This window comes from Nelumbo lutea, chromosome 3, assembly GCF_056320005.1.
Source record: "Nelumbo lutea isolate HS-2025 chromosome 3, American lotus-T2T, whole genome shotgun sequence".
In the NCBI taxonomy this organism is placed as follows: domain Eukaryota; kingdom Viridiplantae; phylum Streptophyta; class Magnoliopsida; order Proteales; family Nelumbonaceae; genus Nelumbo; species Nelumbo lutea.
The window spans coordinates 43,121,928-43,194,016 of NC_142686.1; the positions used below are offsets into that span (position 1 = coordinate 43,121,928).

The 72,089-nt window shown below is 41.7% G+C and overlaps 3 protein-coding genes across 7 annotated transcripts; 1 reads left to right on the forward strand and 2 right to left on the reverse strand.

Annotated features, from left to right (window-relative positions):
• Window positions 1–1,348: 1,348 nt before the first annotated feature.
• On the forward strand, window positions 1,349–8,700 carry LOC148864544 (nuclear factor 1 A-type protein (DUF1005)). Of its 2 annotated transcripts, none has more exons than XM_088976997.1 (4): window positions 1,349–2,061; window positions 4,129–4,895; window positions 5,526–6,218; window positions 8,402–8,700. In XM_088976997.1, the coding sequence occupies exons 2-3, from the start codon at window positions 4,285–4,287 to the stop codon at window positions 6,208–6,210; spliced, it is 1,296 nt and encodes a 431-aa protein (XP_088833123.1). In that variant the 5' UTR covers window positions 1,349–2,061; window positions 4,129–4,284; the 3' UTR covers window positions 6,211–6,218; window positions 8,402–8,700. The 2 variants fall into 2 exon arrangements, with proteins under 2 accessions (XP_088833123.1, XP_088833124.1); XM_088976998.1 differs by having other exon boundaries at window positions 1,517–2,061; window positions 4,112–4,895.
• On the reverse strand, window positions 2,360–3,847 carry LOC148864545 (NDR1/HIN1-like protein 12). Its single transcript, XM_088976999.1, has one exon. It carries the CDS (start codon window positions 3,153–3,155, stop codon window positions 2,556–2,558), a length of 600 nt encoding a protein of 199 aa, XP_088833125.1. The 5' UTR covers window positions 3,156–3,847; the 3' UTR covers window positions 2,360–2,555.
• On the reverse strand, window positions 8,652–34,134 carry LOC148864546 (uncharacterized). 4 transcript variants are annotated; one of them, XM_088976996.1, is made up of 7 exons: window positions 33,947–34,134; window positions 33,632–33,846; window positions 22,573–22,680; window positions 20,334–22,477; window positions 20,097–20,157; window positions 19,703–19,862; window positions 8,652–8,731 (listed from the first exon to the last, which is right to left on the reverse strand). In XM_088976996.1, the coding sequence occupies exons 1-6, from the start codon at window positions 34,068–34,070 to the stop codon at window positions 19,704–19,706; spliced, it is 2,811 nt and encodes a 936-aa protein (XP_088833122.1). In that variant the 5' UTR covers window positions 34,071–34,134; the 3' UTR covers window positions 8,652–8,731; window position 19,703. The 4 variants fall into 4 exon arrangements, 3 of the variants coding, with proteins under 3 accessions (XP_088833122.1, XP_088833121.1, XP_088833120.1); XM_088976995.1 differs by lacking the exon at window positions 8,652–8,731 and adding an exon at window positions 10,504–10,837; XM_088976994.1 differs by lacking the exon at window positions 8,652–8,731 and adding an exon at window positions 10,913–11,611 and having other exon boundaries at window positions 33,947–34,133.
• Window positions 34,135–72,089: the final 37,955 nt, after the last annotated feature.

Sequence of the window (72,089 nt, forward strand, 5' to 3'; positions counted from 1 at the left end):
GCCATATACTTAATTCTTACTAGGAAAATTGGATATTATATTAAAATTAAAGTCTTTAGAGAATGAACCAAGGATATTATATTAACATAATAAATAAGAACAATATAAATAAATAAATAAATAGAATGTTTTTTTTTTATCCAAAAGTTACTATTTTTTCTCTCTGAAACCAAAATGGTAAAAATTTTCGAAATTTAGAACCATGACAAGTTAGTGTGGATGAGAGATACGGCGAAAAAAAAAAAAAAAAAGCAATGTATTCAGATAATAACGTGATAGCAAAATCATGTGTTATTTATCAAAATTAACATTAACAATTGGGTTGCCTTTTGGAGCATCCGGACCTACACCATACCCGATGGGTCTCATCTAATGTAGCATTTTCATCGAAGAAATAAAGTTCATTTTAGAGCTTAAAAAGAAGAAGCTATTTGGCACTCGGACAGTCGGATGGTAAAACGTAATTTGATCGCATTGAGTTTGCACCACTGGCCCCATTTCAATGTGGGTCCCGGTCCTTCATGGATAGACACATCAAAAGATATGGGTACCTGTTGGGCACGACTCATGAGCTCCAGACCCGACGCAACCCCATGTATATACTTTAATTAATCGAGAGTGACCGACGAGTGACAACATGACCCGAACTGTACATGGGGCCCTCTTAGCTCTTTTCATCTCCGTGACTCGGGTGGGGACTTCGGAGTTCGGGCCCACTATTATTTGGGTCGAACATGGGAAGCTGCCTTCACTAGATATCACCGTGATCTGTGCGGGTTATTGTCCATTAATGAACGGGTTCGACTATGGTACCGGATAAATCGGTCCTTTTTATGGTTTGTCCAGCCCGGCCGGCTCTGAGAAAGATCATTCCAGCGTTGGCATCACATCACAGTAATTCAGTAAATTCCATCAAAACCATATCCCCTTTTAAAGCGGCGGGTAGGGGTAGACCTGCCAGGAGGGCATCATCGTAATATTATATGAAATACCACATCATTACGTTATAAATCTAGCCAATTAATTAAACTGGACGGTCGAGACCATTCTGATTGAGACAGATTTCCATTTTGGTCTAGACTCAACGGGGGGAAACCGAATAATTAATTAGATTTTGATTTTCAACTACCGGCAACCGGCAAGGGTCAATCCAACCGGACACAGCCGGTCACCCTCAGTCAACCGAGCCGCCAAATTGTCATGGGATCTCATCTCAGACTCAGAGAGAGAGAAAGGGGGATAATCAATGATAGCCGTCAGATCGGAATAATCTGCAGACTCCCACAGGTTCGGGCCCCACCTCATCGGCAATGAAGTCAGCAAAACCCCTTTCCTCTGTGAAACCTTTAACGTGGGATGAGAATTGAGAAACTCGAATGCTCGATTACAGCTGTATTCGATTTCCGGGACCCCTCTCTCTGTTCTTCCATTTTTTCTGTTTTTTATTTTTAATTAATTAATTAATAAAAAACTATTTTCTTCTATAATTTTTTGTTATCTCTTCCTTCTTTTATTTCACATTCCAGGCTTTTCTGTCGTTGTCGTCAGTCGTCTCCGTCCTCCTCTCTCTCGCTCACTCGCTTGCTTTCTGCATTCCTCTTTTGTCTTCCGTGAATGCGAAGCTTTGTAGTGTTTCTAGGAGGATTTCGGTGACCGGAGGTACAGTCGGTGTGAGAGAGCCTAGGGTTTATCAGTTGGTTTGGGTTGAATTGTTCGAGATCTTCAACTGTTTCTCGGCTCAGATTTTGGCTTTTGTGAGACTAAACTGTGTCCACGTGAAAGTTGTTCTCTTTAAGATCTTTTAGACTTTAGAGGTTTCTTTTGCAGGATTTAAGCTGCAATTCTATCATCTCGAGTGGATTTTGCCAAAAAAACGCAGTTCTTTTTCTTTCCACTTCCTTAACTGTCTTCCTCGAGAATTGCTTCTTTTCATCTTCTTTTCTTCTTTTCTGGGGGAAGCTTCTGCTGTGTGTCTAGCGATTTGAGCTCTAGGTTTTCTAGTTTGCGCCGGGGTGGCGTTGGTGGTGTTGATTAGAGAGAAAGCTTAAGCTTCATGTAAAGGTCCGCCTCTGCTCCTTTACTCTTTATATGTTTTATATAAATTCTTTTCCCTGCTTTCCCCCTTTCATTCTCTCAGTGTACAGTTTATGCATAATGGGTTACTTTAATTATTGCACTTGCCTTTTGCTTTTTATTTTAGCTTTTCTTGATTATTTCTATGCAAGTTGAGTGATTGATGGATGAACTCAGAGAAATTTTGACTAAAAAAGTTAAAGAAAAACTGTGTTTTGTCTTCCATGGTGAGTGAGAAACCACTCATTTTGTGCTGCTTTTGATCCCAAATATTCTATACAGAATATAAAAACCAAAAACGAGTTTATTTGCTTCTTGTTATTTACAATTCTTGTGTATCTTCTCTGCAAGCTATGGTTCTAGAATCCCAGATGACAAGAGAACAAGAAGAACATTGGAAAGAAGAAAGTATACAGGAGAAAAATATGACCTATAATAAGCAATAAAAAAATTAAATAGGAAAGCATAATTGAATCCTTGAATTACTGAGACCTGGAGCTACAATGTGGTGGGTTTAGACTGCTCCCGTTCGATGGAAAGAAGTGCAGTTGGCAGGCCATGTGACCCCAGAACTTAACAGACCCTAGAACTCCTACCCTCCACCGGGCCCTCACATCGCCTTTCAGATCAAATGATATCTTGTTCCGCTTCAATGACGCATCGACTTCCTCCATCCCCTCCGGGGCTAATGGGATTAACGACGACTGGACGAGGTAAGGAAGGTCAAGAGAGCTGTTCTTGGGTACATCAAAGGGGACAGCTGTCAATTGAGCTATTTTGATCCCATTGAAAGAGAGAAACAAGCTCAAGTCTGAGAAGGTTGCATGAGCCTTGGCGTTGTCATTCTCTGCCTTAATGGTGATACTGATCTGGGTATCCATTTGTCCAGTCTCGTGGTAGCCTAGCTTGTCCATATGAGCTTGTGTGACGCTTATGGAGGGTACCCTTGGTCGGATGATCAAATAGCCAATGAACACAACCAGGCCTGTGACTATCACTGCAATGGCTACAATGGTGCAGATGATGGCAATAAACCAGATAACGGGACTTGTGCGTCTATGCAATAGCTTTCGCTGCTGCATTGGGGAGTGGTGGTGGTGGTGAGAGTCCTGCAAAAGACAACATTCGGGGAGTGTGTAGGTTTTTCAATTTTATGTTGCAGCACCGGATTTAGATCTTGGGAGCTTGGCAAGAGAGTTACCTTGGATTCTAAATTCTAATTGGTGGGGGAGGTTTTGGTATCTTCCTTGCCTTGTGTGAAAGCGACTGCATTCTTTTATGAGAAAAGGGTCTATTTTAGGAATCTCACTCACTTTATCATGGTGTAAAGAAAATACCAAACTTGCACTGCTATATATAATATACCACTTCTTTCCTTTTTCTTTTCTTCTTTGTATATCTGATTATTTTCTTACCACTTAAGTTGGGTTGTAGAATAAGTAATCTTTCGGTAGATATCTCCATACTCGAGATCTTGTGCACTTCCCATGTTGGGCAAGTGTTCCATCTTCCAATTGGAAAGATTGGACAGTAGAGACAACTCCTGACAAAAAATTTGATAACAATCAAGAACCAATCAGTTGATTTGGGAAAAAAAACTGAAACATTTTGAGAAAAATGTACAGGTGACGAGGGAGAAATGGATTTACTCCTTGTGTAAACGCAAATCTGTAACATTCTTATACTATTACTGGTAAATGTTGCTCAATGAGCCAAAAGTATTTATACTTTTAAAATTATATGGTTCAATAAATTCAATCCAGAAAATTTATCAAAAAAAAAATTCCTATCCAGAAAAGGCAACATTTGGATTGCTTCCAATTTGTAGACCCCGCAGCTAGATCTTTACTTTCTCTTTTAGCATGGAGGGGTGCTTAGAAATGGATTTCTACCTACACAAATGCCGTGCATTTCTTGTGTAATCTTTGATCTTATTTAACAGATTGCTTCCCTTCTCATTGATGGAGAAAGGGCTTTTCTTAGGCACAAAATGGACTCTTATTTATTTTATCTTCTTTTGGATGAAAACTAAAATAAGTAAGATGAAACCGTCAGGTCTTCAAGTCCTGGATGAGCAGCTGAGATGCTTAGTTGGTCCTGATGCACGGCTCGTTCCTCTTCCCCCTGATTGTTAGCTGACTACCTTTGTAGCAGGTCCTCAAGCAATTTAGGGGATAATTTCTAATTAATGGGGAAAGACTTGTGACCTGTATGGATCCCCAAGCTTTTGTGAGGCTGTCAATCGGATCCCTGGGGCTGAGAATCACAGCGTCAGCTGCTAAGGCAGGGCAATCTGGAATCCATGCATCCTCTTCTCCATGTTCATGTGAGATACGTCTACGAGGCTTTCCTGTTCAGACTGCATCAGTTCCGTTAATCTCATCTGCCGAGGCCACACCTGACCCTCATAGCATTGCTACAAGCTTCTATCTTGAAGAATCTGATGTTAGAGCACTGTTAGCACCAGGCTGTTTCCATCCATCTAATGCCTATTTAGAGATTGCTGTTTTTACTGGGTGGCAGGGATTCCATTGTGGTGTCAGCAGCAAGAAGCAGCTGATTGGGACATTTAAGTTGCAGGTCAGTCCTCAGTGGGGGGAAGGGAAGTCATTGTTACTTCACCATGGGTGGACTAGAATTGGGAAAAACAAGCAGGCAGATGGTAAACCAAGAGCCGAGCTGCATCTAAGAGTGAAGTTGGATCCAGATCCCAGATACGTTTTCCAGTTTGAAGATCAGACAACATTGAGCCCCCAAATAGTTCAACTTAGGGGAGCTGTCAAGCAGCCCATTTTCAGTTGCAAGTTCAGTCGTGACAGGAGGTAAGAATTAGCTATTGATCTTTTCCCTTCTCACAAGTAGCATTGTCATCAGAAAACATATCAAAATCACCTAATTCAAAATGGGAAGAAGAAACAAATGGCACATAAAAATCCAGATAAGCATATAGAAGTGTCAACTATAATCTGCATAAATTGGTGGTTTCTTCACCAATACCATTACCATCTTCATAATCGGTTCCTCCATCATACTGTCTAAATGGTTATCGAAACTAGGTTGTTGAATGTGCTGCTATCATGGGCTTCCCTGGACCATTCAGTATGTTAGAATATTGGTCAATGAGCCAAGTCCTCCAAGTAATTGGAGATTTATATGAGAATATTTTGAAGATTAATTTGTTTGGTTAGTTGTTTTGAGGCCATGGTGGTCGAGGTGGTCCACTAGTTTAATCAATGAATATGTATTGTGAAGGAGCCACCGTTCTTCATGGTGAGAGCACAGATCAGTTGTCACAAGTAGTACATTACCTTGTATTATTGTGCTTCTCTGGACTTTGAACTTTGAAATTTATGCTAATGTAGTCCTTGAAGTTTCACTTTGACAACAGTAACATCACTAATGTCATGGGTCTCAGACGGATTTATGCTTTTCGTTTGTTGTTGAAATAACAGGGCATCTCAGCTGGACCCGATGAGCAATTACTGGTCAAGCACCAGAAATGGGATGGACGAAGAGGCTGAGAGGAGAGAAAGGAAAGGATGGAAGGTGATGATTCATGATCTCTCTGGCTCAGCAGTTGCTGCTGCCTTTATGGCAACCCCCTTTGTACCATCAACCGGCTGCGATCGTGTTGCACGGTCCAACCCTGGGGCCTGGCTAATTGTCCGTCCAGATGCCTGTATGCCCGAGAGCTGGCAACCTTGGGGCAAACTTGAAGCATGGCGTGAGCGAGGAGGCATTAGAGATTCAATATGCTGTCGTTTTCACCTCCTCTCCGAAGGTCAGGAGGGGGGTGGCCTACTTGTATCAGAGAAATTGATTAGTGCTGACAAAGGTGGGGTGTTTGTCATAGACACAGATAGGCAGACACCGTCGGCAACGCCAGTGCCAAGTCCAAGAAGCAGTGGGGACTTCGCATCCCTGGCACCCATTGTGGGGGGTTTTGTGATGAATTGTAGGGTGCAAGGAGAAGGGAAGAGTAGTAAGCCGTTGGTGCAACTTGCCATGCGGCATGTGACATGTGTTGAGGATGCAGCCATCTTTATGGCGCTCGCCGCAGCTGTCGATCTCAGCGTCGAAGCTTGCAGGCCATTCCGTAGGAAGTCTAAGAGGGGGACCCGCCATCATTTACAATGAAATGAAAGGTGATTCATTCCTATATTTTATTCCCCACATTCTTGCATAAGAACTTGAGTTGCTTGCTTTTAACATAGTTTTGGACATAGCACCCCATCTTCATCTCTCCATGCCAAGCACTGTCGTTGCGATTTGCAAGGACGTAAGAAAATGCTTTGGGAGGGGTGAGCTGAACCTTCACCTAATTGGTTCAGCTGCTTTCAAGCGCTCTTGATAAGCTATTGATTGATACAGGGTGAGGTAGACAGCCTTTCAAATTACTTGCTAACAGCTGATTTGAACTCCCTGGAATTTTTTCCTCAGAGCGTTCCTTACACCGACCTCACAGACACATCATTGGGAACATCTTCCCTGAATAATAATATATAGAAGAACTAGAGATATTCCCAATCTACGGCTGGAACATGATCTGAGGAGCTGATCCGGACTCACATATCTTATAGGCTGGTTGTGTGGGTCCACCTCAGAAAGTCAGAAGCCATTCCACTTCAGTCCTCCCAAACAGGCATACTACTAAGCTTTACTGTAAAGCCTTTTTTTTTTTTTTTTTTGGCTGAATGAGCTATTTGAGCTTTGGTTTTTCACCAAGCATACGGATATGGTTCTTAATTTGTCAAGAAACTAATTAAAAGGACGACAAACCAACTAGAAATACTTCAGTTAATAGTTAACTCTAGATTGTTTAAAGTACTAATGATGAGGCTCTCTAGGTTTGGTCATACATTGAGACACAGGCAATGGGTTGGGGATGACTGGGCCTTACCTCTTATCAACTTGGCATTGTCATTGACTAATCCAATACCAACCCTACCTCAGTACTTCTGTCCAGATTGAGAAGGTTAGACAGGTTGAACGTTGGGCAATCCACGCTTCAAACTATCCTGGGTTTCCTTGAATGATTCCCCTATTTCTGCCCGTTAACTCTTGCTTTCTATGATCATTTTGGCATATTATTCGTATTCAGATTTCAGAACATTATCTCTGAATTTGGCACACTGCATCCGTGCACTGGGAACATCTCCCCATGATAAGTACGGAAAATGTTCCCAATTCCCAGTTGGGATGTGTTGTAGGGTGTGCTCCATGAGAAGCCTCAACCTGAAGGACATGGTGAAATGCTAGGCCCACTCTACCTGTTCTCTATCTAAACCAAACATTAGGTTTAACAGATCGATAGACTGCTATGGATTTATTTTGAAACTCATTTCTTTTCTTTTCTTTTTTTTTTTGGTTTTTAAAGCCAAACTCATTTCTTCTATACTTAGTATGATACAAAAAATTATATCAATGCTTGTACAGACGTATAAGAAATAAATATCTTGCATATTTAGTTAACTTGATTTAAATATTTCTTTGTATCAAATAAATAAAATAAATATATTTGAAGGTTTTGGTGCTTATGTATAAATTATAAACGTACAATAAATATTTGGCACACGGATCACCATTTAAATTTGGATGCATCGTGCATGAAAACTTGCAATAATGGGTTCATGCAAGGCTTAACATATCTGACAGATGTCATACAGTACCATACATATCGGCTTTTGAAGTCGCTGATTCTCAGAAAAAAAAAAAATGCATGGTTTGATTGTTTTAATAAGTAATGGCCATATCATTAATTTTGGTAGTTATTGCCAGAAAACAAGTAGAACGAAAGTTGAAATTCCAAGTTGGAAAATACGCTATACGATTTACATTGCACAAGTCGATGTTTTGAACCTTTGGGTTTATGTGCATTTTTACTTTTATACACAAATGTAAATCATAGTTCTTTCATGACAGATAGGTTGATTACATTGACGGGGTGCACATCAACATATACGGTAGTACTCTTCCAAAGTTTAGTAACGAGCTCATGTTAAACATGAGCAAACCATATTAATCATCATTTGAAATGTCGTGGATATTTCAATTCAAAGCGATGATTTTCTTTCTCTACGTACATCAATAGTTATCTATCTGAGCAAGCTTTCTTTTCGTTTTTTTTTTCTCCGTTTCTTGATAAATCTATCTGGACAAGTTGATGTTACATGAAACATTCGGAAGTATCTTAACGTGTTATACTTGAGCATGAATGTCAACTTTATGCCTGTGATTTCAATTTTCACCTGTTTTTGCTTTTTTTTTTTTCCTTTTCTTCCTTTTACCTGTTTGCTCATAGATTCCATTTGGTGAAAAATTCTTGCAGTTGCAGAGACAAAAATCATGAAGGTCGTACATAATATAAGAAACTGGTTCTAACTTCTAAGTTCTAATGGAGAGGCAGCTCTGTCTTGATCTAGTTACGATTGGTGTGATGCTTTTGTCTCCTGCCAAATGTAAGGAAAATTGGGTCAAGGAATGTTGGAGTGGAAACATGTAATTTCTCTACCCCGAGAGACTTGATGCTTGTAAATGGAACTTGTTTTATTGATCGATAAAAGCAAACCAAACCTTCTCTTGTTGTACACAAGAACATTTCAAATATGCTGCTCTTCGTGATAGCAATCTTCTTGAACCAAAATGATCCATTATTTTGCTGCTTGATGAAACAAAAGAAGCCATTTCTTAAAAGAATCAACAACAAAGGGCTAAACACAAAAGATCGGTCAGATATGAGCTAATAACACAAGGTTAAATTTAAATTTACTACTATTTGTTGTTATTGTTATTATAAAAAGATAGGCTTATTATTGATCAAAAAAAAAAAAAAGATAGGCTTATTAGGTTGAACGACACCCATTTTTTTCACGTCCAAGGATGGTGTGGAAATTCAAACTGCCTATAACCATGTGGTAATTTAGCCGGTCATCAGCCTTGTGTCAAACACTGGAGAGCTATGCTGAGCTGCTGCTTCTTTTCCTTTCTACTATTGCTCAAACATTTGTGATCTTAACTTTCTTTTTATGGAGACCTCTCGAAGTAATATCAGCTATTCCAAGGCCAATGTTCTAAATCTTGAAACACAGCATAGGGATTTGAAAAGGCAATTTTTTAATATGCATGAATATAGTGGAAAATTTAAGAATATGCATGGATATGTTAAAGAAACTCCGATATATAAAAAATATATATATACCAATTACAAAATAAAATAAAAAGGTAAAGCTTTGATGACTATGAATGAGGTAACTTGATTAATCCACATCAATAATCACCAAAGAAAATTTTGGTGGGATAAGTAGCACCGAAAGGGCTCTAGCTTTAAGGAGAGAGAGAATTAATAAATCCCTCCTAGCCAAGCTAGTTTTTTCTGAATAATGATCTTTAGGCTTTGTGCTCTCATATTTTGGGTTCAAAATATCTATTAGTCAGATTGAAATTTCCAAGGAAAATCAGTGCTTCTAGTTCTCCTTGATGTTAATCTTTAAAAACTGCTACTTATCGGGAAAAAAAAAAAAAAAAAAAACTCTTCAATGCATTCTAAGATTAATCATGATTAATGCTTTCACTTTCTTAAAATGTCCTCTAAATTGTGATCAAGTATATTTAAAGTTGTTGGAACTCATTAATTCTTATCATTGGATGTTGGAAATTTGGAATAGATCCAAATCAAACAATCTTTCAGCAAACGAAGTTTATTTTGAAAACTGGAGTTGGTGGGTTAGGTGGGAGGGGGGGGGGGTTGTTCTATCTTATGATCTCTGTAGAAGTAGGCTATTTTCTACCTTACTTTAAAGCATGGTCCAGCATGTAACTCTACTTTTAAAGCAAAGTTTTATATTGTTGAGGGTGGACAACTAAAATTAACTTATCCAACTCAACATCTCTGAGTAACATTCTTCTTCTCTTTGACCTCTTATTTCTTCTAAATTTTGCTTTATTTTGCTTATTTCAATTTACAAGTTGGTGTCAGAACAGGAAAACTTTGTCTTCTTATTGCTCGAGTGGGCCTTTGTTTTTTACTCTGTATAAGTGACCAGGGGTTGAACTAAAGACTAATTAAAAAATCCTACTATTTGATGTATGGAGATTTTCGTAAGGTTAAGATGACATTCAAATGAAGTCTATTAACTTTCCTGCTATATTTTAACGGAAAAAAAAATGATCCAAGTGTTTTGATAATGGAGAACAGTGGCAGAGATGTATGCATATGAGACTGATTTGAAAGATATTTTCTGATACTCTATTCCGCTAGTACCCTCAACACTCGTCCAATCCATTCTATTCTTCCACAGTTAATTTAGTATGCAATGGAACACTTATTCATTGAACATGTATTGGTAATTGGATAGTCTTTATTTTTTCCGTAAATAAATTCTAAATTTGAAGAGTAGATTATGCACATTTGAACTGACAATGGCTTGAAGAGGCACGAATGTGCATAAGCACACTTTTGAAGAGAGTAGTTCCAGTTTTTGTTTCCAAGAGTTCATTGTTCTAATTTTTTGTTTACAAGTGTTGCAGAACATTCATAAACAAAACCAGTCTCCATTGCATTCTGTTAGTTTGATCGACTCATCATCTGTTTTTTATTTTTTTTCCTCATGTCTAGCCTATTACATTTAAAATAAAAAATGTGGCCTGGAGCACTTTTATTGGATGTCACAAGGGTGTTGTCGTCGCAGACTCGCAGTTGGTCCCGGTTTTGCTTCCGCAAGGGATCTCCATGTGAATGGTGTTGAATTTGACTGTTCCTGCCTTCCTGGTTAATGTAAATTTGTATGTGCTGAGAGGTTTTCAGATAACTTTTTCGCAAAATAACTGAAATAAGCCTAAATTGCCTTTTTTAATGAGTAAAAACAAAGTTTATTAATAACTGAAAGCTTTACAAACATCCCTTAAGGAGGCACGAGACGCCACCCCTCCCAAAAAAGCATATTACATTTGAACCCAATACAAACAATTTTTATTCAGCCAATCACCCCTAGCTAAAACATCCACCATTCAATTAGCTGATCTTCTCACCCACTATTTCTTCACATTCATGTTTCTGGTAAGCCATTTAAATTTCTTGATCTAATTCATATATCACCAAATTATAGAATATGGTTCTGTCAACCATCCCACCACCAGTTTTTAGTCCCCTTTAATCACTACATTTGAGAGACTTAGCTCACTTGCAATCTGTATGTCTTGTATTGCAGCTATCAATTCATCTCTAGCAAAAGACCCATCCCCAATGAGCCGGAGTATAAAGTAATAACATTACCTTTGGTATTTCTCGTTACTCCTCTTATACTAGGACCAGAATTACCTTGATTGCTCCCATCGAAGTTTAACTTAGAAAAACATTTTGGACGAGGCGACCAAACCTGAATTAACCCTTTGCTTCATCTAGCCATCACTTCACAGTTTCTCCAAATTTCATCAGATGAAAACTGTGAAAGAGTCCAATGTTCTAATCCAGTGGATCGCTCGGGCCAATACACAAACTCTTCTTTACTCCTCTCCTTTTCTGTGAAATTGCCTTTGTAACCTGGTAATATTTTACTAAAGTTGAACTAAGAGCAGTTTGAAGAATATTGAGATGTTGTGGATGCAATGTTACAATTCCTTGAGTTAAGGAGAATGTTGAAAGACCTTAATAATGCTTTCATTATCCTTGCTCCTAAAAGAAAATGCCTAGACAGAATCTCTCAACTCTGTTCTACCAGTCTTTGCAAAACATCATATAAAATAATTGCAAAAAAAAAAATGTCCTTACAAATTGCTTGAAAGTTGAAACTTGCTTTGGATGGCCTAATTAGTCCTTACTATAGTTCTACTATTTTTTGACACAGGTAGGTTTCAGACAATATTTTACTAGCTTAGCTATTTATGAAAAAATAATTACTATCTTAGTAAATGTACTTTACTAGCTTAGCTATTTATGAAAAAATAATTACTATCTTAGTAAATGTACCAAGTCTATGAACTTGTGGAATTAAAAATTAAACGAGGTTGTTTGTTCTATTCATTTTCTTTTCTTCCCCTTCCACCTTTCCCCTGCTTTCATAGTTCAATTTTTAATGCCTCTGTTGTAAAAAGTCGAATATTGTCTACCCAAATAAATGAATGAATAATGCACTGATGTATGCTTCTTCAGAGTTCAATATCAAATAGTAAACAATGGTGTACGATTGTTCATTTCAGGTTTCTATGCTTAGAACCAAACATATGTAATTGTTTATTTCATAATCAATGCTAATTATTCAACAGAGTTATTTCACCAAAAAACTAACGAAGTTAAACTTTAGCATTTTCTTTATTGCATACTAATAGAAGGGTACGTGTTATGCACTTGTGCAGGGTGCATAGTAAAAAGATGAAAAGACATTAAAATTTTAAAGATTTGTTAACTATACTTTTTAAGGATTCAAAGATTAAAATATTTGTACAACTATTGTTTGTATACATTATTATTATAGGATCCTATTTATAATATTCTGATTTTTTATGGACTGGACATGAAGTCAGGGCAAGCTTACAAACCCCCTATGGTTGGGAGAAAGCTTAGATGATCATCATCATCATCATCATCATCATGCTTTGCTAAACAATGACCTCTTCTTTTATGGTAAAATGTCAAATTGAAAAGAATGAAACACAGGTACAAGTTGATCAAGGTGACACAATACTGAAATGCTTATTGGGCCATAGGTCAAACGGTTTTGAAATTTATAACACGTGTAAGTGGTGGCTAGATGGCTAGTTCCTTGATTTTTGACACAAGTCAGGGTTCGGGTCTTACAACTAACATATTATTTATAATATTTGCATGTTTAATCAATATGCATACATATGACCACAATATGCATACATCATAGATTAATTGTAATTATTAAAAAAAAAAACATCATAGATTGATTGTGAAAACTGGCTGTGTTGGTGGAAGCTGGTCGATTTTCAATGGTTCCACCATATTTTGGTGGAATACTAAAAAACTGGAATGACTTTTGGTTCCCAGGTTTTACGGCCCAACCGTCCAGCCCAATCCAAGTCAAATTGACCGGTGTCACTTTTTGAGGCTTTCAGCATGTGGCACAGGTGGAATGACCAAAACTCCATTCCACCCATATCATAGTATTTGCCCATACTCACATAATATATCTAACAATATAGACCCAATACCTAAGGGTGCAAGTTGGGTCAGGTTAGGTGAGGTTGAGATCAATCCAGACCCAACCCGAATTAACCCTCCAGTTGGCCAAACTTCTCTACTTCCTTTTTCCAAATGCTCTTATTTCGAAACTCAATGGCTGAGATCAATTCAGTTTTAGCATTACTATATGTAGAAGAACAGAGTTATCATGCTTTTAAAAAAGTGTCAATAAACTTAAACCTGTAGACATACAAATATACATACAAACATATAGATAAATACATGGTACTTAACATAAATATATGTTTACATATGAATATGAAGCTAAGTTGGGCTCAGGTTGGTCAAGGCCTCAACCCTAACCCAACCAAAAATGACGTCAACTTCACACTTTTAAACCCTAACTCTAATCCAAACTTCAACACAGCCCAACTTTTTTTCTGGTTGGGTTCAGGATAACACGACCCAACTTGCAACCCTACCAATATCAACATAGTGGGTGTTCCATCTCTCAAATAAACTGTCATTAATTCCTATATTCAAAACTGTCATTATTTCTAGAGGAATATGAGGTGTACGCTTCCTTTACACTTTATACAAGAGGCTTACACCTCTTATGCTTTTGTATTTATGCCACTTTTTTATAATAAAATGCTATAGATATATGTGGGGTAACCATTTTATCGTGTTTCCCCATTATATATTAACATAATCCAGAAAATGATTACCAAAAAAACATAATCAAAGGATGAAAACCCTTCAAATTTGTTTAATATAAGTATTATGGAAATTCCATAGTATGTATTTGGTGGCTCCATACACCCGTCAAGCTGTCACAGTCAAAAATAGGCCCAGTCTATCTATGCTTTGTAGGCTGCATTGAGTAGCATTATCATAAATTCTGCAATGACTTTTTGGCTATTCTTCACACAAAATTTGAAAAGCTTAGTGTCCTCTTTGAGGAGGGGTGATAGATCTCCTCGTGTGCCTACCCATGGCACTCACAAAGATCACACATCCCCTCACAAGGTGGCCCTAGTTAATGGCAACATGACTACCAGAGTTCTTCATGGGCATACACATGCTCATGGGGACAGTGCATGGGTTGGCACTACACCTTGTGCATAAAAGGGAGGCTTGGCATGAGGGTTGGCCATATTCGTGCCCCAGCTTTGTCAACTCCACGTCCAGGCAGATCAAGCTATCCCCTGTCCCAGAGCTTGGGTGTATTCTGGGCCCATTGGTAGTTTAGCTCATCATCGGAACTATCCCCCTTAGGGCCCATAAGTGGTGCCTCCCATGGAACAACCTGAGCTAGAGAATTCACCCACCCATGTGCAATGACATAATGATCCAGTGCCGCTGACCTTGATGGAGCCATCAATGGGCCTACACTTGGTCCTTACAACACAAAGGCTTGTTCTGGCCACCCAAGCTTGGACGTCACATGGTCTTCTTTCACTACCAATGCCTAACCTTGTGACAGATGGTATTAGAGACATAAGTGGCACTCAATCCAAACAACAAAGCCACTTCGAGGGTAACAGCATACAACCAGTCTAAAGCAGCACATCATCAGCAATAACAAATGTGGGGTGTGATCCATTTACACCCACTCATTGGGTTCGAGTCGAGGTGGCAACTGGACGAGTTTGGGTTGAGCATCAACCCAACCCGTCCAACCCACTGACCCATTTAGAGAAAATTAAATGGGTTGGGCTCAACCCCAACCAGCCTTGACCCAACCCAACCTGTCTGCCCCATTAATCCTATACATACATAAATTACATAAAAATATAAAATAAATTGCGGAAAATACAAAATTATAAAAAACACAAAAAATACAAAAGAACAAAAATTACAGGAAGCATAATAAAATTATAAACAAACATATAAAATAAAAAACAAAAAACTGCAAGAAAAATACAAAAAAATATATAAAACACAGAAAATGAAAAAAAAAAAACTAACAGAAATTAGAGAAATGTATAACAGAAATGATAACCAAACTTGGAAAATGAAAAGCAAACCAAAAATTACTGAAAAATATAACACAAATTATAAAAAAGAAAACGAAAAAATAAATAAAATTTAAGGAAATTACAACTATTAACTAAGGTTTGCTCTTTCGACGTGACTGCAACTATTAACTAAGGTGTGTTTTTTCGGCATGACTGCAACTATTAACCAATAGACATGCCATGAGTGGTGCTGAAAGTTCCTCCTCTGATGCCAATAATTTTGCTACAATCGCCACCACACAACATCAAATTCTTTCCCATGTTCCCTGCTCCCCAATTTTCAGCTGCCTTTTCCAAGTAGCAATACTTTGTCTTCTTCAAATTAACTTTAAAAAAAATATTAAATCTGATTAAAAAACATTCTAATAAAAATTTGAGCTTTCAAACAAGAGGTTTTGTAGGACAATGATTGTTACAATGAAGCATATATTTTAATTTCAGAATGTTGGGCGTAGTGTGATTAGTGATGATGGAAGTCAAGCGATGCCCTTTGCAAGGACTCTGAACCATTGAGACTGAGACATTGGAGGGATATTTTCTGGTTAGGAATATTCATTGTGCATTTGATCAGACTAGGCTTTGGTCTTGCCATTCTTGGAATCAATAGATTTAAGAGAGCACATAGGCTTAACATTGACAGGTACATAGACAGGATACTTGACAATCAGGCTGGATTTACTGAGATATTGGCCCTTGTATGTTGTGGCCAGATTGGAAACTTTCCGTTACAGGAAATTTAATGTTTTGATGCAAAAATGGAAAAAAATCAAGGTGTACTTCTCTCCTCTGTTTTTTGCTCCTTTTCGTTGCTTGGTATCTGGTCTTGCTTTAATAAGAAAACTCTGTCACTTGGTTCAAAGTAATGAACCAGAGGGGGGGTGTAGAAAACCTGAAATAGAAAATTAATGGGTTACCTGTTGGATAACCATGACCCAACCCATTAAATATCTTTTTATTGGGCTAACCCACTCACTAGTGACCCAAAACTAAATGGATACAGCCCAACCCAATAATTAATGGGTGGGTTGGGCAGGTTAACAAGTTGGATTGAAAAATTGCCACCCCTAGGTTCAAGTAGGCATGAAGAACTAGCCTGGCAAGAGGCTCTATCTTGAATCCCAATTCCAATGGTCCTATCAATAGACAATTAGACATATGAGCCATTTTCATTCTGCTTGTGCGAGGGCAAATATATGAATCATTTTCACTCGGAAGGCATATTGTAGTGATTTGAGTGGAAGAGTATGTAATGCATGGCTCCTAGATCATGGTTTTATAACAGATGAGTCATTGTTCTATAACCTTGCAAAGACACCATTGGAGTGGGGATGATGGTCCAAAATGGGTTCGTGTTGATGGCTGGACAAAGAATATTACCAAGATGGTGACATTAGCTCCAAAAGGATCCGAAGATCGAAACCATAAATATTGGAATAATAAGAATGTGGGTACATTTAATTGGTGTATGGCAGCAAAGGAACATGATCATGCATTGGTAGACATGTTTAGTACATAAGTAGAACGTCCATGTGCAAGGACGTCAACAACATTTCAACCAGTGCATGATACAGAACTATGGGTAAAAGTTGCCAAGACATAGTACAGAATGCAGTCAAGACCTTGAAGCAAAAGTAAAATTGACCCCCTTTGAAGCGAATCATAGCCCAACACAAAGGTGGTTGTAGTCTCTCAAGGGACACAAAACACAGTGGTCATAGCCATAGTGTGGTTTGAGTAACCCCAATACAGAGAGTGAAATCCGGCATACCATCATGGTGAAATGATTTCTCAAGACATGGATGTCAACAACAGATAAAGACCAGTCCAGCATATTCAATAGCACCATCAAAAAGCTAGTGTCACATGGATTAGGCCTTGATGGCAAACAAAGATGAGTTAACCTCTACAAAGCAATAAAGACACACATGCTTCGAGGGCCATCACACATCATAGCCACAACACAGTTTGAGTAACCCTAGCCTCAGAGGGTGAAGTCCAAGTAGGCCAGTGTGGGGAAATGTTTCATCCCAAACACAGCCAACATGAGCGAGTCCTACGTTGATTAAATAACCTTGACTGCAATAGGAACAGCTAAATTGAAGTACACATGGATATGGCAAAAACAGATGCCCATTCACTGGCCTAGCCATGTCGAGTACAACAATGGATTGTATGGGGGAGCCTGTCATGGTGTAAAACAAGCTTAGTCTACCTATGCTTGGTGGCCTATGTTGAGTTGCATTATCATAAATTCTACATTTTGCTTTTTCGGCATCGTTGATGTATTTTCACTCAAAGTCAAGAAAAGCTAAGTGTCCTCTTTGAGGAGGGGTAGACAACCACCTCAGGTGACTATCCTTGGCATTCCAGAAGACCACATCCCCTCACAAGGCAGCCCTAGTTAATGGCTACTGCGGATCCTCATGGACACACGCTCATGGGAATAATGCATGGACGGGCACTACATCTTGTGCATAAGAAGAAGTCACCTCATGGACATAACCATATCCGTGCCCCATCATTGTTAACCCCATGTCTAGACAAAGCAAGCTATCCCTTGCCATAGAGCTTAGGTGTGTTCAAAGGCCCAACAATTGCTTAGCATAGTCATTGTCAAAACAGCACCCTTTGGCTTTGGCATGTAAAAGATGCCTTCCATGAAACAACCTAAGTTAATAAAGTCACCTTGTCCCTGTGCAATGAGGTCATAATCTAGTGCCACTGACCTAGGTGGAGCCATCAAAGGGACTACACTTGGCCGTTATAACACAGAATGCTTGTCCCAGCCACCCAGGCTAGGACACCACTGGTTTATTCCGCTACTAAAGTCTAACCTCATGACAGGGGGTACAGTCACCTTGTCCCTGTGCAATGAGGTCATAATCTAGTGCCACTGACCTAGGTGGAGCCATCAAAGGGACTACACTTGGCCGTTATAACACAGAATGCTTGTCCCAGCCACCCAGGCTAGGACACCACTGGTTTATTCCGCTACTAAAGTCTAACCTCATGACAGGGGGTACATGTCCCCCACGTGTAAAACATCCACACAAGACTTACGTGTATGCCTCCCTGTGAGGACCATACCTATTGCATCTAAACTACGTGTCACACCTCTACGTTTCAAAACATTGACCAGAATCTAGGTAGGGATGGCAATTCTCCCCATTTCCCTGATCCCCATCGGGATCCGCCCCGAATGGGGCGGGGATGGGGATGATTTTCCCCCACGGGGACGGGGATGGGAAATTTTCATCCCCGTTAGCAGGGACGGGGAGAGCACTCCCCGCTCCGCGGGGACACCGATCCCTGCCCCGTGGGATCCCCACTAATATATATGTATATATGTATGCATACGTTATATATGTATATATTTACTCGTACATCTATATATTAATATTTTTAAAAATATGGTTGAATCTTTTCTAATAGGATTGTAAGTTTTAATTATTTTAATTTTATTTTTTTAAATAATAAAAAAAAACAAATGGTTAACATTATAAATCAAGAGGAATGGAGATCACGGGGATGGGGATTTTCGTAGGAACTACATCATGCTTTACCTAGTTGTCATAATTGCATAAGCTTTGGATTTTAAACTTTAGACATTGTCTCTTCTTGGAGGATGTCTATCAAAAAATTTATGAAAATTAATTGATTATTAAATTTATAAATTATAAACATTAACAAAAAATAATATTATTTTCTAGGGACTAAGATACATATTCATAAACTACAAAATCTTCTATGTATATACCCTATTTATATCATCCAAGACTCCAATTATTGATAAAAAAGACTCCAGTCTAGTGTTCAAAACGTATCCTGTCACATATATTAAAATTGAATATCTGATACTCTTTGTGTTACTGATACTTTAAACCATGCAGAATATGTGGTCAGTTGGCATTCCTCCCTTGGAAGAGACACAGAAGAAAGATGACTCTCCACATTGTGAATGACTAAGAAATCTAGGTATAGAACCTCACCCCTGCCAAAGGTTGGGTGAGGTTCGCATCAAGTTCACCCCTACCAAGAATCCATATAGCCAGGACCAACATTGAGTAAACCTGTAAAAGCCTTTAATGTTCTTTAATGGGTAGATGTACCTTTGGGAACTGAGATTCTTATAAGACCGCTCACAGTCAACCACACTTATAAGAAGACAATATCAGTTGCTTAAAATAGCAACACCATCAAGAACAAATGTGAACTATAGACCTCCCCCCCCCCCCCAATAATAAATAAATAAATAAATACAAAAAACAAAATAATCAAGAAAAAGTGAAAAAAAAATGAACAAAAGTTAGAGATATCTACATTTTTTATTATTACCAACAAGGAGATATCTACATTTTAAAGAGATACAACAGGCATGCATGAAATTAGCAGAAAAGAAAACTTTAGAGGTTAAGAAAGCCTTCACCTCTTCTCACCACTAAAGATGTGAATGGAGTTCAGTTACCTTATCTCACTCTTGGGCCTCCCTTTGTCCAAATGTTCCTATATTTATCCTTAAGGTCAACTGGGGTACGAGTTTTATGAAAGACATGGCAGCCAAATTCCAGGATCTTTTTCCATGGAAAACCTTTCCCATCAGTACTTGAAAATCGCTTAACTCCTTCCTGCAAAATTGAAAGCACTCACTGAGATAAACTGACAATTAGCCAAAACACAAGGAAAAAGGATATGCCAAAATCTGGATGATACAACCATACACCCAGCTGGCTAACCACACTATGTTTTCATAAACCAATAGTCTTTCCAAAGCCTCCTAAAAAATATTAGTCATCCAATCAGGTCTGACAGAAAACAACAAAATGATCATGCAACCAAAGTTGGTATCCATGAATTCATACCAGCAGTATTTCCTCCTCTTCAGCTGTCCAAGGATTTTTTGTTCTCCTTAAAGAAGGAAATCTGCAAATCAGCACAAATACAAAGCTTAGTGGCAGCTGCTACTTACAAGCTTAAAGAAGAAAGCCAGCAAATTAGCACAATTATAATTCAAGCATTATAATTGTTAACCCTTTAGGGTTTCTGCATATGGAAATGCACGCAGTTTGGGTGGAATCAGAGAGCAGACTGCTACTTACTTGGGGCTAATTGGCTTCTGATCTCTGCTGGAGTCATTAGAGGAAATATCATCTTCTTCACCCTCAGAAGTTTCTTTTGTGGTAATATTTGGTCGAGAAGAGAATTTACCTTGTAAAACTTGTCTTCTAGTTCGTACTCCAGCAAGTCTCTGACTTAATGACACCATCTCCCTGCGTCTACAGGGTGAATTTTTAGATTTATGCTTCAAATCAGCTTCAACCTGTTTATTATTTTCTTCTCTCCAATCTACAGATTGATGTTTTTCAATCACAACTGCCTTTTCTTTGGTCAAGGAAATATCAGATATCTCATTCATTGCAATTGCTTCTCCATCTCTCACTTGTAAGTCATTATCACTGCATGTATTAGAATAACTTTTGGTCAGATGACATTCCATCACTAAATTATTGTGATTGTCATCAACTTGTTTTGAATCGTCTCCTTCAGTTAGGAAAATATCATTTTTCTCATGGACAGGAGGTGCCTTTCCTCCTTCACAGGGAATATATCCATTTTTATATTCAATAGAATCATTTGCTGCTTCTTGATGTTCCATTGCTTGCACAGATTGCTTATGAATTATCTCTGTCTGATGCCTATTGTCAGGAATATTACGAGGAAAGCCCACTTCTTCAAATCTTCTTGATTGGGTTTCCTCATAATGAATATTTTCAAATTGTTTCTTCAGCTGTTGTTCATTCTTCTCACCTGTAAAGGCAGCAAAAGACTTCCTTGCCAGGGAAATTTTTTTCTTGACATCATGGTATGCAACAATTGCTTCTGCATAAAAGCAGAAGGGACAGTAGAAATTACCATTATTGTCAAAACTTGCTGGGGAACCCAAACAACACTCATGGACAGCCAATTGGCAATTAGTGGCACAACAAATCAATAATTGGCCACCCCTGTTACACTTATTACAGCGTCTCTGTTCTATCCAATCTAATGTGGCCTGAGAATCATGATTGGACATGCTTTGAAAACTCAAAAATCTATATTTCTTCATTGCTATGACCATTTTGTCCTTTAAATCAAATAAAGCAACATTATCATGATTGGCATCACTGCAACTATGTGTTTCAACATGATTCAGATTTTCATCTTTGGTTACAACATTAATTTGGTGGGAACCATTCAGACATGCTTCTAGAGGAATTTTATTACCCTGGGACAGATCATGTGTGTTTTCATCATTATCACTACTTTGCTTCTGTAGGGAAGCATTCTCACAATCATCCTGGAAAATTACAGTTTGTACCATACCATGCACTTGAGTTTCTTTTTCTAATATACCTTTCTCTGCTGATATTAAAAATTTACCGGGAGGATCTTTTTGCACATGTTCATTTTCATACAAAGAACCTGAGTTCTGCTCAATAGACTTGATTTGACCATCTTTGGTTTCCTTAAAGCTATTAGTATTGGCATGACAATCTTCACCATCCACACAAATTCTGCTTTTGTCAGAACAGGGTGCTTGCCCTTCTCTAGAGAGTGCACTCTCCCCCTTTCCACCAACTATACTATCCAAAGCATTGTCATGTAATGTTTTGTTCCTAATTTTGGGTGACAGAGAGCCTGCCCTTGGATCTAGTGACTGGTCTTCACTGGCCTTCATACTCAATTTAGGTCTCTTAGTTGCACGATAGTTGACATCATTAAAGCAAATTGGCTTTTCAGTTAAACATGTTGAGACCTTTTCCTTTGCCATTTCAACTGAGTTCTCTTTTAGTGCCTGGATTGCATCATCACTAGTGTCATGACCCTTTGTAGCTTCATTGAAATCATTGTCATCACAATGAATTCTTTTCTCATCCTTTTCATCCAAGCATGTCAATGGTTTTCCATTGGCCATTTCAATTGAGCTTTCTTTTGGTGACTGGATTGCAACATCATCATTGTCATTCTGCTTTGCATCTTCATTAAGATCACCACCACCCAAATGAATCCTACCCTTATCCTTTTCACCTGAACATGTCACTGCTTTTTCCTCTCCCATTTCAACTGAGCTCTCTCTTGGCGCCTGGTTCATATCATCACTACTGGTGTGCATCTTCGCATCAATATTTTCTTCGTCCAATCCACTCCTTGTCCTCAAGGATGCAGCTAATGGATGAGTACTTTCAACTATTGCATCCTTCAGCTGATTGCAAACAGTACCACGTAAGAATCTCTTGTTGATCTGCAAACAAGTACTTCTCTTTCCATTGAATACAGAAATAACAAAGATAATATTACCTTTTCCAGAACACATTTAGGCAAGCTAGCGCTTTTCTGGGAAATAAACTCTTGAACTTCCTGCTTCAACATCTCTAACCTGGACTTTACCAAGCTGGATTTTGAGGACTGATGATAGATAATAACAATCAATATGAGAAAAGTGACCTCTTAAAGAATAAGAAAAAATAGATTTAATTGAGTGAGTGGTAAAAGTCTGGTAAATGATAAAATAATTACTAGGAAATATTAGAAAGATATTGATCCAAAAAATATTTGGGAAAGTCCTCCCATAAAATAATAAAAAAGAGTATTCAGGAGAGATGGACATACTGTGAGTTTACTCACTGGGTTTGGCTAAGACTGCTGGAATTGTTTGGTGTTAAGTTATGCTTTCCAGCTGATGTGAAGGGACTCATAGGAGCATGGTTCCTAGGAGGATTAAGCAGGGCTGGAAAGGTAGCATAGAGCATCCTCCTCTCAGCAATGTTCTAGGCAGTGTGGGGTGAAAGAAATGGTAGAATCTTCGAAGGGAGTCAGACCTCAAAGGAAGAGGTCCTTAACAAAATTCTGGGGATGGTTCACTCATGATTGGAAAATTACCCTTTATTTAGAAACAGACATTCTTTTTCTTTTTTCGATTTTGATTTCCATTTTGTAAGGAGTGAATAGTTTTTTGTTTTGGGGGTTGGCTGTATTGGGCAGGATTGCACATCCTCTGTTCAGTTTCTCATTGTACAGGGGGTTTATTGCATTTTGGCATTTTGATATAAATGAAATACTTTACACAATTTCAAAAAAAAAAAAAGTAAACTTTATTAGAGAGAAAGGAAAAGGAATAGCAGGGTGACAAGGAATCACCCAGCAATAGCAGACCCAAAAACAACAGACACACCTTAACAAAACCCCTAAAAACAGAGAAAAAAATTATAGACATACCAAAGCTCCTAAGGAAACAAACCCATATCCAAATACAAAAAACACAACAAAACCAACAAGGTCCCTCCCACCAACCCCTAAAGCAAACTAAAGCACACAATAGACTGAATATCCCAGAAACCCAAATCCTGCCAGAAGATACATGTGAAAGACATCCTGGAACCAAACAATCCAGCTGATGAAAAGTTTCACTTAAACTTCATCCATTTTCTCATCTACTATCTAATATAGAAATCTCTTGTCTCATTTGGGTAACTTTCTTTATCTTTCTCCCTTTCTTTTTTAATCTCACTCCGTATACTGCCATCTTCAAACTGGCAAAAACATGTGAAATTTGTCTCTTTTGATTGTTTTTCTGTTTTCTAAATCTTCTTACTGCATTAGGGCATTTCTCCACCCTCGTAGAAACCTCCCTTTGAGCATTAATTCTTTCTAACTCAAGTATGGCATTCTTCTCAAACAATTGATCAGCACTCAGGACTTCTCTTCACTTCCCCTCCTCTACATCTCCAACTACCATTAAACTTCCAATTTCCTTAGTTGTCCCCGAACCAGAATCAGCCGCCCCCCTTAATCTTCTCTTTCGCCTAGAATCTAGTCTCTTCCAAGTTCCAACTATCATTAAAACTTCCAATTTCCTTAGTTGTTCCTGCCCTCGTTTCCACCCAAGGTATGGCTGTGACTTTCCATTTTGGTATTAACTCCTTGTCCTTTGTCTCTGTCCCAGACTCCCAGCCAGCCTTATTGCCACAGTTGCATCCTATTGAAGGGGTGAACAATGGAGGGAAAATAGTTTCACAGGAAGAAGAGGATATGGGAGAGAAAATTTGGAAGCTAATAGAAAATTTTTTGGAAGAAATGAAAAGGAAAGAAGCTGAAACAGGAAGTTGGGGTAGGATTCTAGAGGATGAGAGTGCAGTTGGAAATATGCAGACAGGGGAGGTAGAGAAAGAGGTGAGTAATGAGGAAGACGAGGGAGGAGGATCAAATGAAACTGATAAGGAGGACTTGGTTGCACAGTTTGCTGAGCAAATGGGCTGTGAAATAAAGGATCCAAATGAGTTAAAGGTATTTTTGAAGAAAGGAAAGGTAGAGAGTAAACCAAGGAAAAGGAAGTTGAGTGAGTCAAAAAGGCTAAGGCAAGATGTAGATCAAGATAAGGAGTTCAGTGAGAGAAAGGGCAGAAGAAGAGGGATCAACTGAAAAGAGGACAGGTAAGGGTTTTTTTAGGGGGTTAGGGGGAGCTAGGAAAAGGCCTTTAATAAGTAATAAGAAGAGAGGATCCGGACATGGTGCCGATTCAAGAGTCTAAGCTGATGGAGTTTCATAGGAGATGGACTAGATCGGTGTGGAAAGTAATGGGCATCAACTGGGCTATTTGTCCTTCGTGGGGGAAGGTCATGAGGTTCAGTGACAGTGTGGAAAGAAGAAGTTATTGAGTGAGTGGAGGAGCTGATTGGCAAGTTTATTGTTTCTATCAAGTTTAGACACAGGGTAGATGGATTTGAGTGGGTATTAACCAATGTGTATGGTCAAACTGGTTATAGAGAAAGAAGTGAACTTTGGGAAGAATTGGGAGACATTAGGGGACTCTAGGAAGGCCCTTGGTATTTAGGAGGAGATTTTAATGTCATTCGATTCACATAGGAGACTAATAGGGTGAGGAGAGGCAGTAGCATTAGCATGAGAAGGTTTAACAGCTTTATAAACAATTTTGAGTTGAAAGAGGTTCCTCTGCTACATGGTCTGTTTACTTGATCCAATCTCCAAGAAAACCCTATATGCTCTAAGTTGCATAGATTTGTACTCACAACAGATTGGAAGGAGCACTAGGGGACTGTTATTTCTAGAGCATTGCCTAGGGTAACATCAAATCATTGGCCTAGTACCTTAACGAGAGAGGATATTGGTACTAAAGGGCCCACTCCTTTAGATTTGAGAACATGTGGCTGTCTCTCCGTGGGTTTATTGAGTTGGCGGAGAATTGGTAGTGACACTAACCCAAGTGCTATTTGGGAGGGGATAAAATTTCATTGGAAGTTGGAGTTAAAAAGCAATTAAAACTATAAAATATCTTCTTAAAAAGCAATTAAAACTATAAAATCATTATTTTTTGTGTGAAAACTAAGAATTTTTAAGACCTTAACGTGGATTTTTTGGGCTTGCCTTGAGGGGTGTGGCATGGGGATCTAGGGGCAAAGCCCCCGACCCAACCGCCAGACTCAAAAAAGCGTCAAATTTTCAAAAGGGGCACACCTGGGCTAAGGCGCAATAGGCGTGCACCTTTTGAAAGGGTTGTGCCTAGGACCTGGGCGAGGCACCTACCCTAAAATGTGCCATCGCCTGTGCGCCTAGGCACGCCTTTTAAATCACTGGTCGGATCCCTCTAAGAGAGATAAGAGACGGTGGACCCTAACTCCCTCCGGAACCATCTCTTGTGCCTCCTTCTTCAAGTCCCTACTACCTTCATCCAGTCGATTTGCACAAATTTCTAGATAAGGATGTTTAGGGAGAACCAATTCCTCCAAGGATTGGAGCCTTTTGTTGGGAGAAGCCTTCCTCAAAAGATGTAATACTTGTGTTGTACTCCAAAGAAAAAGACCTTTTTGGTGCTTGTCTCCGAATTGGTGCATTCTTTGCAAGGCTAATGGTGAAAGCTCCTACCACTTATTAGTTTCTTGCCCATTTGCTGCTAATCTTTAGGAATGGTTTCTTTCCTCTTTTGGTTGCAAACATATTTTTCAAGGCGCCAAGGCAAGGCTAGGCAACAGGGGCGCCTTGTCACTTGGGTGATGGATTTTTTAAGTAAAAACATGTATCCTAGGGTAGTTCCCTAGGTTCCATTGCCATATTTCCTTAATAAATATCCATAATTTTCATAATAAAAGTATAAACTTCATATTAAAAGTATAGAAAATCAACATATTCATGAGAAGAAAAAGAAGAAAGAAAAGAAAATTCAAAAAATATAAGGGCTGAACCCCTATTTCTGTTATAGGAAAAGAAGAAAAGAAAAGGTGGAAGAAGAAGAAATTAGTATATAAACACACAAAATTAGTAAAGAAAAAGAAGAAAATTGTTGATTGGGCAGCATTTTATGTTCTTCCATACTTATTGGTTCAGGTTTTGAAGTCCTTGAGGGTTCAATACAGCATTTAGCAATGTTTGTGTTGATTAAACCCTAAAAAATAAGAAAATAATAAAAAGAAATTAGTATATAAGCACAAAACGAATATTTTAGTTTAAAAATGTCTATTTTATAATTATAACCTCAAAAAATTAAGAATATAAAAGTTTTTTATAACATGCTATAGAAAACTACTTGGCTATTAGGCAAGGTGAGCCTCCAAGGACGCCTTGTCGCCTAGGCGTCACATTGACAACTATGGTTGCAAGTGAACCCCACCGCCAAACATTCAAAGTTTGTTTAGCCCATCATTCTTTTGTTGGCCAAACAAAAGGGAAGGATAATGTGGAGATGTGCGAGGGCTGTTGTTTGCTGGACTCTTTGGGAGGAAAGGAACACCAGAATTTTTTCTGATGTTGGAAGAAGTAAAGAAAGCCTTAATGAAGTAGTAACAGTGAGGGTGGTACACTGGTTGAAATCCTTGGACCTGTTTGTTGATATTCTGATGGATATGTTGCTGAATAGCTGGCTAGAGGTGCCAAATTCTGCTCTTGCCTGCTCTTTAGTTTGTCCTGTGTGGTCACCACCAAGAAGTGGACTAATAAAGCTAAACTTGATGGAAGTAGTGAGGGAAATCCATGTCCATCAGGTGTAGGAGGGCTTTTAAGAGAAGAGGATGGAAAGGTCCTCGCTTTGTATCCAGGTCCCATTGGGGTTGGAGACTCTCTTAAAGCTGAGGTCTATGCAGTACTGAAGGGTATGAGGAAGTCTAAGGAACTAAATATACAAAAGTTAGTCATTGAAGGAGAATCAAAACTGGTCTTAAGTTGGTTACAAAAAGGTAGTGGACTTTGGAAATTTGCTAATGAGAGGACTGAGGAGGGAGATTAAATGGCTAACTAGAGGACTGGAAATCAAGTTTCAATGGGTCAAGAGAACAACAAATGCATTTGTTGATGATTTGGCAAAGCAGGGGGTGGGAAGGGATCAAATGTTTTGGACTGTTCTGTAACTTTTTCTTTTTTGTTTTCTTCCTTGAGAGAGTTAAGCCTGTTTACCTCTCTCTGGAGTGTTGTAACTAAATTCTTTTAATCTAATGAATTCCAGTTATTGATCAGAAAAAAAGAAAAAAAAAAAACTTCTAACCCATCTCTTGTCAAACTCTACTAGTCTAGTCTACTGTAACATCACAATGTCTGGTTTTTCTCTTCCCAAAAGGTCCTTGATCAACCTTCTCTTCCTTGCACTATCTAATCCCCTCACATTCCAATTGAAAATTTTCATGGTAATTATGTGATGACAGCCCCTCAAAGGTATAGTTCCCTACTTAGGGACCTTCCTTCTTTCCCCCCTTCCATTGAATTCAATATCTCCCTCTATGTCTGAAAGCAATCTCTCTAGCTCTGATCTGTTCTTTTTCCTCCAGTTTTTTCCTATCTCAGGTTTGCTAGCACTCACTCTAGGCTCTCTCAGGTCCTCAATCTTTGCTTGGTTTTCATCCCAAAGTTCTTATGCATTCTTATAATCCTCAAGAAGGGTACTGATTTGTTCCTAGATCCATTCTAATTCCTCTTCCTTTAACATTTTTAATAACAGCCCTCCCCCCCTCAACGCCTCCCCTCTCAGGTTCCCCCTTTTAGATCTCCTCTTTACTTGAATTTCCTTCCTGTAACTCCGCTATTTGCTTGAACAATTCAAGATGGGCACAAATTTGATCCCATATCCTCTCTACTTCATCCTCTTGTTTCTTTTTCAGGTCAAGCTCTCCCCCCTTACCTACACAAACAATGTCCCTTCTCACCACCTCCCCTCCATAGTTGCTCCTTCCTGTTGAGGAACCAGGATACCTGTTATAGGCAGAGAACCCATATTAGTAACCCAAACCGAATTGACAAGCGTACTTGGACAGGTTGGAAAAGAAGAGGGTGGAGCTGGAAACCCAGATGCAAGCATTGAATCTAGGGCTGATCCTTCTCCCTGTGATGCCTGCACAGGAGTATCATGTTCCATCAATACCCTGTTAACCATGGCATCCAAATCCACCTTAGATTGTTGTTCCAAAACTAATGACTTTGTGTGCCATAGCAAGAACGAACCCTATTTCTCTGGGCTGCTATCAGGACTAAGCTGCTCTGTAGAACTGGGAGAAGTTTTTGGGTTAGGTGTGCCCTAACCCTCTTCTGTAAATTTAACAAACTTGACTGTCACCTTCTAGGGCGAACAAGGTTGAGAAAACTCCAACTTTTCTTGTACAGAATCCAAATCTTCTCCTTTGATGAAAAGAATCTCAGTAAAAGAGTTGTCTTCATCGAAGACGTCCCTTAATTGTGGTGGCTCTACACTCCCAAGACTGCTAGTGTCATCTGTTTCACTGTCTGAGTACCTCTCTTCCTCTATCGAGCTGCCTACCTCAAACATATCAGAATCTAAGCATCTTACGCTCTTTTTCCCTGGAGATTTCATCAATGGAGCATCCAATGGAGGCTTCTTGAACTTGGGGCTGCGGCATTCCAGCAAGGCAGCCTATCTTCCTTTACTTGCAACGCATTACCAGTTCGAAAACATCGTTTCTTCCCTATTGCTGCGCTTAAGTCTTGAGGAGGACGATGATGGACCTAATTTGGTGTCCATCAATGCCCCACTTTTCATAGTCACGTGCCCTTTTAAAGTGGCACACGACCCTTTTAAAGATGGGCCCAAAGGGTTTTGTTCTTTTGGCCCAATAGGCTCAAGTGGGCCTTCCCGATTACCCCCTCCTTTATCACCCACGTGACTAGTAGAGAGGTTGCATGCTTCTGTCTGGTCCATTTCACAATCCACCCCTGCAGCCTGGCCCACACTATAAGACCGGTCCACAACCTGTTTTTCTGCCAACCCAAAACTCTTTGTTTTTAAATTTTGAACTTTTCGTATAGGTGTACTAGCCTTAACTCCACCTGTCACCGCTGTAGCATAGGAAATCCCAGTCTATCCAGCAACTTTCCCCATTATGCTTGAGCCGGCATTCTGCCTCTTAGCTTTTGTATTTCCCAGAACCTACTTTGCCATTTTAGTGTTATCATCTCTTCCTTTCACCCCAAGTAAGCATGTCTTTGTTTCTTCATCTTCCAGCCTGCGACCCTCCTTCCAAAGCTGCACTTCAATGGAGGTCGCCATACAGACAGAAATGTCATCTATTACCACTTCTACTCTTCTTGGGATTTCTTCAGGTTTCACTCCGCTTAGGTTAAGAACTATAGAGTGTAGATCAAAATCAAAGACCTCATCCAATCTGGCATTACAAATCATAGCTAATGACTGTAAAACATCATTTCTCCAGAGATGAAATGGCAGTCGTAACACACGGACTATCACATTATCCTCCACACTAAAGCTCTTTGAATTTGAGAGGAGCCCATCTTGAGATTGTAAAAGCACTTGCTTCAACTGAAAATTTAAAGCTATGATTTCAACTTTGGATTCTCCCAAATCGAGTAGGGCCTTGCAGTTATCAAAAGGGGTAATAATAATTGAACTTTTTAACGTTAATTCTCGCAATATCACCTTTGCGATTTTCCTCCAATCTTTTGGTTGAGTTGAAGTCTTAACCACAAGCTTTCTCTCCCATTCCTCTTTTCCTTCAATTGTCACCAGTTAGCAATTTACCCTTCCCTTCTCAACAACTGTGAGACTTTGTTTCTTGCTTTCTACCTTGTTGGGACTCTTATTTGCTTCTTTTTCCTTTTCTGGTGTATCGGAGTTTTCCAACCCGACTAAGAAATTATCAAGCAACCCTGCAACTTCCTTCGAACCTTGACCCTTTCTTCCTTCAGGGAAACATACCATTTGCTTCCTTCCTTCCCCAAAGTATTCCAAGAGTGCAATAAAAGAACCTTTGGCATTCTTCCTGCATTCCACCTCATACCTTCTCCCTTCTGAACCACAACCCTTATGGTTTGGTTGCTTACCTTTGGAGCTTGTTGCTACCAGGAAATCCTTCAACCAATTGATCACTTCGAGTCCAACCAGCAAAATAGTAGCCTTCTTAGCCTCCCTGATCTTCATGCCCGGTATCCCTTTGATCTTCATCTCCTAAAGGAGGAAATCCTTAGATTCAACCTTTAGAGATTTCTTCCATCTTGATGCTTCCCAAAATCTTCCTTCCACTGTCCTACTTCGTAGCCAAGTTTCTCAACAAGATTTCTCACAAGAAGCTATGGAATCATTCTACATTCCCATTAAACAAGAATTGAAGGGATGAAGGGAAGAAAATGTCCTCTACTACTTGATTGCCAGCATATCTTTGTTGAATGGACTTAATCTTTCGCTGAAGGTTTTGCATTGCTAATGTCAATTAAGAATACCAAAAAAAATAAAGAAAAACAATCATAAGAAGTTATACTTGTTTAAAAAAATAAAGAAGAACAAGTTGTTATATTCCCATTACCAGTTTGTCTCCTTTTTGTCTTCTATAACTGATCAAAATAATGCCCAAGAAGCACTTGCCTCTCCAGGGTGGTGCCACACCTCTAGGTAGTGGAACGCCTCCACGTTTTAAAACATTGGGTATATGTAAATGGCATTGTTATTACCAGTAGTGATACTTAGGGCATTGTAATATTCCTACAAGACCGCTTCCAAACAAAAGATCCTAGCAAGTTGAAGTACTTTTTGGGTGTAGAAGTTGCAAGGTCAAGGCATGGCATCAATCTATGTCAAAGAAAATTCTCGTCATCAATTAAAGGAGATAGGATTGCTGGGTGCTTAACTGGATGAATCACCTATAGAACCTAATGTTAAGCCAAGGATCAACACAACGTATCAGCCCGTATTGACCGCTACATATCGTATTAGTAACCCACCAATACACAATATATGGAGTTTCATGGTAAGGCCTCTTTTTGGGGATAGTTAGGCCTCATACCAACCCCCTAAACCTATTTTAGGAAAAAAAAAAACTAAAAAAAAATAACTACGTGATGTTAAAGTTCGACATGCCTTGTCTAGCATATTGGACTATATCAATAGATTCAATACTTTAATCCTTGTGTTAAGCTTAGCAATGACACAGAGTAGCAACTTGATGATCCTAGAAAATACAAAAGGTTAGTGGGTAAGCTAAATTATCTGACTATTACCCAACCAAATATTTCCTTTGCAGTGAGTGTGGTGAAGCCGATTTATAAAAAGTCTTCAAGTTCCTCATTGGAATGTAGTTATTAGAATTGCATGGTACTTGAAGGGAGACCCAAGTAGTGGACTATTGTATAGACCTGATAGAAATCTTAAGATAGAAGGCTATATTGATGCACATTGTACTTGTTCTACTTTTGAATCTGATAGAGTCCACCACAAGATATTGTATCCTTTTGGTTGGAAATTTAGTAACCTGGGAGAGTAAGAAACAAACTGTTGTGGCAAGAAAAAGTGTTGAAGCTGAGTATAAGGTCATATTACTTGTTACATACAAGAGATTGGTTTTTCCGTGGACAACCTCATGAAGCTATATTGTGATTGTGACAACCAAGGTTGTCTATATTTCATAAAATCTGATATTCCATGAGAGGACCAAGCACATACAAAGCTGATTATCATTTTGTAGGAGTAAAGATTCTTAACGAAGTAATTGGCACTGCACATGTCAGCTTGGAAGTTCAATGGCAGACCTGTTTACTAAGGGCTTGAGTGGAAGAAGAGTGGATTACATATGCAACAAGCTGGGACCATCAACCATGTGATATATAGGCGGTGTTTGGAACCGTGGCAATGCACACTTCAGCATTACACCCATCATGCTGATCCGTACGCATAGAGACTTGCAAAAGTAGGCCTTGATTTATGTGCGCGCATATTGTTGGGGGAAGCTTCATCTTAGCGCTTCCCCTAACAGGTAGGCATTTAGTCACTATTTTGCTGATGTGGTGCCTAATGGCGCCTAGTGGGGCCTAATTGTCAATAAACAGTTTCATTATTGCTTTTATCGATTTTGCAAACAAATCAAGTACAAACATTTAGTGAATAAATGGAAGCTATACCAAACACATACATAATCTCCAGCTTGAGGGGGAGTGTTAATAGTCAGCCTATTGAGGATTTTTTACTCTTTTCTCCTTTATTTAATGATGTGTAATTAGTCTATATTTTCCTACTTTAAGTTGTGTACCTCATACTTAAATAGGGGCACAATAATCTTTGTAATTAATCTTAGTAATGTATAAATATAAGTCAGCTGGGCTGGAAAGTGAAGGGTTTTTCTCTCTGGCAGATCATTCTTTCTCTTCTTTCTTCTTTCTACTGTGCAGCCTTTCTATTACAATCTTAAACTGTTACCTAATTTGACCCATTGTTTCACCAACAAATAGACACATCCAAATTTTAAAATATCAGATACAGAACCATATCTCTAACTTTAGTCTATAAAGGAGTCTAATTATACCAGTATCACTATGAAAAGAACTCCCAAACAAATAAAATTATACATACACCTTCAATTTTAAGAGCTCAGACAATTCATGTCACCACCAAGCAATCCATTCTGCATATACCTAATTTACACAACATAGGAAAAGACGACAATACCATATAACCATGCACGGGAAGTCTTTCTGAAAATTCCAATAAACCTGGAAACGCAGTGAACCATATACAGAGTTCTATGCACCTCACAGCAAGCACATGAATGGACTAAAATTTCGGACCAATTTGCACATATCGAGAAAGCATTCTATCAAAAAGTGTGAATTATTTGTATACGAAAAGAATGCTGTTGTTCATTCCAGAAGTTGATAAAGAACAATAGGGGCAAATAAACCCAATATAGCTATTTATAGGATTGAATTGGATTTCAGGTATTGAATGTTTGGTAATTGTTACAACTATACTGTTTCTCCCGTCGTCCACTATCGAGGTGTTGAACATTGTTATCTCGAATTAAACAAATTAAGCACATCCTTCTAAAACAATGCAAATCCATAAGAGAGGAAACTGAAAATCAATAACTTCAGAATTTAAGCTGAACTCAAATTTCAAGTTTACCTCATTTAGAACAAGATGGAGGACGTTTTCGCATGTCATTTGCCTTGCTGTGTCACCGAAGATGGTCAGAGCACCGGACCCTGAAACCAAAGGCACATTTCTTTTGTCTGAAACATCGCTTGAATCTAGCCATTGCTCCAAGCACCTCAAGGCGACCCTCTCCCGCGCATCCTTGCACGATTCATCCGAGAAATCCGATACCCTACTTATCAAATCTGCAAGAAACAAGACATGAATCTAATTTGCAGACGAGCAAAAAGGAGAAACACAAAGACTGAATTATCTTCCCCTCATTTCCTCTGCTTGATTGCGTACCACCGAGGAGAGCGATGTCTACTTGCTTGAAGCTTGCAAGGGCTTCGATACACCAAATCCATGGAAGCTTAGAGGAAGAGGAATTAGTGACCATGGAAGAAGGTGATGAACATTTGCACAGCATACAATGGGGGAGAGAAGTTCGAAAGAAACCCTAACTCTGTCCGTTTTAAAGATCACCTTTTTCCTCGCTTCTTAATTTTGATTGTTTTTTACCCGAAAAAAAACAAAAAAAAAAACTGATTGTTTGATTTCATTTTCGTTCTCTGGGACAAGTGTCAGAAGTGTCGAAATTTTTGGTGACGTGGCAAATCAGAGCCGCTCAGGATGAAGCCTGTTCTTCAAGTAAGTTTTAAGTTTTGGACCGATAAGAAATTGACGCATCATCCAAAAATTCTAATTTGGGCCTAGTGCCATTTTTGTCTCCTCAACTTTAAAATGCGATTTCACTACTTAATCCTTTAAAGCGTGACAATCTAATATTTATCATTAACTGGTTAACCAATTGCTAAATGTCATTTGAAAAAGGCATAAATGTCCTTCAAGTGTCATCTAATTTTCTTTATCAAACATCCAATTATTGATAAAAAATTAATAGTCCCAAATCTTTGTTTTTTTCATTCAATAAAGTTGAGGTTGCATTTGAGTAGGATCCCAACTTTCTTGAATAAAAGAGGCAAGGATTTGAAATTGTTAATTTTTGTCAATATTTGGATGGTTGATAAAAAAAATCAGATGACACTCAAAGGGCATTTGTATCTTTTTCAAATGCTACTTAACAACTTGTTACAGCTGAATTGTCATGGTTTGAAAGTTCAAGTAATAAATTGTTGCATTTTAAAATTTGGGGACCAAAATGGCAATAGGCCCAAAATACAGGGTACTAATCAAGAATTTTCCCTAAGAAAAATCTCTTTTAGGAAGCCATAAATGGAAACAATCTCTAGCATCCTGTGTGGGAGGGATTTTGCATTTAGGGTGTATTGTATTAATTGTACGGGTGTCAATTGGATTGGATTTGGTCCAATCCAATCAAATCCAACATTGGTCCATTTACAAATGGATTGAACCAAACCCCATACAAACTAGATCCAATCCAGTCCAATTGAAATGCAAATAGAACAGATTGAGTCCAATCCAATCCAAACCAAATGAAATTTCAAAAAGTACTTGAAAACCCAAAAATATAATAAATTGTAAAAAATATATTATTAAAATTTTCAAAAAATATAAGAAATTGCAAAAATGAAGCCTCATTAACAAGAGAGTAATAACCAGATGCACTACATTAGCAAATTCATCAATAAGAATCACGACACTTGAAACATTGTATTGCTAAATGAAATTCACATTCCCACTTTCTTTTTAATTTTTGCTGATATGTCATAAAATCCTATGAAAACTAAAAAGTTACAAAAAGTATTCCACACACGAAAAAGATCATATTAATTTAAATTAATCAACATTGGGAGGAATTAAAAACTATCCATTATGAAGTGCCAATAAAATTCCACTTTGTCTGAAAATTAGTAGATCAAAGTTGGATTTAGATAATATTCAATTTGATTCAATTCATTTACACCTCTAAAGTCTAAACTAAGAGCATGCTCTATTATTTAATTTGATCCAATTCAGAATATCTTTTTGTTTTATTTCAAGAATGAAGCAAACAACCCTTATTCTTCCATTCAAGCACATCTAAAAATGTCCATGGAGAATGACTAAAATTCTCTGATGAGCATGAAACTGGAATCAATAAAATAAACACAATACAAAAAATACATGAAAGAGAGAGGAGAGATGAGAGAAGAAAGTCAAGAAATAACTAAATGTGGGATAAGTATATTGATGTAACCGTTCCTAGTCACGTATCAATTTTTTTGGCTAAGTACCTCGTCAGTGACGTCTCCCAAGTGGCCTGTGACTCAGAGGCTGAAGTAGAGCTCCCTAGTGGTGAGCTATCTAGTGGTGAACTGCCTGGTGGTGAACTACTTTGATGACCTACTTGGTGGTGAGCTACATGGTGGCGAACTGTCTTGTGGTGAGCTACTTGGTGGTGAGCTACATGGTGGCGAACTGTCTTGTGGTGAGCTACCTTGATGAGCTACTTGGTGGTGAGCCACCTGGTGGCAAACTGCCTGAGAGGTGCCGAGCTGCCTGTGAAGTGTCGGGTAGGTGTCGAACTGACCAAGTGTCAGGTAGGTGCCGAGTTGGGCAGGTTAGGTGATGAGCTTCCTTGCTCTTTAGAGTCCTACAAGGAACCAAATGTCAGAGGACCCAGGGTGATTAACCTGGCGAGGTCGCTCCGATGCTTAAGTCAATACTCTCATAGTAGACTGCGAGCTAAAAATCATAAAGTTTGAGAGCCAGAATATGCTTACTTGCTTCTTGCTTTCTCCTTGCCCTTGGGGTTGGTGCCTTTATATAGGCATTGTTTGGCGTGGGCTTCACGCACCATATCCAAGATTTTTGTGAGTTCGTCTAAGTGGGTCAAGATTCTTGGAGGTAACCGCCATGCACGTTGACCACCCTCCAGATCGTTCGGCACGTGGGCCAACTTCCAAGGATCATGGGAGTGTTAAGATATACATGTCGAATTCATCGGCGAGCACGTCTTGTAAGTCGCCAAGTCGGTGCTTGGGCCAGGTTGCCAGCTCGTGCTTGTGCCAGGTCGTGCCTATGCCAGGTCGTGCCTGTGTCAGGTTGCGCCTGCGCCAGGCTGCTAGCTCGCGCCTAAGCCAGGTCGTGCCTATGCCAGGTTGCGCCTGTGCCAGGCTGCTAGCTCGCGCCTATGCCAGGCTGCCAGCTCGTGTCTGTGCCAGGCCACACCTGGGCCAAGTCGTGCCTGTGCCAGGCCGCTAGGTGGGACACCATCAACTTGGCTAAGGCAAGTTGTTGCCAAAGTGGTTCGGGTGTCACCTAGTTGTTCTGAGGTGCCATGTGTCACAATATCATTGGAGGGCCAAATCCGCCCTCATCATATATCACTAGAGAGAGAGAGAAAAAGAGGCGAGATGGAGTATGCCACCGTGAGTACCACTAGAGCTAGGGAAATATCGCTGGAGAGAAAAACTTGATCGATTGTTTGTTCAATGGCCAGAGGGAGTAGTGGAACCCTAACGAACTTATGAAATCTCCAAATGAGAAGATAAGCTCTTTGAGCAAATTTTTGAAATCTCCAAGTGAGAACTAGACCCTTTCGATCAACGGTTCTGTCCAAATTTAGTTTGCAACATATATAGACCATTTATTTTTGGACCAGTCCAAGTCCATTCAACCATTTGGACCGGTCCGTTCTGTCCATAACACCTTTCGGTTGGATGGGGTCCAACCTGAAACCAGTCCATTGACACCCCTAGATAATTGAACTTTAGTTTAGGTGTTTGGAAAGTCTAAAATTACACGTTGGCTTTATGGATTTTTATCTTAAAGTTTATGGCATTCCCGTGTGTCAAAAGCTGCATCACGAAAGCCCTCTCAAACAGCTACTAGGTTTTAGATTTTTGGTGACTTGAAGGATGTTTGGTTATTGTGCCGTTTTTTGCAAAAACGTTGCTACATCACCACCACATAGACATGGCCACATGGGCGTTTATTTAGGCTGAAACAATTGTTTAGGTTCAGTGTTTATCAATTAAACATCAAAAAACGTAAATGATTGGGATTTCATGCATTAAGCCATTGATTGGGGAAAGCTGACATGCCATTAATATGGGGTCTTACGTGGAAGCATTAAGACGTGATCCGATGCGTCTTGGATCATGAATGCATCTTACAAACAAAACATTATAACAACAAAAGCCCTGGACCATTATAGACATGTATGATGTATGGGCCTTTTAGTTCGTTAGATCAACCATTAGATCTCAATTTCAGCCATTATAAACATGTATAGGCATTCTAGACCATTAGATCAACTTGATGGAATTCCAACATAAAGCAATAATGTCACACTGTCACACTAGACTGTTTATGTTTGTTGTTTCTTGAAACACCCAACCAAACAGCTAAAAGGTAAAAAAAAAAAAAAAAGCATTTATTATTGCTTAGGCAGCATATGCTTTTACGAGGTATTACTAGAAACACCCCACCCCACCAAATAGTCAAAACCAATAACGTTTAAACCGATGTTTTTCAGATAAAAAAAACATCCATTCATAACTGCCAATAGAATCAAACACACAATTGATCCACTCATTGTTTCAAAAGGCTTAAGTTTTGAGTATGAGATGTATGCTTTGAGGTGAGGCACATAAATTCTACTTCAAGATTTAAGCCTCATAATTGAGGCTTAAGTCTTTGTTAGAATGAGGCATAAACCTCAAGTATCAAGGCATGAAGTGTAAAATTGGGGGTGCCTTATAGTTTTCAATGTGTTAAGGTGAGGCTAGGCGACAGGGGGGCACCTTGTCGCCTAGTCGCTAGGGGTGGATTCGAACCAAGCCAAGTCGAATAGGTAGCTATTTGAGCTTGACTTGCCAAGGCAGTACTAGGCTTGAGCTTGAGCTTGAGCTCAGTTCGACCCAAGCTCGACTTGAGAAAATGTTTTATAAAAATAAAAAATTATATATAAAATATTTTTATTTGATATTGAAAAAAAATAAGAATTACAATAATTAGTTATTATTATATATAAAAATAAAATATTATATATAATAATTTTATTATATATATTATTTTCTATATATTATTATTATTATTATTATTATTATTATTATTTTTATTGTTGTTGTTGTTATTATTATTATTATTATTATTATTATTATTGTCATTGTTATATGTATGTATGTATGTATGTATGTAGCTATTCGAGCTCGGCTCGCCAGCCTCATGAGCCGAGCATTATTAGGCTTGAGCTCGGTTGAAACCGAGCCGAGCTGAGCTCGAATAGCTCGTGAAGAACTCGGCTCGTGGCCACCCCTACTAGTCACCTAGGCAATGGGTTTTTTTATGTAGGAAATATATATAGATACCAGATAGTTCTCCAAGTACCATAGCCATATTTTCTTAATAATTATTCATAATTTTTATAAGAAAACTATAGAGTTCATGTTAGAGCATAAAAAATCAACATATTCATGAGAAGAAAAAGAATGAAAAGAAAATTCAAAAAAATATAGGGACTGAACCTTTATTTCTGTTATAAGAAAAGAAGAAAAGTAGTAGTAGTAGTAGTAGTAGTAGTAGAAAATGTGTTGATTAGACAAAGTTTTAAGTTCTTCCTTACTTATTGGTTCAGGTTTTAAATCTTTGAGGGTTCAATACAGCATTTAGCAATGTTTGTATTGATTAAACCCTAACAAATAAGAAAATGACAAAAAGAAATTAGCATATAACACACAAAATGAATACTTTAGTTTAATAGTGTCTATTTTATAATTATAATGTCAAAAAGTAAACAATAAAAGAGTATCTTATAACACATAGTACAAAACTTCTTGGCAATTAGGTGAAGCGAGCATCAAAGGGTGCCTTGTGCCTAAGTGCCTGCCTAGGCATCACTTGACAATTATGATATATATATAATGCATTTTTTATAGTTCAAATTTCAAAATATATAAAGAATCACTTCAATAATTATAGGCCAAATAAAAAGAATATAAATGAAAAACCAATAGGGCAAATCAAATTCTATTAGGCCCTATTTAACATCAATTCTGGGGTTTCTCGTTCTTTGGCTAATGGTTGAGGCCTCTGTAACCAAATGAATTTCTTGGCCCAATAGACAAATAAACTAATCAAGTTGCAACTTGTTAATGCTTTCAACACTACAAGTTATCCCTTAATCAGACAAATTCTAAGAAGACAACAAAATTTCAATTCCCCCAACCAAAGGTATAAAGAAAGGATTGTGGGTGGGTATGGGTCTCTTAATACAATTGCCTTAGCACATGCCACAGTGTTTAACATTGGTGTAAGGGTTATCATTGTTTTATTCAGCTTAGGAGCTTAAGCCAGTGACCCATGATTGCCTGGACAAGAAGTTGGGTCGACCTCCAATTAAAGTCATCAATCTCTATGGGTTGCGTTTGTTACAAGCTACAAATACAAGTTCAGTCATGTCTGTGGCAAGAGAATCAGAGGGTGTTCTTCAAAAAATAAGAAGAAAAAAAAAGAGTTTGTATCCCACTTACATTTCTGCAAAAAAATAAAATAAAATATTTAAATTTGTCTGCATTATTTTATATTCTCCAAATTTAGCACAAAATTTGTGTCAACAATGTTGAAATAGAAAAGCAATACAAAATATTTGTGCCTAATCAATAACCTAAAATAACTAAACAAAGGGTTGTTGATACAATCATGTAGGTTTAAGATAAAAAATGAAGCTATTGATACAAACACATTGAGAGTACTAATGGTATACTAATGGTATATCTGAGTGTGCAATATCTTTAGTAAACTTCTTTATGTTTAATGGGCATAAAAAGCTAAAGTTCTATAATTGATGAAATGGAAGCTCTTTAGTTTTTAAAACACTATGTCTAAGAGTTCCTTTGATGCTCATTGCCTATACAATAGCAATTAATTGTTTCATTGAAAAGCCTTCATCCAAAACCTTTTGTTCATGGAAATAGCCACAAGAAAACCCTTGAGTAGAGCTTTCTTTGGTGCGGTGTCCTCTACACCCAAAAGCCATAGAGGCCTTGATACCAAATGGTGAGATCGGTAATCTCCAGCGAAGGAAAACATATAGAGAACAACTAACAATAGTGACACTAAACCTTAAATTTTGCAACTTGATAAGGCCTAGTGACCCAAGCCTCTACACAAGCAGATGATGTTAAGAGTTTAAACTCTATGGCTCTAGATCGAAACCCACTAGAGAGAAACAGGAAAGAAGAAAACCTTGGAGACTAAGGAAAACTTTTGTATTCAAGGCTCTAATTGTTTGCAATACAAATGCCAAACCAGAGTATTTATGTACCCTAGTTCGCGTTTGCGAACATTTGTTTGAAACGTAAAAAAGTAATGATCATCAGAGTAAAAATATATTTTCTGACAGTTTTATACTCTGAGAAGAGAGCATTACTGTACCTATTTTTTGGATACAATTTTGTGTTCTTTTGATAATTAACTTTTTGACCAAAGTTAATGCATTGAAGTATAAGATAGTTGGAGCATTTAATGGTGGGCCCACACTTTTGCACCGATTTCAAACAAACAAGATGAATGCAAAAACAGTTTAAAATGTGAACCGTGTTTGCATTTATGAACCAAAAAATAGGTAAATATGTAGTGTACGTATTTACATTTGCATTGCAACCAAACGCAACCTAAGACTCAAAAACTGTAATTTACAAAGCTCGATTTTATATAGTGTATGTTGATATGTAAATTTTGGGACCAAGAAGTGAAGTAAATAGGGCCCAATATGATAATAAATAAAAATAAGCTATTTGGTCCACCAAGAAAAGAATAACAAAAATTGGGCCCAAGAAAGATGTTGGATGGGACCCAATGTGAAGTGTAATTAGAAAATAGGCCCCCTATTGTATTCCCCAAAAAGAATTAACCAAGAGAGAGAGAGAGGGACCATTAAATCCAAACCCAAGAGTGTATTGGGCATAGGGCCCACTACAAATCAAATTGAATAGGAGCAATGAGCACCTACCATGTGGAGGCTTGAATGTTGAGACAAAGCCCACCATTAGAAATTAGAAAAATTTTCTTAAACTCTCAAATCAACTAGAGAGATTTTCTCTAATCAATTTTAGTGGGGCCCAATTGATTGGCAATAATGCCTAATTAGCAATTTGGTTGAAAGGTAGATATGGTTGGCTGACTCAATGAAAACTCCCATCAAATTACTTCAAACAAGAAATCTTCTATCAAATTGTTGTAATCAAGATCTTCATTGAATAATTACAACCAAGGGACCTCCTACAATTAAAATCGTCAATCTCTACGGGTTGTGTTCGTTACAAGCTACAAATACAAGTTTAGTCATGTCAGTGGCAAGAGAATCAGAGGTTCAAAAAATAAGAAGAAAAAAAAAGAGTTTGTATCCACTTACATTTCTGCAAAAAAAATAAAATAAATTTTTTAAATTTGTCTGCATTATTTTTTGTTCTCCAAATTTCGCACAAAATTTGTGCCAACAGTGTTGAAAGAGAAAAGCAATACAAAATATTTGTGCCTAATCAATAACCTAAAATAACTAAACAAAGGGTTGTTGATACAATCATGTAGGTTTAAGATAAAAAATGAAGTTGTTGATACAAACACATTGAGAGTACTAATGGTATATCCGAGTGTGCAATATCTTTAGTAAACTTCTTTATGTTTAATGGGCATAAAAAGCTAAAGTGCTATAATTTATGAAATGGAAGCTCTATTGAATTGTTGCATGTACTTTAATGTGAATTTACACTATTATCATCCTCTTTCTAGCTAATAAGGAAGCTCAAAGAAATCAAGCATTAAGGCTAATCAAGAACTTAAAGGCTTTGGAATTGTTGAAGATTGATCTACTACAACAAATCATAAATGAGTCAAGAAGTCTACATCAAGTTGTATTTAATTGTTTTTATCTTTTCAGAATCTTGACATAAATCAGTTGTTTGATGCATTCCATATATTTTCAACAAGTTTAAACTTAGACATCCTTAGAAACCATAATCCTTATTGGGTTTGATTTCTTGGCTTTTCTAAGCTTAAACATGTTACAAAAGTTAGGAGAATGTTTTTAAAATCCAATGTTAGTATTTCCAAAGCTATGGGTAAAATGTGCCAAGGTTTCTAAGTGTTTGGCTTATTTGTCAAGTAAATTGGACCTGACTATAAGAAGTAGTTGATTACCCAAATAGATGCATTAACTAATTGTGACAACTGAGGCATGCATAGCCAGAACTGATAAGTAGTTGACTACTCCGGATATATGTGTCAACTAATTGTGACAACTGAGGCATGCATAGCCAAAATTGTGATACATAGTCATCTACTCCAGATATATGTATCGACGAATTGTGACAACTGAGGGAATGCATAACTAGAACTGTGATAAGTAGTCGATTACTCTAGATATATGTGTTGACTAATTGTGACAACTGAGGCATGTTGCCTAATCTGAGAAGACGTGTCAACTACTCAATAAACATGTGTTGACCACTTAGATTAATTGAGCTTACAAGCTTACTAGTCGACTAAGGAGGAAAAAGATTCCTCCCTTTATATGTTGTAGTTGACTATCAGAATAGTGCAATTACCTATCACAAAGAAATTTGACTGTTTGAAGGTTCTAATGGCAATGGCCACTACTAAATTTGGAAAACCTTATATTGAGTTGGAGGAAATTTGAATCATTTCCTAAAGAAGTAAAGTTCCTCCAACGGCTACAAAATGGTTACTTGCTCTCAAATCCTCTATAAATAGAGGCTCTTAATAGTTTGATTCAAAAAAATGTAAGAAAGCAAGAACAAGTTTTGAATCAAGGCTTGTGAAAAGCAACTTGTGCTTTCACTCGTATATAGTTGTTTTTTAGAGAGAGCAAGATAGAACTAAAGTCCTTTCGGAGGATATCCTTGAGCTTTACCAGTGTTAGAGGTGAGCTTTGTTAAAAAGCTTTTGAGCTTGTTTCTCACCCGTCTGTTGGTATCCTCCTCCTTGAGCTTCATCAGTGATCATCATATTTGTTTATCAATAGGAGTAAGGCTGTTTTCATCCTATCCATCCCAGACCGTGCAATGGGAGAGCCTCATGCTGGGTTGCCATTTTTGTCGTTGTTCATCAAGAAGAAGAAGAAAAATAATAAAAAAGAAGAGAATACAAATACATTCTTAAGAGTAGATAGGGGTGTTGAGACCATAGGTTGTGTTTGGTTGTAGTGCAATTTTATTTGTATTATTACAAATGCATGAGAGTGCAAATGTAAAAAGTGCAAATTCTTGTTTAATTTTGTTTTGGATTTTACTTTATTCTGCTTCATGTCTTAATTTATTTAATTTATACAGCAATCAAACAAAATAAGCTTAAATTTGAAACAAAAATAGGTTAGAATTTACACTCAAATCATTTACACTGTCGGCTCAATTTGGAAAGAATACAATGAAAATATATACAGTACAAATATATATAAAATAATATAAAATACAAGGTTTTGCACTCTACATATTCGCATTTGTACTCCTTCCAAACTAAGCCGTCATGGTTTTGCATCAGTGCAATTTTATTTGCATTGCAACCAATCACAACCTTAAGAACTAACCCTGCATTATTTAGCTTGTAATTTGCAATCCAAATCCAACTCGACCTAGAATTTGGTTAGGCGCCATACATAAGTCCGACTTGATCCCCACTTGAGTTTTCACTAGTCATTTTGAACCATATCAATGACCTTGGAAATTTAGATCTATTTTCGATGATGCACTTATAAAATAATAGCGTTAGATAGATTATAGAATATATTACCTTCTTCTTTCGATGAGGACATCACATGGGAATGTGTAACAATTAGAGCCTAGCTAGGATTGGTGGAGAAAAGAAAGGGAATTCTACCCAACCTTGTGGATATTATTACCCTACAAACGGTTTATACATAATACAACTTCTTTAAACAATAAACAAATCAAAGGTACTTGATGAAGGAAGATTTGGCCCGACCTCTTCATTATGTGACACGTGGCAAAAACGACAGCTCGGCAAAAGGGGCCAAGCCTAGGCGGGAACAAGGGGACACATCGCCGAACTGACCCACCTTGCAACAGCTCGGGATACACTTCACCGAACTGACCCACCTTGCAACAGCTCGGGATACACTTCGCCGAACTGACCCACCCTGTAACAGCTCGGGATACACTTCGCCGAACACCCACCTTGTAACAAGCTCGGGATACACTTCGCCGAACTGACCCACCTTGCAGCAGCTCGGGATACACTTCGCCGAACTGACCCACCTTGTAACAGCTTGGGATACACTTCGCCGAACTGACCCTTGTAACAGCTCGGGATACACTTCGCCGAACTGACCCACCTTGCAACAGCTCGGGATACACTTCGCCGAACTGACCCACCCTGTAACAGCTCGGGATACACTTCGCCGAACTGACCCACCTTGTACAATTCGGGATACTTTCGAGCTCAAGACCGCTTCGCTAGGCACTTCGCATCATCTTCTAGGCACCAAAGCCAAACAAGTCGTACCATGCCTGACACTAGGGAAGTCCGTGCCCGAGGGCACCATGCCTAACTGACTTGGGATCTGATGTTTGGCAGCAGCACTCTAAACGGCCACCTGCCACCGCCACTGACGCTGCCATCTCCAGTTAGACGGTTAGGCAGTGACGGTTCTGTCTCAGCAGAAAGGACGATGGCCGAGTTGACAAGCACAAGGGTAATCATACCCGATCTGACAAAGGCCTCGAGACGAGTACACGAAGTGACTATAAGAGCCCCTTGCCCCCCGACAACGAGGGAGGTATGCAAACTTTGCGCTATCTGGTATTACCTTGCTTTTGAAGGATTCTAACTTGAGCTTCGGAGCCTCTACACCGGGTTCCCCCTGGAGCTTTCCCATCTCTTCCGTTTCAGGTTCCCTGCTACCCCATTCAGAAGCAAGGCAGCGGACAGCTAAGACCAGCCGGATCGCGCTCCATCAATTGGCGCCGTCTGTGGGAAAACGCTTCAAAAAGACTCCCTCCAAACTTCGATACCCCCTTTTTTCTTCAAAAAACCCAACACTCATGGCCTCCTCCAGCAACATCGGACGTGGCACGGAGACAAACGCCACCGGGGAGCAACTTCAGGTCCCCGTAGTGTGCGTTGGACAGTTCACCATCCCCCTTTCGGTGGATGGGATCCCCATCCTGAACACACCACAAGCAGTGGCACCCGTAAATCCTCCTACCACAAACGTCCCCTTTCCTCTCCCCATTGAGACAACTTTCATTGAACCAACTGCCGTCCCCCTGGCAGCTAGCCAAGACCGATTGGAGGACCTGATGCAGTGCATGCGGGCAATGCAAGCCCAAATGCAACAGTTCCAGCAACACCAGCTTCACCAGCACCAAGTGCTGCACAACATCTCCCAGTATCACTATCAACAGCAATTCCCCCAACTGCCACTGAACCAACCACTACTTCCACCTCGCCACCCCGCTCCGAGGCCGGTCAAGGCCTCCCCGCAGGATGGACGCCCCCGCCAGGCGAAGGCCTCCCGGCCCCAAAACCACCCCAACAGCCAGGCCTCGTCCCCAGGCCGAAGAGAGAAAAATGTCATCCCCGCCTCGCAACCCGCGGGTGGGTTGGGAAACTCGCCCGCGAGGTCGGCACCCCGGCGCTCCAAGCCCGAGCTCCCACTCACCGAAAACCGATTCGGCACCCTGGTGGCAGACTACCAGCACTCCGGGCCCATCGAGCTCGGTAACACGGAAGCCAGCATTGCCAGCACAAGGCCCGCTCAACGGCGAAGGCGCCGGCGAAGTCGCCAAACCGCCACCCGCGCCTTGTCGGAATTCAGAGGCAAAGCCACGAGCTCGGGCGAGGTAGGGGCTACCCCGGCTCTCTCCGTTCCTTCCCCCCTCGCATCGGAACTCCTGGCGGTCCCCTTACCCAGAGACTTCAAGCTCCCACCTCTGGACAAGTACGACGGGTCCTTCGACCCCAACGACCACATTGACGCCTTTCAGTCGTAAATGCACCTCGCCAGGGCTAGCGAATCGTGCATGTGCATGGCCTTTACCACCACCCTCAGGGGGGTAGCCCGCACTTGGTACAGGAACCTGGCCCCCGGGTCGATAAAGTGCTGGGCCCAGTTCGTGCAAGTCTTCACCACACACTTCGTCACCAGCCGACGGTGCCCCAGAACAGAGGAAAGCATCTTCGGAGTGGTCCAAAGAGGAGAATCTATTCGAGGCTACATCAAGCGGTTCAACGAGGCATGCTTGCAAATACCGCGGTTGGACCCCGCAGTGCAGCTCGGGGCGGCCAAAAGAGGGGTGACGCACAAAGAGTTCAAATGGCACATGGTCGCCAACCAACCCGCGACCGTGGCCGAATTCCTCAAACTCGCGGATAAGTTCATGAGGACAGAGGAAGAGATCAACCAATGAACCGAAGGCGGAAACGAGAAAAGAAAGAGAGAAGGCGAGCTCTCCAACCCGGTGAGTAGAAAAAACCCGACCCGGGAGCCGAAGCCGAACCAGTCCTTCTGGGCCCCCCTAGCAGTTCGGACGGACTACACGCCGTTGAACACGAGGCGGACAGAGATCTTAATGACGATCAAAGACGCTCCGTGCGTTAAGTGGCCACTCGCCTGAAGGGAAATCCGAACGATAGAAACAAGAATTTGTATTGTAGTTTCCATAGAGACCATGGTCATAGCACCGAACAGTGTAATAACCTCCGGGATGAGATAGAGGGACTCATCCGTCGCGGATACTTGATAAACATTGTACAACACAACAATAACAATAAAGCAGGTCGGCAAGGGGAGCACGAAAAGGATGCACCCGAGTCTAGCAACAGACCTGTCGAACCGTTGCAGAAGCAGCCTCCGGAAGAGAGGCCAGTTCGGGGAACCATCCATGTAATAGTGGGAGGATCGGTGGTAGCGGGGTGTACCGTGGCAGCAGCTTGGACTTCAGTTCGCGAAGTGGCCCTCGAAGAAAGGAACCCCCCAAAGAGACCAAAGACCGAAGAACCAATCTTTTTCACGGAGGACAACGCGCGAGGAGTCCACTACCCCCATGACGACGCGCTTGTCATTAAGCTAAGGATCAGCGATTTCGAGGTCAGGCGCATACTCGTAGATTCGGGCAGCTCAACGGACATCCTCTTCAAATCGGCATTCGACCAGCTGCAGTTAAAGAGGAGCGAGCTGAAGCCCGCGAACACTCCCCTGGTAGGTTTCAGCGGAGAGGAAGTTAGGCCCCTCGGAAAAATAACTGTCCCTGTGGAAGTCGGCACATGGCCTTGTGCGGTCAGACTCAACAATGATTTCCGGGTAGTCGCGACCCCCTCCCCATACAATGCCATAATAGGGCGGCCGATCACGCATGTCCTACGGGTGGCGGTCTCCACCTACTATTTGGCCATGAAGTTCCCTACGGACTTCGGTATAGGGGTAGCGCGGGGCGACCAACTCGAGTCCCGCAAGTGCTACGTTGCCGCCCTAAAGGGAAAAACCAAGGCGGCCGACGACCTCGAGCTGGAGCGGCCGGCGGAGCAAGGTGAGGTGCGAGCTTCGCCCACGGAGGAAACAGTCGCAATCCCGACTTCAGCTACGGACCCAGCTCGCACACTAAGCATCGGAGCTTCCATCGAAGACCCCCTACGAGCCGAACTGATGAGTTTTTTACTTCAAAATTTAGATATTTTTGCCTGGTCCGCGGCCGACATGCCCGGCATTAGCCCCGGACTGATAACTCACAAACTTAATACTGACCCTGTAGTCAAACCCGTTAGACAGAAGAAATGCAACTTAGCCCCAGAACGCTGGAGAGCGGTCGACGAAGAGGTTGAGAAGCTCCTCGCAGCAAACTTCATAAGGGAAGTCCACTACCTGAGCTGGGTGGCCAACCCGGTGTTGGTAAAAAAGGCAAGCGGCAATTGGCGCATGTGCGTCGACTATACCGACCTGAACCGAGCTTGCCCGAAAGATTGCTTCCCCCTCCCCAGAATTGACCGCCTAGTGGACGCGACCTCGGGAAACGAGTTGCCAAGCTTCCTGGACGCCTACTAGGGCTACAACCAAGTTAGGATGGACCCATCCGATGAGGAAAAAACCAACTTCATAACCGAGTTCGGCCTGTATTGCTACAAAGTCATGCCCTTCGGACTAAAAAACACCGGGGCAACTTTCCAAAGACTTGTAAATAAGCTATTTCGGCCCCTGATTGGTACGAAGATAGAGTGCTATGTAGACGACATGGTCGCCAAAACTCAGTTTTCACAAGAGTTAATACAAGACTTAGATTCTGTTTTCCAAATCCTGCGTCACTTTAGCATGAAGTCGAATCCCAACAAGTGTGTCTTCGGCGTCACCTCGGGCAAGTTCCTAGGCTACATTGTCAATCGGCGCGGTATTGAGGCCAACCCGGACAAAATAAAAGCCATTCTAGATATGAAACCACCTCGGAAAGTAAAAGAGGTTCAGAGGCTAAACGGCCGCATAGCCGCTCTAAGCCGCTTCTTATCTAAGTCAGTAGACCGCTGCCTACCATTCTTCAAGGCAGTCAAAGGCAAAGGGTTCGAATGGACCCAGGACTGCCAGTTCGCGTTCGACGAACTAAAAGGTTACCTCGCTAGTGTGCCAACCTTAGCCCGGCCCGAGGTGGGCGAGGTCTTACAACTGTACCTCTCGGCGAGCGACTAGGCGGTCAGTTCGGTACTAATAAAGGAAACAGACTAGATCCAACGACCCATATATTATGTTAGTAAAATTTTGCAGGGAGCAGAGGCAAGGTACCCGGAGATAGAAAAACTAGCATACGCCCTAGTAATAGCAGCTCGGAAACTCCACCCGTACTTCCAGGCTCACACCGTCATCGTTCTAACTGACAAACCTCTTAGACAAGTTTTACTCAAACCCGAAGTCTTCGGTCGACTGACGAAATGGGCCATCGAACTCAGCGAGTATGACCTCCAGTACAAACCGAGAACCGCTATCAAGGCCCAAGTTTTGGCAGATTTTATCGCCGAGTGCACTTTCAGCCACGAACCTCCACAGGTCGAGCCCGAGGTCCCCATTTGCGGTAAACCCGGAGCTCCTGAGCCCATAGAGTTCGAACCCCGTGAAGTAGCACCCAGTGTGGCATCTCTCCTGATTAGGCGAGAGCGAATTGGGATGAGGAGCCCTGGATCCTTCACGTGGATGGTTCTTCGAACCGGTAAGGCAGCGGAGCTGGAATAGTCTTGTGCGGCCCGAGCGACACAAGAGTAGAGTATGCGCTACGCTTTGAGTTCGCGGCATCCAACAACGAGGCAGAGTACGAAGCACTCATCGCCGGGCTGGACCTAGCGCGAAAGGTTAAGGCAAAACACTTAGTCATCTGTAGCGATTCTCAACTCGTGGTAAACCAAGTTACCGGCGAATACGAAACACGCGATCTCTCCATGATCGCATATTTGGCCAAAGTAAAAGAAGCCCTGCTCAACTTCCGGTCACACATCATCAGGCAAATCTCGAGGTCCGAAAACACTGAGGCCGACGCCTTGTCCCGGTTAGCCAGCACGAGTCACAACAATATGAGAACTGTGTACATAGAGGACTTACCTCGGCCTAGTATTCTCGGGGGGACAGAGGAGGTCGCTCCCATCTTAGAAGCAGAGCCGACCTGGATCGATCCACTCGCGAGCTTCCTGATAGATGGAACCCTCCCTGTAGAATGCAATGCGGCCAAGAGGGTGCAGCGCCAGGCGGCCAAATACATCATAATAGACGAACGGTTATACCGACAGTCGTACACGCTCCCCTATTTGCGGTGCCTGCGACCTACCGAAGCCGAGTTTGTACTCCGCGACACTCATGAAGGCCTGTGCAGCGGACACTTGGGGGGCAAAGCACTCGCCCAAAAGGTACTTCGACAAGGATACTACTGGCCAACGATGAAGGCAGAAGCTGTCGAGCTCGTCAGAAAATGCGACAAGTGTCAGAAGCACGCTAACATCCACCATCAACCTGCCTCCGACCTCAAATACCTCGCCAGCCCGTGGCCATTTGCACAATGGGGCATCAAGCTCCTAGGGCCATTCCAACCAGCAACAGGCGGAAGAAAATAATTAGTTGTTGCAGTAGATTACTTTACGAAGTGGATAGAAGCCGAACCTCTGGCAACTGTTACGGCCCGAAACATACAGAACTTCTTTTGGAAGAACATAGTATGTCGGTTCGGATTACATCGGGTTCTAATCTTCGACAACGGCAAACAGTTCGAGGATATCAAGTTCCAAGAGTGGTGCCAGGACATGGGGATTCGGCAAAATTTCACGTCAGTCGCGCACCCACAGGCAAACGGTCAGACGGAAGTGATGAACAGAGCCATCCTGCGCGGATTGAAAGCACGTCTGGATCGAGCTAAGGGATTGTGGGCCAAAGAGCTACCAAGTGTCTTATGGGCTCACCGAATGACTGAAAAAGCAGCCACGGGAGAAACCCCCTTGAACCTCACCTACGGCACTGAAGCGGTGATCCCGGCGGAAATCGAAATACCAACGTTGCGATTAGAAACATACGACGATCGAACGAACGGAGACGAGTTACGCACCAACCTCGACCTACTGGACGATGTAAGGGACCTTGCGCACATCCGAACAGCGGCATACCAGCAGCAGGTAGCTCGCTACTACAATAGCAGAGTAAAGCAACGAAGCTTCCGAGTCGGCGACCTGGTCCTCCGTAAGATTATGGTGCCCGAACCCGGCGTCGGCAAGCTTGGACCCAATTGGGAAGGGCCCTATAAAGTAAAAATAGCGCTCGGGGGCGCATACGAACTCGAAACCTTGGAAGGCAAACGAGTACCCCGAACGTGGAACATCGTGAACTTGAGGCGATATTACCTATAAACCACCTGGCGAAGTGGACGAAATCAGGCAGTGCCACAAGGCAAGCCGAGGAACTTCAGCACATTATCAGCTCGGCATAAATTAGTTCGCGGCATAAAAGACCACGGAAATTTAAAAACCCGGCAAAGAAACAGCTCGGGGAAGATGAGAAAGGGGAAAAAGACACTCCATTGCAAGAAATAGTACATTGGCAAAAAAAAAAAAAATTTACATGCCCGGAGCCACTTCTTCGCCATCGGAAGGCACTTCAACAACACCCGAAGGCCCTGCCTCTCCTTCAGAGTCCGGCTCGCCATCGGCAGCATTGGCCATCTCCTGAGTTATACGCGAAGTGGTTATGGCACTTACATCGAGGTCGGGGTATGTATTCCGGATCATCCATCGGCTCAACTTGAACCCCCTCCTATAAGAGTCCACCATCAGATCGTCAAAACGCGGGGAGGCAATGTAGTTTTCAACTGCCTTCTTCTTGGCGTCTTCAATGCCTTGGGAAAAAATCTGTGTTCTCTCCCTAATGTCCTCCTGAAGATACTCGACTTGATGCTGCAAATCCAGCTTCAAGTCCGCCATATTGTCATGGGGGTAATTCTACAGCGGAAGGAACCCGTGCGGCGTCCTAGCCAAGGCAGGCCAGGACAAGCCTTTATGCGCTTAGAGGCTAGGAGTTGCCCGATGGGATGGCTCCACCAACGTCAGTAGCACTGGATCATGACCTCAAGTCCAATGGCTGGGGCACTCTCCTGGTTCAGACCGGTCCATGGGAGGCGCCGCTTACATGCTAAAGGGGAACAACCATAATGGAAGGTGACCATGCGCTGATGAGGTGACTTGGCACCGATGTGTAGGGTCTCCTGTATGCTGATGATGACAGGCACCTGTGTGCCATGATGATAAGCAACCACTTGGGCCGGAACACACCCGTGCGCGAGGGGCAACGGGATAGCTCTATCAGCTTAGGCAAGGGGCTGGCGAGGTGAAGGGACATGCTTGAGCCAGGCCCGCGTGCCAAGCCTCCCTTGAGAATTGGTAGCGCAGTGCCGGTCCAACACTGTCCCCATGAGCAAGTGTGCGCCCATGAGGAACCCTGGTAGCCATGCTAGCCGTTAACTAGGGCCGCCCCGCAAGGGGATGAAGGTCTAGGAGTGCCAAGGTTAGGCACCCAAGGAGGTCGACCACCCCTCCTCAAAGAGTACGTTAAGCTTTTGGTGGTCTGCCTGAAGATGACATTAGTTCTCCCAAAAATCTTACAGGCGAAAATGACGGGCATGTCCCTAACGTAAGCCTGCCAAGCGTAGGCAAGGCTAAACCTGCTTTGAACCGTAACAGGCTCCCCCACTCAATCCATTGTCGTCCTCGACAATGGGTCTTCCTCGTGAATGGGCATCTGTGTCCCGCGCCATCCACTTCCTTGCCAGTTCCAGGGCTCGTCTGGCTAGCCCGGGTCTTGCCTATATTGGTGTCCATTTATGGGGACGGAACCATTTCACCATGCCGGCCTGCCTGGACTTCACCCCCAGTGTCGAGGTTACTCAAACCGCGCAATGGCTATGCCGTTGAATGTGAAAGAAGGGCCCTCGAAGAAATGAGTGTGGTGCTTTGCGGAGGTCCGCCCCATGTATCATCTTACCTCAAGGCTCAACCGTCTTCTTGGTAGCTTTTCAGTGATGCTACCGAACATGTTGATAGGTCTACTCCTGTTGTGGGCGATGACCTGGGTACCCTTTCACCATGCTGGCCTGTAGACTTCACCTCGCCCTGTGCGGGTTACTCAAACCTAGCCATGGCTTATGCTCTCCTGGCCCTCGAAACTACGCTTCGCCTCGCCGACTCGGGCTACATCTTCACTCTGAGGGGCCCCACTACTGCTGCCTCAAGGAGACCAGACCGCTTCAAACGCGAGTGTGACAACTTTTACCCATGAGTTGCCGAACATGCACTTGCCTTGTGATGAGCTTCTGCTGCTGCAAGTGTTCCACCTGAAAACTGAGCATGTCCACCTGAAACTTTGCCGATGTAGGGCCGCCATGCTCCAACGGCTAGCGTAACCACATTCCTAACAAGGCCCACGCGTCTGCCCCCGCATGAGGACAACAACCAATGTGTCTGCACCCGCAAGGGAAGCTGTTTTAGGGCCATTAGAATGGGAACGCGAACAATGAATGGCCTCTTGATAGGCCTGATAAACAATCTGCTCGGGTAGTGTACCCACATTCCTATCAAGGCTCACGCGTCTGCCACCACATGAGGACAACAACCAAAGCGTTTGCAACCACAAGGGAAGCTATTTTAGTGTCATTGGAATGGGGACACGAACTATGAAATGGCCCCTTGCCAGGCCTGATCTGAAATCTGCTCGATCTTGGGTGGAGGTGACTAGGGACCGCACCCCACAAAATGCTGCTTGTCGAAATGACCGCTTCAACTGGCTTTGGGCTAATCTGTTGAAAACCAACTGCGGCTGCAACTGGCCAACTTGCTCTGATACCAACTGTCACGGGGGTAATTCTACAGTGGAAGGAACCCGTGCGGCGTCTTGGCCAAGGCAAGCCAGGACAAGCCTTTATGCGCTTAGAGGCTAGGAGTTGCCCGATGGGATGGCTCCACCAACGTCAGTAGCACTGGATCATGACCTCAAGTCCAATGGCCGGGGCACTCTCCTGGCTCAGACCGGTCCATGGGAGGCACCGCTTACGTGCTAAAGGGGGACAACCATAATGGAAGGCGACCATGCGCCGATGAGGTGACTTGGCACCGATGTGTAGGGTCTCCTGTATGCCGATGATGACAGGCACCTGTGTGCCATGATGATAGGCAATCGCTTGGGCCGGAACACACCCGTGCGCTAGGGGTAACGGGATAGCTCAATCAGCTTGGGCAAGGGGCTGGTGAGGTGAAGGGAGATGCTTGAGCCAGGCCCACGTGCCAAGCCTCCCTTGAGAATTGGTAGCGCAGTGCCGGTCCAACACTATCCCCATGAGCAAGTGTGCGCCCATGAGGAACCCTGGTAGCCATGCTAGCCGTTAACCAGGGCCGCCCCGCAAGGGGATGAAGGTCTAGGAGTGCCAAGGTTAGGCACCCAAGGAGGTCGACCACCCCTCCTCAAAGAGTACGTTAAGCTTTTGGTGGTCTGCCTGAAGATGACATCAGTTCTCCCAAAAATCTTATAGGTGAAAATGACGGGCATGTCCCTAACGTAAGCCTGCCAAGCGTAGGCAAGGGTAAGCCTGCTTTGAACCGTAACAATATGCTTGACAACTACCCCCATGGCCTCGGCGTCACGCTGAGACCTCGCCTATCTGGCCATCGCGACGCAAGCAGCCTTTTCAGTAGCATAAGCAGCCGCCTCAGCAGCCCAGGTATTTGCCTCTGCAGCACGGAAGGCTTCTTCAGCAGCATGAGCGGCAGCCTCAGCAGCTCGCGCTTGTCGCGAGCTCCTCTCCACTTGGGCCGCCAAGGCATGAATCGAAGAATTCACCTACCAAAAAAAAACAAGTGAGCAAAATGACAGTAGAAGCAACAGAATAAAAAAAAAGGAAGACAGAATCTAACTTACCACCATGGCATGTGTTACGGCGCGGCAAGCGACCTGATTCAAGGGAAGATCGGTCCACGCTGCGACCTCCTCGGGGAAAGTAGCGTCCCTACTCTTTTGAAAAGCGTAGTTCGGTGTCAACACGCTTCTAAACTCCCCTTGAGCTCCCGAGCCTGAGGGCCCAGCCCACATATGAGCAGACCCAGAGTGAGCAGGAGCACCTGAGTACGCAGGAGCGCCCGTATGAGTTGTTTCAGCGTAAGGCGCCCCGGCAGTCTCGTGCACCGGTGGAGTCACTTCGGGCTCCCTGGGCAGATCCTTTGGCGTATGATCTGGAGCTTGGGGCTCCTCATCCAGGGGCAGCTCGTTACGAGTTCGCTTGGCGACCCGCTTCCTCCTCTTCATACCTTGGAACAAACGCCCCCCACGAGTTCTCTTCGCATCCATCACACCTACAGAAACGAGTTCGACATAAAAAAAAAAAGCCGCGTAGCCAGAAACCTACCCGAACTTAGGCCGACTGCAAAAAGCTTAGCCTCCGTTAAGTAGTGGTGGCACTTTAAGCTTTGTCGTGCCCATTGCCGGAGACCCTTCACCGTCTCTTTATCAAGAGTTACGCTCAAATCGGGAGCGGCCTCACCCCACCCGGTCTGAAAGGGCCATCCTTGTGCACTTCACACGCCGAAGTAGTCCTGCTTCCAAGCCGGGACCTTATTAGGAAGATCATGCAGAAGCTTGAAACCCTGGCGAGGAGTAAGGTAATACGCCCGTCTCCCCCCAGGAAGAGAACCCGCCTGTCTCTTGAGCATCAAGATAGAGGAGAATATCTCTAAGTCTAAGGGAAAGTTCTGCTCGCAAAAAAGGGAAATTGTCCCCACCAGGTTCCGAATAGAGTTCAGATGAAACTGGCCAATGGTGACACCGAAGTGGTTTATGACTTCGATGAGAAGGGGATGGAAAGGAAGCCGCAACCCTGCAGTGAGCTGCTCTCGAAAAATCACGATCTCGTCGGGACCGTGTTCCCAAGGAAAGCTACCCGAAGGTATAAAATATGTGTACCCCCCAGGAAGGTTATAAGACAGAAGTATGGATTGAAGCCCCTCGGGCGTCATGGTCGAAGGGCCAAACCAGTCTAGCATCCGACCTCGGCGGGAGGTAGACGCCAAACTGCCCGAAGCGACTCGACCTACTGGTTCGTAATCCTCAAACTCCACCTCAGGATCACTGAGACAGTCTGGGGACACGGCTCGGTTGGTGGAACCTACATCGGTCCTACTCGAAGAATCGTCTGAGCTATCAAAGCTAGACATTGGGGGAGAGACGAATTCAAGAAAGTACTCATCGGAAAGTTTGAAGAAAAACCAAAGAACCGTGAATTGAATAACCAGCCTTGACGCGAGCTGGAAAAGACTTGGACGCGAGCTGAAGGGTTGGACGCGAACTCAATAGACAAATCGCAAAAGTGACAACAACCGGGGTCCCCCACTATTTATAGCTACAGTGACCAAGAATCGACCGTTCAAGACCGAAGACGATCCGACGGCCCACGTTCTTACCGACCGCACAACCCTTAAGGTCAAGACGTGATTGGCGCACGTCTTTCCGAAAAAAGCGAAACGTCAGCGCACGTCTTTTTGAAACCGACGTCGCTTCGACACGCGTCTTTTCGAAACTGACGCGCCGCACGTCTCCCTGACAGTCGCCCGCGCACGTACAGCAGTGGCGCGCCTTTTTGAAATGACCCGCTATCACGTCCCAGCGGCGCGAGTTGGTTTGAAATTTGAAACGCGCGGTCACAACCACCAGCGTTCTTGAGTAAGCACGTTCCCAGCCTCCTCGGAAACCGAAAGAACCCTAGCAAAAGCGTCTCGTACAGTGAAGGTTTGAAGGACGGGACAAATCCACCGGCTACCTCACGAAAACTCCCCGCACCATGGCAAGACCCTCGGCGCAAGGAGTGGGGGGCAATTGATGAAGGAAGATTTGGCCCGACCTCTTCATTATGTGACACGTGGCAGAAATGACAGCTCGGCAAAAGGGGCCAAGCATAGGCGGGAACAAGGGGACACATCGCCGAACTGACCCACCTTGCAACAGCTCGGGATACACTTCGCCGAATTGACCCACCTTGCAACAGCTCGGGATACACTTCGCCGAACTGACCCACCTTGCAACAGCTCGGGATACACTTCGCCGAACTGACCCACCTTGCAACAGCTCGGGATACACTTCGCCGAACTGACCCACCCTGTAACAGCTCGGGATACACTTCGCCGAACTGACCCACCTTGTAACAAGCTCGGCATACACTTCGCCAAACTGACCCTCCTTGCAACAGCTCGGGATACACTTCACCGAACTGACCCACCTTGTAACAGCTCGGGATACACTTCGCCGAACTGACCCACCTTGTAACAGCTCGGGATACATTTCGCCGAACTGACCCACCTTGCAACAGCTCGGGATACACTTCGCCGAACTAACCCACCCTGTACAATTCGGGATACTTCCGAGCTCAAGACCGCCTCGCTAGGCACTTCGCATCATCTTCTGGGCACCAAAGCCAAACAAGTCGTACCATGCCTGACACTAGGGAAGTCCGTGCCCGAGGGCGCCACGCCTAACTGACTTGGGATCTGACGTTTGGCAGCAGCACTCTAAACGGCCACCTGCCACCGCCACTGACGCCGCCATCTCCAGTTAGACGGTTAGGCAGTGACGGTTCTGTCTCAGCAGAAAGGACGACGGCCGAGTTGACAAGCACAAGGATAATCATACCCGATCTGACAAGGGCTTCGAGACGAGTACACGAAGTGACTATAAGAGCCCCTTGCCCCCCGACAACGAAGGAGGTATGCAAACTTTGCACTATCTGGTATTACCTTGCTTTTGAAGGATTCTAACTTGAGCTTCGGAGCCTCTACACCGGGTTCCCCCCGGAGCTTTCCCATCTCTTCCATTTCAAGTTCTCTGCTACCCCGTTCAGAAGCAAGGCAGCGGACAGCTAAGACCAGCCGGATCGCACTCCATCAGTATTCATGGAGATGGAGAATATCGGAAGTGTGGAAGTAATTTTTATGTTAGAGAATGCAAAAGGACGACTAAGGGAATTGAATATATCTAAGGGGAGAGAAAAATTCAAAAAAGTGAGAGGTTTTTGGACATAAAGAATCGTTAATACCATTTCCAGATATAATTTTGGGATGTCATGATAATTTGAGGCCGACAATAGATGGAGGAGCTAGCTCATCAGTCATCATGTATTGTATTCTTTAATATCTCGTTACGGTCTTCTATATATGAACTCATATGGCGACCAATACTAGTGGACCCCACACACACACAAATGGGGAAGAGAGAGAGAGAGAGAGAGAGGAGCACTTTTATTAACAATTGAGGCTCAGAATGCATTCATGAATGAATTTTTAACTATGAAGGATGCATGTTCATTTCTCATTCCTTCAATGGTGAATTATCAATTTAGTGCTGCTGCTGCTGCTCTGTAATGTTGCTTGGCTTTGTTGTTTCTATGATTCGATCTGCAGTTCCAGAGCTCATGTTCCTGTATATGGATCTTGACAAGTTCAATACAAATGACAAACTCAGGCTAACTATATATGACAGAAACCACATCAAGCCAAACCAAGTAATTTAGTTTGGTTTTGTATAAGAAAATAGAATCTAGCCAACCAGGATTAGTAGGGTTTTCTCTCACTTTTTTTTTTAGTTTCACCAAAAATTGTAGTAAGCTGAAAGTTCTCTCTCTCTCTCTCATGGTACAGAGAGAGAGAGAGTACAGATCCTTGAGAAATACTCTTTGAGGGCCCTATCATCATTGAGAGCCTAAGTAAGGTCTTTGTATCTAGACTGATGACCTAAGGTACAGTACTGTAACACATGACTGCAAGCTCCCAAGTCCTTCACAAATGAGCCAATGGGGTTTTCTCAGAAGATCTTGATTATCTTTTTCTATTAAAATCTAAGTTTGTTAATGGATCCGTTCCTTGCATGCTAATCCTATTAAAATATTATTTCCTATTCAAAAATTCATGCATTGTTTTTCTTCTTAGAGCAATTCTACAATATATATGCTATGGGAGCTAGTACCACAAAATGCACTTTGCGCTGTAAAAGTTGCACACGTGAAATGTTTCATTTCAAGTATGGGGGTCTCATGATGCAAAAGCACAAAAACATGGCTGCAACATTTACATCCCAATTTGTGGTGATCAATATTGCATCACAGAGTTTGCTTTGTCCTGGGCTGCAGTTGTTCCATGTAGAAGGGGCAAAAAAGAAAAAATTTAGCTGTAAAAGGGCCACAAAGTTCTCTTCCAAGGTGAAATAAATGGAGTCCAAGGAAAACGTATGTACTCTATCTGTATCGGATGCCCTTGAACCTGAATTTGATCTGGGCAGGCCTCCATTTATGGAACCAGATTATAATTAACCAGATGGTCTGGTCCAAAATGTAAGCTTAGATGCTACTATATCTGGCACTCTATCATGCAATATTGGATAATTTGCATGTTAAGGATCGTCTCGGTTGGTATTGCATGAACTCTCCCAAACTGATGGTGAGCCTTTGGAAAGAGTACAAAGTACAGCTAGCGCAAATACATACAAAATATAAGGTTTTGCACTACATATTTGTATTTGTACTCCTTCCAAACTGAGCCTTTAGTAACAAAGGCACCAATTTTTGTAGGTATATAATGTTAGAATTCAAAAGTATAGTATTTACATTTTCCATAGACTACACGTACGTCCAAGAATCCATGTTTTCTCATCTTTCTGAGTCCAACTCTTGGACACGCATCGGATTCTGACTCCCATGTCCATGTCCATACAACTATGGCATGTGATAAAAAACATTGACAAAAAAATTAAGAGAGACATCAAAATTAACAAGTTGCATTTAAGTAAATAACCTTATGGCTTAGTGGGAAGAGCATCTCAAATCTCATTTGGAAGGAGCTTGAGTGATCAAATGCAAAGAATCTATCTGTAACAGGTTGTGGTCTGCTTCAACCTAACTTGAATAAAAAAGAACATATTTGATATTTTAATGACAATGCTCTTCCTTTGTTGTCTAATCAGACCTGATGTACATCTCTAAAATAAATAACCCTTTCAATCAATGCTCGAGGGACAGGCTTAATTACTAGGGTTTATTTCAGTATGTACTGTATAAAACCAAAAAGATTTCAAACTTGGCAGTCTCTTTGAACCAAAAAAGAAGTAAGGAAGGACACCCCTACTAAAAATGGAAAATATTCTCCTATTATTTGTCTATCATCTCTATTACAAAATTTATCAGCTAACCCTACCATTTGTAGAAGAAGTTGTGTTTTGCTTTTCTTGTTTAAGAAATTTCAAAAAACTAATAAGATGATTGGAGGTGGGACCTAATTTTAAGTAACATACAACAGCACTATATATAGCTGGGTTGTGTTACATTCAGGTCTAGAACTCCATATAGTGATCCAGAGCTTCAGTACTGTCTGGTCTGGTTTATTAGTTGTTTCCATCTCTTCCTTTAGTTACAACATTATTTCATTCTCTTTTCTCTGCAACAAGCCTCCCTTCCTTCCATCCTTCATGGCTTCGTCATCCCAAGCAGTCCTAAAGTTTACTCTAGTTGTGGTTATCCTTCTAGTTCCAAACTTCTACGTGGTTCTGGGAAGGAATAAACTAGAGCCGCATGCACCTTTGGTCCCAAAAGACAGTACTACTACCAAGACCAGATATCCACCTGTCTATGGCTTCTCGTTCAACCATTACAAGAACATGGAGACTGATGCTTTTCGGCCCACAACTCAGGGTCATAGCCCTGGCATGGGCCATGACGATCCACCAAGTCTGAAGACTTAAGTAGTCATGCAGACTAGCTATATATATATATATATATATATATAGCTACGCCATGCATATTACTGATATAAGATGGTTTATAGTACTGATTGCTTCGTCGCATAGGTGCAAATGGGTTGCTTCAATAGAAAATTAGTCTACTTCCAGAGAGTAGTTTAATCTTCAGGGTTCTATTGTAGTTTAGTTATATGCATAAAAGTGTGTTCAGGTAAAAGTTATAGGGAAGCTCAAGGCAATGATGGTTACATGAGCTGACTCTGTGTAAATTAAAATTGGGTTTGTTCATAGTTGTTTCCTGTTGTGGATTATGAATGCATGCCTCATGTTTGCAGAGATCTAAGAATTAATAATTAAGTGGAGTTTTTATTTGTGAACTTATATACTATTTAATCCGACTCATTATATATGCATTTGTGTGGGAACCACTAACTGTTATTTCATGCAACATAAGCCCTAGAAAATTAAACCACTCCCTGTGATCAACTATGGTCATGTTATGGTTGATGTGGCATCCAAGGAAGGGTGATGTGGCAACATAAGTGGAACCCATCATTCCAAAAATGGTTGTATGTTTTACTTTTTTTTCTAAGTTAAGTTTCCTCTCAGATAGTTGCTCTCCATCTTTCTTGGAGCCAAGTATATCCATATGTTTATGTTTTTTCTTTTCATTGGCTCATGGAGAATGGTGCTGTGATGGTTTAAGAGCAAGGCAACATGTTAATTAAGGCTCCACTTCTAAACTGTTGTTAATATAGTAAACAAATGAAGGGAAGGGGTTTAGGGGATATCTTACACAAAGCCCTTAATTTCATGGCATAGATCTGGAAAGCATATCTTACAACTTGTCTCATCACCTTCAGTATCAAATCAGTTCACTTTTCTTTTATGATTTCCAAGACTAGTATATATCCCACCACTTACGTACTTCCCCCCTCAGACATTGGCCTCAAATGCTTATCTAATGGTCTTTGGGGTAGCTTGTTTGTAAAGGATCTGATCATGGTTATTCTAAACTGAGCTCTAGGATATCTTATGAAATTCAATTACCCACTAAACTAGAGATCACTTGCAATATTATATTTTCTTTAGGAAAACCCCTGCCTCTCAACATAGCATAATTTAAAACTTTTCACAATTAAAGAATGACAAATATAATTAATATTCATTTATCCTAATTAGTTAATGGGGAAATGTTTCTCCCATCTTTTGTTCTACTTGTGCATGATAAAAAGAAAAGGAAACGAGAGGAACCCATTCCCTTGTCGTCATATGTTAATGCTAATTGGTTATTACATGTGTGCTCCTAATAGCTCAATAGGAACAATATTATAGAGACATACAAAAAGGGCATCTTATGCAAAGTAAGGTGGTCATTGGGAAAGTGTACTACTTCCCTACTATAATTTGAGGATGCATTATATCCTTAAAAAATGAACGTTGACACTTCATTTGGAGCCAAGAAATATGAGCTAATGACTAATGAGAACATCTAATTGCTGGGGGAGATGTTGATCGAGAGGGATCCTAAAACAGAATATATAACTTGTATAAGATGCATGTTTAGTTGATGAATTCAATGTTTAGAGAACCGATCCGGAGGTTGAACCATTTCATCTTTAGATTGTGGGTCGTTGTTTCAACCAGTGACACGTCATTATACACACATATAATATATATACATAATAATATTTAGAGTAAAATATAAAAACTTCCCTTGAATTTGAATTTTCTGACAATCATATAAATCTCCCCTGTATTTTCATTTTAATAAAAAACCTCCCCTATAATTTTCAAAAAACATACAATTTCCTCCCTTTCCTCATCTTTCCGAACTGAAAGGCTATGTAACGCATATATTTTTTTAAATACCAAATTCACCCTTACGGTTATCCATTTAGATAGAAATTTACTAAAATTGGTATTTTCTCTATCATTAACTTGTTATACTCTTCGAGGAACTCCGATTTTCTTTGAAACCTCCGCTGTAGTCATTGCTATTGCAGCATTGCCACCACCACCAAAGACAGAATCGTATATAGTTCTATTAGATCTCCCCCCCCCCCTTTGCTTCTTTCATTGAGGTAGTGCCACCAGTACAAACCTCAACCCTCAACCCCACTACTTCTATCACTCCCTTTCTCTAGGAACAGAAACGGCCGGGGGACTGTGATGGTGAGGATGAACCATCACCAGTGTGTCACTGCCATTATTATCTCCAACAGTCTCCACTGTTGCAATATCTGTAATAAACTCAGCACTGATTTAAGTTCCTGTGGTCTTTCCTAAATGGGAAACCATCAAAGATATAAAAAATTAACGACAGTAAGTTAAGAACAAACCCAAAACTGAGCCTGCTTTTAGACTGTAATAGAAAAAGTCCCTAACTATTTTGAACTATAGAACTGAATCACATAGTAGTCTCTCTCTCTCTCTCTCTCTTTGTGGTGTCGTTAGTATTGTTTTTCATTGAGGTATTCCTCAGAGATGATTGGCATGCTCCTTGAAGTTAGCTGCAATCTCGTCTTTGATGACAGTTTCATAGTGATTGGTAGAGACGAGGACAGTGTGGATGCGGATAGGAATCATGGCACCATTGTCATTGTGGTACTCAAAAGTAGCAAAAGAAACAAAACTACGGCCATTAGCTTCTGAGAACGGAACACAAAGGAAGATCAATGGATTGCCACTAGAGAAAAAGACATAGTGGTATTGCTGTGTTGGTGGGTTTTGAAAAGAAAAGGAAATTAAGAATCCAACCATTAAATGATCTACCGAGGCTGCGGAGAAAGGTATCCATTTGGGGCAGGCGTCGAGCAATGCATCCGATTTGATCGCAAAGCTTTTCTTGGCCATCATTCACATATTCAGATTGGATAGAAAGGTATCCATTCAAAAGGCTTGACAAAGAGAAAGGAGATATTGCTACTTGAGATGTTTGTTTCAACTAAACTGGTGTCAGATTTTTGGGAGGGATTTAATCGAAGGATTCTGCTCACTAGGCTCCGTCAAACGGATCAATGGACGGGGGGATCGATTTCTGAACATGGTAGTGAGTTGGTTCATCCTAGGTTACCCAGTTTCTTTCACTTTTGTCATTTTTATTTTGAAAATTTAAGCCAGATATGATAGGGCCATAACGGTGATAAAGGGCATTTTATTAACTACAACGTCTTTATCATGGACAAGTCAAATAAAGGGAGGTATATGCATTTTTTTTTAACTATAGGGGATGCTTTTGTTATGATGAAAGTATTAGGGAGGTTTTTATGATTGTCAGAAACCTCAGGGGTGGTTTTTATATTTTACCCTAATATTTAATCAAGGGAAAAAAAAAAGATATTTTTGGCAAATATAGTCAGCCAAGGGGCCGAGCATAGATTACCTGAGCCCAAAAAATAATCGCCCTCATCAGACAACCAAGTGCAAACTGTAAACAAAACATGGTCAGTATGAAATTGGGACTAGTTCACTGGTTCCCTTGGAATTTTAGGCCCCGTTTGACATCAATTATCAGGATTCTCATTTTAAGAATCCTAGAAAAGGATGGATTCTGAGAATTTTCATTCTGAGAATCACCTGAGAAAGAAGAGCTCGGTAGGGTTTTCTCAACCAGTTGAGAATAATGTTAGGGAAATAATGCTTACACCCCTGCCTTCGCATGTGAAACCCGCACAAGTGTTTGTAAATCTTAAAGCTCCGTGGCGAGAATCGGAGGCTTGGGAAATTATGCTTACACCCTGCCTTCACATGTGAAACCCGCACAAGTGTTTGTAAATCTTAAAGCTCCGTGGCGAGAATCGGAGGCTTGCTAGAATCGTGATTCTGTGAAGTGAGATTTTTTCACTCCATGGAATCGCATGCCGCGATGATTTTTCTCATCCTGATTTGAATGAGAATCAGGCAACGGGTTTGTACCAAACGCGATTCTCATCTCGAGGATCACAAGAAACGCCAGAATCACTCCCGGGGAGTGATGCCAAACAGGGCTTTACTGCCTTATAGCCTAACCAAACCATTCGGTGAACGATCCGATTCTCTAAACATTGAATGAAATTGAAAATTTTCTTAAGATGGATCTCCTTATTGTATTATGAAGGACTTTGTGTTTCTATTGATTTATGATTTAAGTCTATGAGGATGTTTGGCTTGGCTGCTGATGAGGGCAGATTTGGCTGCTGACCCGCCGACTGATACAGGCGCCAGCTTGATGACCTGATCTAGACACTGACCCGCTGACTGACACAGGCGCCAGCTTGACGACCTGATCTAGACACTGACCCGCCGCTTGACACAAGCGCCAGCCTGACGACCTCGAGGATTTCACCACCGTACCCCGGTTCTGACAGGATGCGACGAGTCTTACCGTTTGGAGGCTTTTCACCCACCTAACCCGCGAGGACTCCGATATATAAAGACCTCACCCCCAAAAGGGGAGAGGGGGAAAAAGAAAGGGAAGTAACCCTGCTCTCTAGCTCTCTCATATTATCTTCAAAGCTCTCTACAATAAGAGTCCTAACTTAAGCATCAAAGAGTCCCCACCGGGAAAATACCCCCGAGATCTCTGATTCAATTCTCGCAGGTCCTTCAGCTCTCGCCGCCTATGAAGAGGAGGAAAAGATGGAGTTCTCGGAGGTCTCTCAGCTCCCACCACCTACAAGGAGGAGGAAAAGATGGAGTTCTCGGAGGTCCCTCAGCTCCTGCCACCTACAAAGAGGAGGAAAAGATGAAGTTCTCGCAGGTCCCTCATCTCCCGCAACCTACAAAGGAAAGAAGACCACCTCATGTTGAGGGCAGTCGGATTGCGCCGCACCAGGGAGTTCGCCACCAGGGAGTTCGCCAGGTAGTTCGCCACCAGGCAGTTTGCCACCAGGCAGTTCACCCCCAGGCAGTTCGCCACCAAGCAGTTCGCCACCAGGCAGTTCGCCCCCAGGCAGTTCGCCACCAGGCAGTTCGCCCCAAGGAGTTTGCCAGGTAGTTCACCACCAGGGAGTTCGCCACCAGGCAGTTCGCCCCCAGGCAGTTCGCCACCAAGGCAGTTCGCCCCCAGGCAGTTCGCCACCAAGCAGTTCGCCCCAAGGCAGTTCGCCACCAAGCAGTTCGCCACCAGGGAGCACCACCAAGCAGTTCGCCACCCGGCAGTTCGCCACCTGACAATTTGTCACCAAGTAGCTCTCCACTAGGGGGCTTGCCACCGGGCAGTTCGCCACCAAGCAGTTCGTCACCAAGCAGTTCTCCCCCAGGGAGTTCGCCACCAAGTAGCTTGTCACTAAGGCACACCACCACCGGGTCAAATAACGAGGTACTTAGCCAAAAGATTTTACATCACAAAACATTGATACGTGGCCGAAAACGGTTACATCAATTGGCGCCATCTGTGGGAACACGCTACAAAAAGCTAAGTTCTCATCCTACCAAAGCTAAGTTCTCATCTTGCCAAAACTAAGTCCTCACTTTTTAGAAATTGAAGCTATCGCTTTATAGTTTACATTTTTTATGAACTCAGAGACTATTCAGGGAGCTAACGGACTAAGTAGCTCTACCAACCTTACTTTCAATTCGGATAATGCCAGATCAGTCCTCTCCGCAAGGTCCCCCCTACAAAGATGAGCTCTTCGTGGCTTCCGCGGGAGTTGGAGGCCAACTGACTACATAGGCGCCCTTACTGGTCGAGCCTTCTAAGGCTCCCGTGTGAGCTGGCAACCTAAAGTTAGTAGTGTTGCCCCCGAAGGTCGAGCCCCTAGTAGCTTCTTGTAGGAGTAGGTGACCGGCATTACGAAGCTGATGCAGGCCAAGCCTACGGGCCACATCACTACTTAAGACCCGGTCGCCTCTCCGGCACGGGCAAAAGTCAAAAAAGAGTAGACTACGAGTCACTCCCAAAAACCTACGGGCCACATTACTGCTTAAGACCCGGTCGCCTCTCCGGCATGGGCAAAAGTCAAAAAAGAGTAGACTACGAGTCACTCCCAAAAGCCTACGGTCCACATTACTGCTTAAGACCCGGTCGCCTCTTCGGCATGGGCAAAAGTCAAAAAAGAGTAGACTACGAGTCACTCTCAAAAGCCTACGGGCCACATTACTGCTTAAGACCTGGTCGCCTCTCTGGCACGGGCAAAAGTAAAAAAAGAGTAGACTACGAGCCACCCCCAAAAACCTACGGGCCACATTACTGCTTAAGACCCGGTCGCCTCTCCGGCACGGGCAAAAGAAAAAAAAGAGTAGACTACGAGTCGCTCCCAAAAGCCTACGGGCCACATTACTGCTTAAGACCCAGTCGCCTCTCCGGCACGGGCAAAGTAAAAAAAGAATAGACTACGAGTCGCTCCCAAAGCCTACGAGCCACACTAGTAATTGGATAAGCACTTACTAACTCATCGACTTACGGGCCAAAAGAAATCTACTCCATTCGCTGAGTTACTATCAGCTCAGGAGTGGGGGGCTATTGATGAGGGCAGATTTGGCCCTCCAGTGAAATTGTGACACGTGGCACCTCGTGACAACTAGGAAAACACCCAGCCAACAAACTTACAAAGTTGGTGACCCACCCAGGCACCAGTCTGGCCGGCCTGGTGCGACCTGCACGTGGCCTGACGCGCGCCTGCGCAACCTGCGCAGGGCACACGCGACCTGCGCGGCCTGCGCGACCCGGCCGACCTGGACCAGCCTAGCGCATGATTCGGCCAAGGCGCCCACCGACGAACCTGGCCTAGACATTGACCCGCCGACTGACACAGGCGCCAGCTTGACGACCTGATCTAGACACTGACCTGCCGACTGACACAGGCGCCAACTTGACGACCTGATCTAGACACTGACCCGCCGCTTGACACAAGCGCCAGCCTGACGACCTCGAGGAGTTCACCACCGTACCCCGGTTTTGACAGGATGCGACGAGTCTTACCATTTGGAGGCTTTTCACCCACCTAACCCACGAGGACTCTGGTATATAAAGACCTCACCCCCCAAAGGGGAGAGGGGGAAAAAGAAAGGGAAGTAACCCTGCTCTCTAGCTCTCTCATATTATCTTCAAAGCTCTCTACAATAAGAGTGCTAACTTAAGCATCGGAGAGCCCCCACCGGGAAAATACCCCCGGGACCTCTGATTCAGTTCTCGCAGGTCCTTCAGCTCCCGCCGCCTACGAAGAGGAGGAAAAGATGGAGTTCTCGGAGGTCCCTCAGCTCCCGCCACCTACAAGGAGGAGGAAAAGATGGAGTTCTCGGAGGTCCCTCAACTCCCGCCACCTACAAAGAGGAGGAAAAGATGAAGTTCTTGCAGGTCCCTCATCTCCCGTAGCCTACAAAGGAAAGAAGACCACCTCATGCTGAGGGCAGTCGGATTGCGCCGCACCAGGGAGTTCGCCACCAGGCAGTTCGCCACCAGGGAGTTCACCAGGCAGTTTGCCACCAGGGAGTTTGCCACCAAGCAGTTCGCCCCCAGGCAGTTCGCCACCAAGCAGTTCGCCACCAGGCAATTCGCCACTAGGGAGTTCGCCAGGCAGTTCGCCCCCAGGCAGTTCGCCCCAGGCGGTTCGCCCCCAGGGAGTTTGCCACCAAGCAGTTCGCCCCCAGGGAGTTTGCCACCAAGCAGTTCGCCCCCTGGCAGTTCGCCACCAAGGCAGTTCGCCCCCAAGCAGTTCGCCACCAAGCCGTTCGCCACCAAGCAGTTCGCCACCAGGGAGCACCACCAGGCAATTCGCCACCCAGCAGTTGGTCACCAAGTAGCTCTCCACTAGGGGGCTCGCCATCGGGCAGTTCGCCACCAAGCAGTTCGTCACCAAGCAGTTCTCCCCCAGGGAGTTCGCCACCAAGTAGCTCGTCACTAAGGCACGCCACCACCGGGTCAAATAGCGAGGTACTTGGCCAAAAAATTTTACATCACAGAACATTGGTACGTGGCCGAAAACGGTTACATCAGCTGCATTTTACGACAGTTGCATGAACAATCATAAAGTGCATCGGGTATTGTCCGTTTCTACACAAACAGGTCCAGGTGCAACTCGGGTCGGCCCTAGTTGGCATTTTACACTATTTTGCGCTTTGGCCTTTGAATCAGGTTCATTAATCAAATTTTGGCGAAAGCTTAACCCGAGCCAACCCTACTTGTACCCCTAAAAATGGGTGCGTGGTGGGGATATTTAGAGTTTCAAAAATTATATTTTTGATGTTTCCTCCCCTTTGATGTCCCACATTGAAAGTTAAAATGCAGAAAACTCTGAATGTGATTTCAATGGGTTGTCACATGAGAAGCTTTTTTAAAATTAAGTGATGGAATGCTATAGGTGGAGCGAAAGTGCAAGATGCTCAACCTTCAGGGTGGATCTTTGTCACAAATAAAAGTTCAGTGGGTTAAGTTTCATACCCCCAAAAGTACAGGGTTGCAGTCTATAATTTACCCAAAAGAATAAAAAATCATAAAGATTGTCACATGACTCATGACTCAAATGAAGAGATAACCTGAAATTATTAAGATCCACGAAAAGATTTAGACAAACAATAGAATAAAGTTGGATTGCATTACATCTTCACAAATTGATGTCAAAATATATGCTCCTTTATTCAGTCCTTTTCAATGTATAGCATGGTTGACGTGATCTTAATCAGAAAGGATAATTCCCACTTTTGTATTTATTAGAAAGGAGAATTCCTGTTTTTGTATTTACTAGCAAGTGTGTACGTGATAATTCTAGACGATGATAATTATAGTAATAATATATCTAAATTTTTTATAAGTTTTATTTATATTTTTTATTTTTTATTATTAATCAGATGCAGTTTGCAAAATTAAAATATAATTATGTAAATACATCATTCAAATATGTGATAATTAGATCGAATTGTGAAGTTTTATTGACATGCCACTAGGCTTGGTTAGACTCTTCTTTTTTTAGTGTTTTATCTTTTTGGTGTATTTTTCTTTTTTTGTTTATTTATCAAAAAAAATGAAAGATATAGGGAATTGAATGAGTTGAAAAGTAATAGTTCAATTTACAATTTAAAACTTACAATTAAATAGGTACTAAATTGAAAAATGAATATTTTAGTTAATGTTTTAAAAACTGAACTAGATTAGATGGTCAAACCATTTGGATTGGGAACCGGTCAGGTTATTGGTTCCATTTTGGCCCTAAGGCTCAGTTTGGAAGGAGTACAAATACAAATATGTACAGTACAAATATATACAAAATAATACAAAATACAAGGTTTTGCACGGTACATATTTGCATTTGTGCTCCTTCCAAACTGAGCCTAAACTACTATTTTGCAAAAAAACGTTGAAACGGCCAAAGAATCATTTGACCTGGATTGTTTAACTGTTAAAATGTTCAAGCCCGATTAACAGTTCTCAAGTTGCTTTCAAACTAATTCCAATTTTTTTTTTTATTTTAAAATATAAATTAGAAAATAAAATTGAAAAAAGAAACTTTCATATGTCATAATCTTGTTCGATTATTCCCAATGGCCAAAATTAGTTAGGGTTTTTTAGTTTTTCAATTTTGATTTTGAATTTTCTTATTTATATGATTCTGTTTAAGTTGTAACAACAAAAAATTTGCAACTCCAATGAAGAAATCGAAAAATCGATGCAAGAGATGAGAGGTTAAACATCAATCTTATATTTAGATAAATGAAGCAAGCAATTTGGGATTTGAGAGATATTTAGAGAGATTATAGAGATGTAAGAAGAAGGCAAACCACCTCCAACAACGCTTCATTCTCTTCTTCTTCCTCTCTTTCTTTTTTCTCATTTCTCAACTTTAACCAGTTGCCTCCTTCTCAAAGTCTCACACTACCCTATCATAACAATGTATATATGCGGTGGACTTTACCCTAACCCTAATCTAACGATCAAGATAAAAAAGTTGCATTATATTTTATATCTTACCAGTTTGATCCACTCAAACTGGATGGTTGAACCACTAACCCGGAAAACAAAAACCAAACGATTCTATTTCTGGCTCAATTTTCGAAACCTTAATTTTAGTCAAAATAAAGTTCCACAATCTTATTCATATTTTTAATAGTAACTTAAATATAAAATTATAGACGTGTTCAAAATTTTCTATATTTTTTTTGTATTTTTGTGTGTAAAAATAATTTTGATATGTCATACATGTGTTTGAATGCATTTTTTTTTGCAAAATTTATGTTTTTTTTTATTTTTGTATTTTTATAATTTATAAATTTATATTATTTATTTATGACATTAAAGGTTAACACACATTTAACCCAAAAGTTGAACTATTTATTATTAATTTTTAAATTTCATTTTTGGTTAGTTCTAAATTATGTATTTTATTTTCATTATCAATAAAAATATTTTTTTTATTACACTTATTTTTTCTACATTTTTTTTGTAAATTTCTCTATTTATTTCTATTTTAAAAGTTTGGGGGAATTACAAAACCCCCTTGTACTATGGGGTCAATGACAAAATCCCCCTATACTTTTTTGTGACAAAGACCCCCCCTGAACTTTAGTCGTTAGACAAAGACCCCATTCCTTAATGTTCTGTCATTTAACTTCGAAAAAATTTCATCCAACTGTTTAAAGTTTTTTAAATGTCCAAACTACCCATTTTATATCGTTCATTGTCTTCTCCATTGAACTTGGGAGTTCGACTTCAATTCAAGCAACTTCAGTCAGGGCATTGTTCGTACAGCACAACAACGCACCACGTGTTCTTAAAACGTGCACATGTTTGAAACGTGCGAAGCGACGAGGTTGAAAGATTAAATCATAAAACATTTGCAGAAAAATAATAGGAAAAGATAAAGAACCTTTGACTCACCATGGCGTGAAAACAATCTCCTTGATCGAACCCATTGCTTCAATTCTAGAATGGCATTTAGAAGAGATGAGTTGCACCACTGAAGCTAGAAGAGTCCGCGTGCGACTGATCGACGGGAATCCATTAATGGTACTGAAGTTACAAGACACATAAACCGGAACAAAGAAGAAATCAGCTTCCCATGAATTGAGTGTCCGTACATCACTATCCAACAATTGTTTGTGTATCACCATCTCCGCTGCAAAGAGATGTGATGCGGCACGATCTGGGCACTCCTAGTTGGATGTTGATTGTCTCCTTGTTGGTGACGAACGACACCTAAGAAGATGAAGAAGAAGGATTCCCAGGGATTAGCCCGGCGGGAATACTCTAAAGCTTAAGTTAGAACGTTGGGGAGGAAGAAGAGAGGGTATAAAAGGCTAAGAGTGTAGATTGCGCTAGATCAC

Bases quoted from the DNA above. Each gene is read 5' to 3' on its own strand.
- LOC148864545 (XM_088976999.1), bottom strand. From the start codon at position 3,155: ATGCAGCAGCGAAAGCTATTGCATAGACGCACAAGTCCCGTTATCTGG.
- LOC148864544 (XM_088976997.1), top strand. From the start codon at position 4,285: ATGGATCCCCAAGCTTTTGTGAGGCTGTCAATCGGATCCCTGGGGCTG. The intron at 4,896-5,525 runs GTAAGAATTAGC...TTGAAATAACAG, and splicing joins AAGTTCAGTCGTGACAGGAG to GGCATCTCAGCTGGACCCGA.
- LOC148864546 (XM_088976996.1), bottom strand. From the start codon at position 34,070: ATGCTGTGCAAATGTTCATCACCTTCTTCCATGGTCACTAATTCCTCT. The intron at 22,681-33,631 runs GTAAACTTGAAA...ATCTATCATCAG, and splicing joins TCCATCTTGTTCTAAATGAG to TCCTCAAAATCCAGCTTGGT. The intron at 22,478-22,572 runs GTAATATTATCT...GTTTGCAATCAG, and splicing joins CTAAATGTGTTCTGGAAAAG to CTGAAGGATGCAATAGTTGA.